The sequence below is a fragment of the Xenia sp. Carnegie-2017 genome, unplaced genomic scaffold, assembly GCF_021976095.1.
Source record: "Xenia sp. Carnegie-2017 unplaced genomic scaffold, XeniaSp_v1 HiC_scaffold_16, whole genome shotgun sequence".
Taxonomy (NCBI): Eukaryota; Metazoa; Cnidaria; class Anthozoa; order Malacalcyonacea; family Xeniidae; genus Xenia; species Xenia sp. Carnegie-2017.
The window spans coordinates 9,006,490-9,063,483 of record NW_025813469.1 but is presented as its reverse complement, the minus strand read 5'-3'; the positions used below and the strand labels follow the sequence as shown (position 1 = coordinate 9,063,483).

The following is a 56,994-nucleotide window of genomic DNA, read 5'->3' as shown; positions in this document are numbered from 1 at the left end:
AGGGATTATTTGCTCGTAGCAACCTTTCTTTAAGTGTGGAGAAGTAGCATTTCAACAAGCAGAAGGTTAACATTTGTGTGGAGCAGTTCGTTTTCCAAGGAGCAACATTATATTTGTACGAAGAACACTCGGGTTTGTACGTAGAAACTCGATTTGTATGCAACAGCTACATATTTCTACGCAGAAGCTGTGGCACATACGGGCCACCGTATGTTTCTAATACAATTGAGATGCGTGGAAAGAAGTGGCTTTTCGTATCTTTAAGAATTTTCTTGATAATCTACATTTGCAAGGTGCGTTCTGATTACATTCTGATGTGTCATTGTGTTTAAACATAGATGGTATAGGCACAGAATATAGAATATGCAAAAGAGTCACTCGTGTCGGAATATCTGATGTCCACTCGCATGTTGTGTCGCGCATATTAGCTGCCATAATCCAGCAAGATATTTAGTGCTTTTCACTTGTGTCCTGGTTGACTTTTTGACTCTGAAGATAACTACCGCTAAGGTTGTCGAAACGTCATTTAACAGCAACGAAAACAGTCCTTCTCGTGACTATACCAACCTGGACGATCTACATCTACAAACATGTAATCAAAAGTTAATGCTTGGTCTAGTGATTTACATAATTGGTTCTAAGGGTGTATGGGAGGTCGTGTGACTAACGTAGACATAGAACTTGTTTAAAGAAAGTGAAGAAGGAAAGAAGTTATTCAGATTCAGATGAAGATGATGTGCCATTGGTATTTTATTTACTTTTGTTGTTTAACCTTGAAAACCACATTATCATTTTATTCGTGCGTCGAACATTCACACGAGAATCGATTGTTTTGCATTCGGAAACAAAGTTTAAAAGTCCTACAGAAATCACAAACTTGAGAATTTGACGCGTTTGCATGTTTTTACGAGATGTGACTTCGGTGTGTGAATGAAGCATTGATTTGAATATAACTGCCATGTAAGCTCAGCAATGTCTAAATAAAGCTTGCCGTCCAATTATGTTGTCAGTTCAATGGCATGAAGTTTCGGGAGGGAGGGGCACTTTAAGTTATGACTGGTTTTTATAATAATAATAATAAGGACTTTATTTGAAGAGGGGGACACGTAACAGCTGAAAAGCTGACAAACCTGTGGCCCTCTAACTAGATTATACAGGATTACAAAAAAACTGATAATGAATAAATATGTAAATAATTACAAAATTCTACGATAAAAATAGCTGGACATATTAAAAATATTCAGAAAGATAAAATTAATTTATAAAAAATTAAAATTAAAATTAGGTAGTGTGCTATTGCTTAATATTGTTTCAAAGTTGTCCAGGTTTTTATATGAGCTTATAAAATGCTTTTTCACAGCTGTTATGCCGTCTCTCAATTTGTTTTGTTTTCTTTTTTTTATTTATGTCGAAAAAGGCTTCAAGGTTTGTATAACGAAACATTTTTCCAATGTTTTTCGTCCATACCGTTTAGTCTTGAAGATTTTTTGTTCTTCAGGACGAAGATTGGTTTGCAAAAAAAGCAATCTGTCAAAAAAAGAAAACGAAAAGGCTCAAATGGCGAAGAGGACGAAGACGATTACCAGCCAGCGGTATTAGATCAGAGATTACGTTTTTACGATTTACGATTCTCTTGTAGCGAAGTAGAAAAAAGCTCATTTCCGGTCTTGGTACTCCCACTTTACCTAATTGAGTTTGTGACTCGTGTGTCTGACGTAACATTTTGTTTTTCAACTAAAAAGTCTTATGATGGTTGTAGTTAGCTATTGTTGACAATTTATTTGAAATGAATTTGAAATATTTTCACAATATCATATAGGTACACTGTTAAAAATTAATGTTAAAACAACCAATTTTTCTCTTAGCTACCAATTTAAATAAGTTAATTTATCATATATTTTATTGATCAAACGGAATTGGTCGTTTCAACTAATTCTTCTTACGTTAGAACAACGCCATGTTTATTGGTAAACAGTTTTTAACCAATTGTTGAATGGTTATACTGATTGTCTTTATCATTGCAATGTGTAATGACCAATTTTTTACTGGTGAAGTTATAACTCAAAATGGCGTATTCGAAAGAGTTATAGCGCTACTCAGTGTTTTGAGCATTTATTCATTTCATTGTTTGTTGCAAAACTGGCTGAAACATAAAAAAGCATCTAATTATTGCATACACTGGTTTGTAGACAAAAAATTGCTTACGTTTTTACGTAAACAGTGGAAATAAAAAAAAGACAAACGTATGTATTATTCTCACGCAAAACATAAATCCAAAAACTTTTGTCAAAAATTTGTTTCAAATAACTAATAAAAGATTCTTTTGAAACACTAGATTTCTTAGTTAAGCTTGCACGCTTGCTGTTTACGACCATGATGGAATGCCCCGTTTTGACACACCTACAAATGTCACAATAGCATGACAACTGACAGGCCAAGCACAGAAGAAGCACTATTGCCTTGCTATTGCTCGCTTAATCAAATTTGTAATGTGCATGTGCGCACGCAAATATTTTTCGCTAGGATATTTTGGATTATTGATAGTATTACAAAAAAAAAATGATATCTACGCTGTCATATGGTGAAGCAAGGTACGTAGATTTTACTTTTCTTAAACATTACGTTACATATAACTATTTACTCACATGTATAATAATTGCTATAACAGTCTACATTGAGAACGCGTGTAGTAGTAGAAATCACAGCAGACATGAGACATCGTTATGTAATTATAATAAAATACAAGCCTTTGTCACTCGTCGACATGTGAAATTCATGTGGGAACACTTATTGGCCATAGCCTTTTATCATTTATTTTGATTTCTAATACAACTTCAAGCGTATTTTTCTCTTATTTCTGTGATTAGAAGCCGTACGCGATTTGGGCTCGAGTATTCAAGTATATCGTGAATTACGAAAAGTACAGCTATATTATAACCAAAAGGATCGAACGATTTAGTTACAGTGCGACTGAAAGTCTGAAAATTACGCATTAGTCCGTTGCCTGTGGCCTCAAAAGATTTACTTTCGTAGCCACCATCGCGGTTTTAAATTTTATGAACGGTATTCTGTAGTTTTCAACATGCTAAATTCGAATTTCCACTCACGAAAACCCTCGGTTTTAGAATTTTGACGATGAAGATCGTTCCCGTTTTGTTGTTTAGGCTACATTTTTACTTGAAGTACACATAATTTACCGCTGTTTTTTTATTCGGGTCGTGGGCCTACAGTTTATTTAGAGAGGTAAACAAAGCAAAATACAATTTTCTTGTAAGAAAGATTATACAAGTTGACTGAATATTGAAAATTGCTACAAGAGGTGTTATAATACAAAGACAAGGTTCAATCAAGAAAGATGTGAAATCTTGATGCTACTTGATAATTTTCAATGTTCATTTCATTGACTCATTGTCACTTGACAATTCTTCGTCTGGAATTTTTGCAACCAAAACCTCACCATACTCATCTGTTTGTAATTCTTCTGTTTTATTAAAGCACGAAAGGCATTAAGAGAGCTCAATGCAAGAAATGGATGCTTTTTTTACAAGAACATCTATTTTTTGAGCAACCAGTAGTGCATTTGCATACAATTGTAAATATTTAGCACATCGATTAGTGCACAACTGCCATCTATCTAATCAATGGAGATAGACTTATTTTTGGTCAATTTTGCATCCATGGTTGGAAGGAATTGGTGGAGCACAGTGACGATTTCCATATTGCTGCTTGTTAATTGGAACGTTTGATGTATTTCTCCAGACAATCTTCATTAGGAGGCAAGTACCTAGCCATGTTAATGCCAATGCCAGACATTGAGTGGTAAATCTTACATTTTATGAATTAGGGCAAATTTATTTTACTCCCCCTCCCCTTAGGTGTTTTAAAACCTACCTAGTAGGGATGGGTGGGGAAAATTTTTTGGTAGATACTAGACTTTCCCAAACAGTTAACGCCTTTCTCTTTTCATTTTCAAGATATTAAAGTTTGTGGAGTGTGCAAGTTTGCACAACCAGTGATGTCATATTGCATAATTCAGTTGCATAATAAAGGATGTATTTTATATGATGAATTTATCTTTTTAATAAAGGGAAATTGATTGATATGATTTTATTGGTTATTCAAAATGTTACGTCACATACAAAACTTCTATATTTTGAGAATGAAAAAAGACATTCATAAACTGTTTTACAAAGTCTACAGTCAATTTAATAGTTCTGTTCATTGTAAATACACTTTGAAAAGGAAAATTTTTGCTTCACAAGCACTTGAAATCCATATATAAAATATAAATAAAGGTTTTTGATTGATTCTATGAAATTGAGTCTGCATGGAAACAATTCAAAATTACTTGTATAATGTGTTATAAAATTCTGATAAGTCTATTTTAGTTTTAACTAGAATTATTGGATTAAGATTTTCATGTATTTTTCATTACTTTGCCGTATAAAAGCTCTCGACATTTGGTACTTGTCAGAAGAACTTAATTAGAAAAATTAGCAAATATTCAATTTGTGGATCATAAGTAACATAGCAAATTTGTTACTGTATGTTTGAGAAAGATGGCAAAAACTGTACTTGCATACGTAGACTAATATACTTATTATAAGACACAGTATTTATGCCATATTTTGTAAGGTCTTTATTAATTATCAATGCTTGGGGAGCCAGAAATAACAAAATAATTACATTGTGAATATCACATACATGATGGGAGAATGTATCTGCTTGATTTTGACCATAATCCAAACACTGCCCAATCTAATTTATTTATACCATCCTCAATCAGCAAAAGCTCCAGAGGCAAAGAAAATAAAAATGGATAGGTCGTACCTTGGTTTGTCTGTATGTTATTTAAACAATTTTTACTGATACATGTACAATGTTGTTGCGGTTGTCAAAATATTCATGTTTTTTTCTACTTTTTCATTCTCAAACAAAGTCGGCGAAGAGTGGATCTGTTAAGTGAGTTTTCTAAATTGGCTTTCTATGGATGGCTTTTCATTACTTTAGTATTTAAACTCTTCATTAATTTTCTCAATTTTTTATAGCAATGGCGTAAAGAAAGAGAAAGTCACAGAGAAGAAAGAACGAAAGGCAGAGAAGACGGAGAATAAGGTTCAGAAAAACAAAAAAAAAATAAATACAAACGAGTTTGTCTTATCTTTAGTAGCTCAAAAATCTAATGCCCGTATTCTAAAAGCACATTCTCGCGCTCGTTGTGGGCGACTTAAAAATTGCGCTTTCTTTAATCAATGTCTAAATTTTAGCAATTATATTTCAAAGTGAGCAATAAGTAGCACGAAAATTCCATCTTTGATTAATTAAAAGATGATTTTAAAGTCACATTCGGTGTTTGTGTGAGTGAAACTTTAGAATACAGGCCTAAGTTTGGTTTTTTTTCTTTGGTAGTCAAGTTTGATAAATCCTGATGCTAACATGAGCGACAGCGTCTATGATGACGTTACACTGGTAAGTTATTATTTTTATATCATTGGTATTTTTTCCAAAGTGCGTACGAAAGAGAAATTTTGTTATTTGTCATTCCCACGTTTCCTGGATAAGTTACAAGTCACTGAGCTTTATAAATTGATTGTATTCCGAGAAACTCGTGATCTGGTGAGAGAGAAAATCTTTGTGAGAACCTGAGAGTAGGCGCAACCCTCGACCTTCGGTCTTAGGCTTGCACTGATCTGCTCTCGAGTTCTTTCAAAGGCCTCCTCGGTTTTCATAAGACTGCGTAAACACAGTAAACATCTTTTATTTCGAGTGATTTCAGCGTGATTGACCTGGTCGAAACGTCAGACAAGACCTGTTATCAAATCCTAACAAAATAGCCTTCGCGGATTACATAAAGAAACATTTTCGTTTCGTAAGCACTTTAGTGTAATACCCTTTTATCATAAATTTGTTTTGGCCTTTTGTTTTATATACTCTTTTTTATCGTCTTGCTTTTTTTTTAAATAATATTTTTATTTTGTAGTTTTCTCGAGCGAAACAGACGTAAGTTTTTATACTATCAAGCTAACTCTTCATCAGGTGTACATATACTTCAGGGGAGAGGGAAGGTGAAGGATATGGATAATTTGTTTATGATGTATAAATATAACAGAAATACTGGGAGAGGGGGAAGGTTCGGGAGGTGGATAATTTCTTTATGATACGTATATAAATATTACAAGCAGTTAAGCATAATGAATTTTGATTTGTTTTCCAAGAAATGCGTTTCCACAGGACAATTCCCATTTAGTCCGTGATCTGTGACCGATTTTCTTTCATTCCCGTTGGATACCTCAAAGAAGGTCGTGGAAAATTCAAGACAGAACGACTTTTACATGCTTAGCGCAGTTTTACTTCTTGTCGTCTCCAAAACGCTGCAGTTTTATTGCTATATTACATTAAAATTGTAAAATTTGTAGCTCATTACAATTTTGGAATCCGCCTATTTCCCAAGGAAACTTCATGTTATTTATATTTTGTGTGTTAGTGCCAGACCTAATAGAGAGCTATTCCGCACGATAATACTGGCAACATAAATAAAATGTCTGAAAGAAATACATATTTCACTCGTGCATTAGGTTGGATATTAGCAATTGTTGCGAAGATAATATTTTGAAGGTTATAATCGTATTGTGCAAGACAAGGCGCGCTTTTTTTAAAGGTCTGTCTCGAATTCGTCGTCAATGTCATCATCTAAAAACTCCTCTTCCTCAACATCATTGTCGTCATCAATATCTACATTCGTGCATGCAGTACACGACCATACATTTGTGTACTTCACTCCAGCTTTGTTACATGAACAACGTTGGGAGTTACAGCCACGTTGCAGCCAGTCTTACAACCACAATGAACGTTATCAAGTAGGGAATTCGGCGCTAGGGGAATGGTCATCCATACGATTTCAGACTTGCAGTTTCCCGTCACTCGTTTGCCACCCATTTTTATCCGGAGGAGTAATATCCATTTGTGGTTGTAAACAGAAAGGCCAAAGCGCAGCTTGGTACAAAAATGTAAGTTCCATAAACTTCCATTGCTAATCACGAGTTAGTGTAAATATTGCTAAAGTCATTCTTATTGCATTCTGTATACAACTGAGAGGTATTTTTTAAAAAGAAGTTAAAAATCTCAGTTAAGAAGCATAAAATCTCAAAACACCAAGCTAGAACTCAACATTATATGATTCTTAGAACAAACTTAGCTACTATTTGTTTACAATATGTCAGAAGTGGTAAACATTTGTATTTTTCAACAATCTCTTTCATAGGTTGTGATGATTGTTAATCTTCAGTTAAGGCTTTATGCTCAAGATCATGTTTTACAATTCAAGAAAGAATATTTTTCAGTGAGCCATTTCAGAAGCCAGAAAGCTGGGGGTTTTTTGCTTGGGTTGAAACTTGTTTTATTTTAAATTTGATTAGCGAGGACTTTCATAGATAAAAGTTGTCTTTGCCATACCATGAAAAGGAGAGTGAAAGAGTTCTGGCACATTGATTGAAAAAGTGATCCTAAATATATATTTCTCAACAAGAAATGTAGTTATGATTCTGATCTATACATACTAATTTACTAATTTACTCTGTGTCCTTTGATAAAAGTTTATAATGTTGATTTAAAATAAAGAATATCTGAATTATTTTTGAAGTCATTCTTTATATAATCAATGCATGGAAACAGCAACTAAAGATGGTTTTGGGACATTGGTATGTAATGGAGACAAAATCCTCTGTTAGAAGTAAGTGAGCAAGCACTTTAATGCTTAGTGTAGGTTCTACAAAACCAAAAAAATGTTGTCCTTCTATATTTAAAAAGAGAAATTTTAGAGTTCTACTCTTCCAAAGTAAAGAATGGACTTCACTTATCCTATGTGGAGTGACCTAGTAGAAAGTGTGGTCAAAACATTGAATCAAAGTAATTCTTGTGTTTAGTGAGTCTAATAGCCTGATAGCAATACTTTTAAAACTTTATTTTTGCTCTTGCATCACTTAAAGCAGGTTAATCAGAAAAGCATGTACTTTATGGAATCTGTAACATAGCTGTAAGCTGCTAAATGTTTGTTCTACAAATTTTACATTTATCTTAGGCCTTTGCATAATGATGTGCCTCTTTAAAAGCTTATTAACAAAAAATTCTTTAGTGGTAATGATCAATTTCTTACCAAGCTTTAGTGTTTAAGGAAAAATTTATGGAAAGATGCGTGGCTATCCTTCGAAAAGTGAAGTTGCGCACGATTTAACCATGAGTTCTTAAAACTGACAAGATTTAGGTATAAAACAGGCTTCTCCTATGTTGGTACATAAGTGCAAAGGTGACAGTTTAGGTTTGCTTCCAAAATTTTTGATAGAATTCTTCATTTAAAACTTACATTTTACTTGGACTTTATTAAGAGTCTCGCCTTTTTGCCACCTTTCAAGATGGCGCCCGTTAATAAATTTGCCTCACCATGACAACGGCAGTTAGATCAAAGAGTTCCGCACCAAAAAAATGGCGACATTCAAAATTGAAGGAGCGAGGAATTTTGAAATTCAACTGCGAAATACTAAAAAACTGCAGCTTTTTAGAAGTGACAATAAAAAGAATATCAAACAGCAAGTGACTTTCTATCTATTTTGAAAATTTTGCGACCTTCCTTGAGGTGTCCAACGAAACTCATTTTTAAAGCATATTTTTGAGGCACAGATCACGGACTAATTTATGATATGCGAGGAACAAAATTTAACAATCAAAATAGCTGCAAATCTTAACCAAACTAGACCACCACCTCCAAAATCATTCTGAATCCATTCCAGTACTTCAAGTATCTCGTGTTCCTCCTCAGTAAAATTTGCCCCTCTTCTCTTACAGTTAAAATGTCTCGTACCACCCTGCTGCTCACTTGACATGCGTGCTAAAGTTTTTTTTATGAATCAGCATTGTATACTTTTCTTGTTGTGTTTATTGCTGTGACTTTTCTTTGATTCGAAACCGCAGCGATCTAGTAAACTTACCAATGAAAAAGGCAGATGGTGAATCCGTGAAAAAAGTAAAAAAAAATAAAGAGAGAAAACCCGTCAAACATCTCCCCGAAATCCGAGAAGATTTCGAAATTGAACCGAGAGGAACCGACGAAGAACGCAAACTTGGGAACCGTTAAGAAATTGAAACTTAAATCGAGTAAAACTGATTTAGGCGGGGAAAAAAACAAAAACAGAACCTGGAATTCATAATTCTGAACACAAGTCCGACAACTTAAAAAGTTCCAAAATATCTGAAGTTAAAAAATCTTCTTCAAAGTCCTCGGTTAAAATAAAGAAGGAAAAACAGAGCACACCTAGTCCTGCCAAAGCAGAGAAATTAACCTCCGCAAAGTCGAACGCAAACTTAAAAAATGAAAATAGCGGGAACGTCAAGAAGGATGGTTCCTCAAAAGCAAATGTTGCAAAGAAATCCTCCTCAAATAGCTCCTTGAAACTTAAAATTAATAAATAAGTGAAGAAGGAAGATGCCGTGGAGACTGGAAATGGAGAGGAAGATGACCGGGGTACAAACGAAGGAATGAAAAAAGTCGATAAAAACAAGGAGGAAACGTTAAAGAAAGTGAAGAAGGAAAGAAGTTATTCAGATTCAGATGAAGATGATGTGCCATTGGTAGTTTTGTTTGCTACTTTTGTTGTTTAACGTTGAAAACCACATTATTATTTTATCCGTACGTCGAACATTCACACGAGAATCGATTGTTTTGCATTCGGAAACAAAGTTTGACAGTCGTACCGAAATCACAAACTTGCAAATTTGACGCGTTTGCAGGTTTTCATGTCATGTGACTTCGGTGTATGAAAAAAACATCGATTTAAATATAACTGTCATGTAAGCTTAGCAATGTCTAAATAAAGCTTGCCGTCCAGTTATGTTGTCACTTTAATGACATGAAGTTTCCGGGGGAATGGTACTTTAAGTTTTGATTGGTTTTTATGCCGTCTCTCAATTCGTTTTGTTTTCTTTTTTTTATTTATGTCGAAAAAGGCTTCATGGTTTGTACAAAGAGAGCTTTTTCCAATGTTTTTCGTCCATACCGTTTAGTCTTAAAGATTTTTTGGTATTCAGGGCGAAGATTGGTTCGCAAAAAAAGCAATCTGTCAACCAAAGGAAACGAAAAGGCTCAAATGACGAAGAGGACGAAGATGATTACCAGCCAGCGGTATTAGATCAGCGATTATGTTTTCCTTTTACTAGTAATGTTTATCAATCGGTTGCAAATTTAAACCATTCGCTGCAGAAAAAAAAACAAAGAAGAAATCTGATGTTGGTGTTAAAGATGGTATAGACAAGAAGAAACAGAAGACGACCAAGACAAGTAAAGAAACGACGAAGAAAGGAACAGAAAATGTGAAAACGGTATAACTATGTTTAGGACTATCTTTTGTGGTAAGGAGTTGTTACTCATGCGTGTTTCCATTATAGGACAAAAAAGAAAAGAAGGCTGAGGAAGTTTGGAAATGGTAAGTCAAAGTTTCCAAAATGCGTGAGAATCCTGGGGGACGACTCTTACCCACCCAGTGAACTGTAATATTAACTGGAACGCTAACTCCTCCGCCATCTTTGAAGCCAATACTGATACTAGTTTTTCTGCGTTTTTAGAAGTTCCATGATACTACTTTCGAAAATAAACAACGATATACAAAAATTACAGTTGCACAAATGGCCATAATAAGTTTTATCTCACGAGATTAGGTAAAATGCCTATAAACGCAGATAAAAAGGTTGCTTCAAAATGGCCTTTAGCTCAAGTATTGAAGTTAGCGTTCCAGTTAATATTACAGTTCACTGCTCTCACCTCAACTCGTGTCTTTGTGCTTCAGGTGAGAGGAGGAAAAAAATCCGGAAGGTATAAAATGGTTCACACTTAAGGAAGGTATAAATGGCTCACAATAGAGCACAAGGGACCATACTTCCCACCGGAGTATGAACCTCTTCCTGATGATGTCAACTTTTACTACGACGGTAAGAGTTCACGACAATAACTTTAAAACATAGTTTTCATATTTATGATAAATATTTAACTTGAAAATGAATAAATTAATTTTATAGCATTCGTTTATTTTCGGTTGTTATTCTTTAGGTGTGAAAGTAGAACTTTCTCCCTAAAGTGAAGAGGTTAGAATATATTGTTGCTATATTACCTTAAAGAGTGTAGTTGCCATGGTAAATGGCGACTATAAGTCGAGTTACTCAGTAGTTAAAAAATGTGTCTAAGGTCATGCTTTTCGCACTTTTCGGCTGTTTTATGCAACCCTGTGTATCAGGAGTAGAAATAAAATGAACTAAACAAACTCCGCATTCTTTTCTCATATCCGAAAGCAATGCTGTTCAATTCCTGATGCATCTTAAATATGGATTCAGGGGAGAGTTGTGTACTCCTTAAGTACAGTTCGGCTACCAATTACTTATGCACAAAATACCAATTTACCAAACAATTAAGCAAAAGCAATACTGGTTAGTGTTCAATGGAGCACACTTTCAAAATTATTCCTATGATAATAAAAATGTAACATGATTGGACAAAAAACTCTTGTATGCTACGGCAACAAGTAGCCATTAAAATCCAACCAAGATCACTCTCCCCTCCCCCAAACCTACAAAACCATCGTGGATACATCTTCGATGTATCTCTTTACTATTTCGAGTTTCTTTTTTATCAGGTGGCAGGATTTTACGCAAAGATGTTGGACCATGAATACACTTTGAAGAAGATTTTTAACGATAATTTCTTTCAAGATTAGAGAAAAGAAATGACGGATGGAGAGCGAGGGACGATTAAAGACCTCAGTAAATGTAATTTCAAAGAAATTCATGCTTATTATGTTCAGGTAATGATAGTTTTTCTTTGTGTTGCATCTAAAGAACTTTTGTGACCAAATTATTTTGAGCGGTGAACTGACATATTTGATAAGTTGTAAGAAAGTTGACTGGAAAAGTGTCAACATGTGTTGGATAATTGTCTACCATCCAAAATAAGATTCTTTTTAATTTAGACGATGAAAGAAGCAGCGCTTTTTATCTTATTGTTTTTCTTTGTTTTTTTTTTTACTTCAACCATATCTTGATTGTGAAGGTTTTCGTGCTCTCTAATATATTAGATAACTGTGACTTTAAAACTCGCTGATTTAGATACATTAACTCCCCAGATAAACTTGTGTTTTGTGAAGTGTAGCGTCCTCTCCCCCAGCTAAATTAACAAACGGGCTACTGTTCATTACCTCGTGTTTTGTAAACGCAGCCCCAACCGCCCTGATGATATTTAACTCCTATTGATTCCCGGGTGTTTGTGTTTAGAAAAACGAAGAAAGAAAAAACTTGACTAAAGAGGAGAAACAAGTCATCAAAGCGAAGAATGAAGAAATTTTACAGGAGTATGGCTACTGTATGATGTATAATCATCGAGAAAGAGTGGGGAATTTTAAGATCGAACCTCCCGGGCTTTTCCGAAGCAGGGGAAACTGAAGAAAAGACTCCAAGCTAAAGATGTCATCATTAATATTGGCAAGTTTTTGATTTAGATCATATTTCGCGTTTCTTCGCGCAAAAGTATTCTATTTTTTCAACTCCTTCACGAAAAATCTAGGTTGTCTTCTTAACTGGTAAACAGAAAAATTCGTATGTCGAAAATAACTATTTAAATATTTTCTACATTGTAAAACTAACGCCGTCACGTCTCTTTTTACGTAGAGATGCGAAAGTTCCTGATCCTCCTAACGGGCAAAGATGGAAAGCAATTAAGCATGATAATAAGGTGTGATAGTTGTTGATGACTGTGTACATTTTCTTACAAATTTTGTTCGTTGAACATGAACATTGATGGATATGTGTAGACATTGATTGACATGCAGTGTTGTTGATGGATATATATGGATATACATTGAATCTTGGTAAAAAAATTTCACAATATGAGATTTTTCATCCATTTATTAGGTTACGTGGTTAGCATGTTGGATCGAGAATATCCAGGGAAGTTACAAGTACGTCATGTTAAATCCAACATCAAGGATCAACGTAATTACTATGTGATAGTTGATTTGTGATGTGCCGAATGATGTTGTTTTGAAAGTATGAATTTTGATAATTTAGGGCGAAAAAGATTGGCAGAAGTATGAAACCACGCGTAAATTAAAAGTATGTGTAACCATTTTTATTATTTTATGTGATTTGACTCTCCATATTATTGTGTGCATAAAACTGTTACATGAATCCAATTAAGATAATCTGAAATGCGACTTTGCTCAGCAATCCGCAAATCTTTGTCTGAAGTCAAACTCAGAATCCCAAATCTAAATGTTCTATTTATCCAAGACTCCGAAGTACTTATTGGGATGCAAGAGATGTTATGTTGATTGATAATGTTTTGGTAGGGATTAATTGGTCAAATCCGTCAAGGATATAGGAATGATTGGAAATCTAAGGAAATGCGTATAAGACAAAGGTATGTTCATTGTCAGCGAATGATTTTAACGCATACGAAACCAACGATGTTCCGAAATATTTGTTGTGTAAATTAAAAATTTTGATTAACTATAAAAAGTAGCTATATTTCGATTGAAATATCATTAAACATATTTAATTTGCACAATTAAAATAGTGGAATATATTTTGTTTTATTGATGTTTATAATTAGAAGTCACATTGAAATATGTGACGTTTGACGGGGGGGAGGTTATTTTTTGCTTTAATTAACTATAGGAGCTGTTGTTGTTGTTTTTGAACAAGCTAACAGCATTTTTATTTCTTTATTCCAGAGGTGTAGCGTTGTATTTCATTGATAAGGTAATGGTTTTAATTGAACATTTTGTTCTGCTTTTGAACATTCTTTTACCATCCAGGTGTTTTAGATCCCTCCATTAGCTTGCTCTTCGTGCTGGTCACGAGAAGGACGAAGATACCGCTGACACAGTGTGTTGCTGTTCACTAAGATATGAGCACATAAGTATGTTCATTTATTGTACATAATAAGTTTTTCCTTGTTCGATCAGAATAGCTACTATAGTAAACAATCAAATTTGAGGGAAACCCACTCTTTTACACACACCTTCTGTATTTCAGCTTTTCGTGATGAGGTCAACCTGTTAAAATAATCTTTTTGTCCATTCATACGTATTGGTTTCTTTGACACAGAAAAAAATATACCGGAAGTTTTTTTATGGCACTTAAAACGAAAATGCTGACGCTTATCCTTCCTGTTTGTTGTTTGTTTACAAAATATAAATGTTTACTTTATCTTATAACAAATACGAGAAAAAAAATTGTGGAACAACTATAGTAAATGGTTTGAACGTGATACTATCGTCTATAGTTTGTGAATGTTAGTGAAGTTCCGAGAAGAACTGTTGATGATGATTTTAGTAAACATCTTTTTAATCGCGTTAACTAGCAATTTTTATTTTAACGTATGACCATCTCTAACAGTCAGTATTTTATCAATCTGGCCATCAACTTTCGAAAATTTCCGCCATTTTTAGCAAAAAAACATGTTTTACTTACCATACCAACAGCATCCATCTTTTTTTTTGTTGATATTTTAATTTTCTATTTTTAAGAACTTCATAAACAACTCGAGTACAAAGAATACGTAGTTGAGTTTGATTTTCTGGGTAAAGATTCCATTCATTATCACAACTTTGCACCTGGTGAAAAAAAGGTAAAATTTAGTTGTGATGTAAGTTTAATGTTGTAAGCATTTCTTATTTTGAGAAAAATGAAGAGTGCGTTTGTATACCTTGATCATGCATATAGCTGGAAGTGTTAAGATAAAAATGTAGACATCAGAAACTGTTCTTAGCCTTTTCAGTTTACTTATTTATGTGTTCAGTGATTCTAAACTATAATTTCTCATGGGATTTCAGCATTTTAATTTACTTTCTAATGGTGTTTAGCCATTATAATTTACTTCATGTAAGTGTTTTGCCATTATAATTTATTTCTAATTAGTGTTCAGCAATTCTATTTTACTTTCTATACGTAGGTGTTCAAGAATTTAGAAGGGAAAACTGACGGAGACGACCTGTTCGATAGCCTGACTGTGAGTTGAGAAGTTTAGAACTATTGCTTCAATTATTTGCTTTCGATTTGCATTCAACATTCCCTAATTTATTATTAAAATATCTATTGAATGATTCTAACTCATAGTCTGTGTTCTTCCTCAGACAACATCATTAAACAAACATCTCTCAGATCTAATGGAAGGCCTCAGTGCCAAGGTCTTCCGTACATACAATGCATCAATGACCTTACAAGAACAGCTGGATAAACTTGAGTTAGAAGATAATCTTGCAGCAAGAGTATTGGGTTATAATCGCGCAAACAGAGCTGTCGCCATCTTATGTAACCATCAGGTGTAGTGTTGTAAACATTGACTGCATGACAAATTTTGTGTTAAGACGTAAGAAAAAAATTTTATGGTTGTGAAAAGTAAAATGCGAGGACAGTTAATTTTAGTGATGATCGTGTGTTAACTATGTTTGCAATTTACTTTAAAGCTTTACGTTCGTTCTCTCTTGTCTAGCGATCCGTTCCAAAGACGTTTGAACAATCCATGTCAAATCTTCTGCAAAAGGTAAAGTCTGCTTATGGATATTCCACCTTCACGTGATAAACACGTGATATCATACGTCAACAAGTAAAATAAGTAGTTCAAATAATGTTTGTTGAAATAGATTGACGACAAGAAAAAAGCCATAAAGGATGGGAATGTTGAACTAAAGGATCTTAAACGTGAAGCTAAAGGAAGCGATCCAGTAACACTTGCAAAGTATGTCTTTAAAATACGACGCTAGAGAAACCAGTAAACTTTAATATTTTTTAAGATTCTCAAAATTAAACTCACCTTATGAAAATTCTGCAAATGGGACGAAGATATATTTTGTAATGTACCATATGTCCTACAAGATGATAAAACTTGTATTTCTGTGCATTAGTGCATAGTTTCTAGAGGGGTTGGAACCCACCCCTACATAGACATACCCACCCCAAATTGGTAACCCACCCCTACATTTGGGTCCAAAATTTCCTTACCCACCGCTAAATACGAGCCAATAAAAAATTCGTTTTTTTCTATGGGAAAGCTGATTTTAGACTTATTTATGGTCTCTCTATGCATACTATATACAACACTGATAAAGTCTATGTATTCACTAATATTGTCAATCAAGCAAGTTCACCAAACTCGCCAATGGCTGATGCAATCAATGGCTGATGCAATAATGCAATAACATGGTGTCAAATTAGGGAGATATTTTTGGTCCCTTATAGGGTAATATGAAGATAGATGATGCAATAACATGGGGGCAAAAATTGAGTGATCTTGAACTTTGAAGTTATTAACTTTTTTTATCATAGATGCATTTCATCTATTTTTTAATAATTCTAATAGGGAAAATCTCGGAACCCACCCCTACATAGACATACCCACCCCTAGAAATTCAAAATTTTTTCGACCCACCCCTAGAAGGCATTTTTGAAAATTCCAAGACAACAATTCCTAAATTTAGGGGGGGGGGTAGAAACTATGTAGTGTTGGAGTTAAGATGTTTGTTGTCGTCATGAAGGGTTTTAAACAACTGTTTTTTTAAGGAAAATCGAAAGGAAAAAGGTCGCCATAGAACGTTTAAAGGAACAATTGTTTAAACTGGAAGTCTCACAAACAGATAGGGTATATACGTTTTCGCTGTTACATGTTACAGAATTGGTTGAATTTGTTCTTTAAGTCAATTTGTTCTCTGATTTGCTACAAGTAAATGCATGCTTGAAGTGGCCAGATTCCGTGATTTTTATTACCAGATCCGTTCTAGTGAACTTAGACAGCCACACCTGTTTAGCTTTTCATAATTTAATATGATCTTATTAGCACAATACTAACTAAACGTTACAACTGAATGATAGTGTTTTAGAAACTTTCATTTGCAAACATGTTTTAACTTAACTATAAGTCATCTTCAGTGTTAATGGATAAATTATTTATATTGTGGAATTTGTGTGTAATACCTTACTGTATCATATTTTTATTTTATGTATTCCACGCTGTAATTAAATTAATTATCCATTCGCGCAGAAGATGATATGTAGTTAAGTTAAAACATGCTTGCGAATAAACGTTTTGAAAACACTGTTGTTTTTTCGTACTAAAGTGGCGTCAAAATATTTTTTTTCAAAACATGCAGACATTATATAACGCTCATAATCATCCTTACATTATTGTAAAGTCATAAAGGAATTGTCAACGGCAAAAAAAAGTTCAATGTAGGTAACATCATGGGACAATGTGGTAAAACAATAGATATAAGTTACACAACAAAAATAAATAGTTTACTTATTAACTAGTGTATCCTTCTCTTGCTTTAGTTAGCACGCACATTTTAAATCACTTAGACATCCCGTCTTTTTAGTATATCCATCTTTATTGTGGATGTTAGTCATTACTGTTGCATTATAAAACAACGTCTGAGAAGCCCTTTGTATTGACTTTGTATTACCAAATGAAATATCATATTTCTATAAAAATCCAAAAACCACTTTGAAAATATTTTTTGGCCATTCATATTTATTGTTGTCTTCACAATGTTCTGCTGTTGTTGATTAGAATGAAAATAAGGAAATTGCACTTGGGACATCCAAGTTAAATTATCTTGATCCGAGAATATCGATTGCTTGGTAAGATCCAAATATCTTCATATCCATCATTTTTAAATTAAAAGTCGTAGTTTATTGATTGATCTGATGTTAACTTGAATTCTTGAACTGTAAATGTATGATTTAGGTGTCTAAAGAACGATGTCCCTATTGAGAAAATTTACAATAAGACGCAACGTCAAAAGTTCGCTTGGGCTATTGATATGACCGAGAAAGACTTTGTTTTTTGAAAATTTAGTCTGTAGTTAGCGAAAATTTTAACTCTTTGTGAATTTACCATTTTAACATATTCTAATTGGACGATTTTAACCTATTTATGTCGTTCCTAATTTTGTTTGAACGCAGACAATTCAGGTTTTTTTTTCGACGTAAAATCAAGACCATTTGTTCAGCTGACAATCGTGTGGTAAATACCTACATCAGAACTACAGTTCTCTTTCTATCTTTGCCATTGGCTGAGTTCAATTTTATTAAATTTTTCCCAATTTAAATATGAACATGCTTTTTGTCGTCCTAAATCACCACATAGCAATGCCTGACATTGTATATTGTTTATTTGTTTTTGTCTCTCGTTGTAGTTTGGTCATAGATACATGCATGACCTAACCTAGATTACATAAAAAAATTTTTAAAACGCTTAAATTCTATGTAAGCCTTATTTTTACTATTATGATTTTCCGACAACTTTTCAAAAAGACGACATGAACAGCATTTCCAAAAGGCGGCATGAACGACATTTTGAAAAGAAGACATGAACTACATTTCAAAAAGTTGTTGCCATACAACTGTAACATGCACAAAATCTTGTTAAGGCTCACAGCACTATATGTTGGTGACGTTAAGTTTACGTCAATACACGACTTGTTTTCCTACATAGAACATGACTTGTCTAACAATGTTATAGCTGGACATGAACCTCAATTAATCCCTTTCTTCAACTTGACAATGATGGTGTCATGGTTACAAAACATAAGTCAAAGTAAATTATAAAACACATCATCTTGTAAACTCAAGATTCGATTTAAGAAAGCAAGAGACAAGATTTAAAGCAATATTTTGACTTTATTTCAAAGACATTATCAAGCTAAATCAAAGAAACTATGTAACGTGAGCCCAAGGCAATAGACTGCAATAAATATTATTCTGTTTCAAGCTCTTGACATGTTGTAATATGCTTGGCATGTTTCTCATATCGCCGAATGGTACAGTAGTTAGTGCAGTGGCTTAGCTTTTCCACGCTCAAAACCGCGTCATTTTGTGTAACTGATCACTATTTTGAATCCCAGGTGCTTTTGTTTTTCAAATTTGTCGTTAGAACTCATGTTAAACTCCCAGTAGCATATGCGTTTTTGTGTTTGTCACAAAGATATGTAATACATGCACGTAGCTGACAGTATTTTACGCACTCGTGGGCTTCACAAAACGAGGGGTAAATCAATAATAGATACACATTTATGTCTATTTCGTTGGCCAAAGTAAAGACGCGTTCTATATAAACATTTTGGAGAGTTCCTTTTCTTCAGTGGGTGCTTTTCATCGCACTTTCTAACTACAAAAGTTTGATTAAATTTTTCTAGCGTAAGAAGGTGATGATTTTAATTACGGATGAAATAAACTCACGCTTTATGCTTTAAAACTATACTGGAAATCGTTGGAGTAATGTACATCTATCATAATGAAAAAACGGAATAATGAAATAACGACCATGAACGAAACTTAAAAAGTGTTAAATCAATGTATAGTCATGTGATTCATGTATTCATGTGATAATGCAGTCAACTTTCAATCATAATGCTTATACGTTCGACATAAAAAAAATTCATAGACATAATGACAGCGATGCATTACACCATTAAACCGACAGCAAACATGTACGTTGTCATTATCTATAATATGACAATGCCATATACTGTATATAATTTATTTGTCTTCTTTCAAGTTATGAAGTAAGTTGTCTAAGAAAGCAACAGTTCTATACAGTGAGCACCAAGTAAGTCCCCGTCTTCGTCTGTAAAATTACTGTGACGAAGCATTGCCTAAACATACAAAATCCTTAGTTATAAAAGAACACAATAAATGTTATTTTGTGCATTTACTTCTTATATGTTACTCGGTTAACATGTTTCTCGGTACAGTGATCTAAATTGTCATGCGTTAAAACAAACTTTTTTTATTTTTTCTAATGTTGAAAAATGGTCGTATTGTGAGACAAAAGGTATGTTGTTATTCTTGACTAGAATGTGCGAACTGTTAAAAACCGTACGAAAGTGCGAGCCTTGCTTCATGTCCACAGTTTTCAGATGGTCATTGATGCTTTTGTCCTGTTAGACTTCCTGATTGTATTAGTTCACCTACTGATGGACATTCAAATACTTAGAGGAGGCGAGTGTTTAGAAACATGTTTTCAACTTTATTTTGTTTGACATTCATTTATTGTATACATGACTAGCTGTGTTCACGTTTTGCTGACAGGCAGATTTGGTCAAGTGTTTTTAGGCAACACTAGTAACAATGCTTTACCTATATTGGGAGAAATGTGTCTGACAGATAAACGTAAACAAAGCAAGACATCTTTGATCTTTTTTTTGCAGTTTACTATCATCACGTGTCTATTAAAATTCTCCATTATGCAAGTATTGACCATTTGGGATTTTTCTTAATTAAGGTTAGCTTTGATTAGGAATATTTGCAATCAATGAAGTCTTCGAATATCTTAACTCACCAACCTCAACAAGAAGCTCTACGCTTATGACGTGGCAATTTTTTCATCACAAACTCGAGTTGCTGCAATAAATGTACTTAACCTAGTCTATTTAGTTCAGAGACAGCTGCATTTCAGTACTTCAATGCGGTTGATAATTTTTGTCTTTTTTTAATACATAAGACTGTAATGCTATTGTTGTCTGTGTTTCATTTGCATTAGATGGGGAATACAGGTATGGAAACCATTTGAGCTACCTCATCATCACACAGATCAATCCCTTACAAGCTATGCTAATTCAATGCCATTGAGAGAGCTTTGCCTTCATGAAAAACTAGATTATTTACAGCTCAACCAAAAAAATATAAACATGGTTATAGAGCTTCCAGCTTATATTATCTTTCACTTCTGATTAGTTAACACTTAAAAGAATCCCGATAGTGATAGGCCATAGAATATGTTTTAACTCCTCTAGCAACTAGTATGCACCCATTTTATTACTAACTGTAAAGTAGAACAAGGCCCCTAGATGTTTCTGCAGCTTCCCTAACACTTCCAGCTAGTAGTGTGCTATGACGTGTAATTGGCTTCCAATATGTACCTGCTTAATAAACTCTTTTCTTTTCAGCGGCAATACTGATGTAAAGGAAGCTGTTGGTACTTTCATCCTTTTGCAGCTTTGGAGAATAGTTAGGATTATAAACGGTCAGTATGCTTATTGAATATCTTTAAGAAGCTGCATTTGTTTATTCTGTTTTGGTTTACAGAGAATTTTTTTATTTCCTAATTTATTTGGTTGTTTATGGGATTGCTCTGTCTGTGAAAATTGAAATGGACCACAAAATATATAACTTAAAAAAAAAGAAATAGATCACTTGCAAATGCAAGTGGACAGCTACAAGGTGAAATAAGAAGAACAAGAGGTACCAAACAATACATTTCTTTATAATTACTTGGATGATTGTCTTCTAAAATATTTCCTTTTGATATATTATACTTAAAAAGTGGTTAGAAACATGACTTGAAAATCTTGTTTTTATGTATTTTATTCATTGGAAATACAACTATACACATAATATAAATTTGTTAAAGATGAATACTTTTGTAGAAGAATATTTTTGTTGTCAGCCACACTCAAGTAGAAATGTATAAAAACTACATTTTAGTACAATAATGACCTTCAAAGAGGTTTTTGCCTTAAACTTTCTACTCTCTGAATACTTTTTATATCACAAATTTGCGTTTGTATCATTAATATTGGGAATTCGTTTATAAAAGTTTCGATTCGAAAGGATTTTACTGAATAAACTCGTTTGTTCATTATTAATATTTAGATTACATAAGACAATCAAATAGTGAGAAAATCATTGAAGTTTATCATTGTTTGTTACAGTTTTTGCTGTTTACAGTAAATGTTGTAAGGTTAACAAAAGAATTAAACAATTGAACAATATTAAAAAACCCCAAATAAATTAACAATATATGTTTACAAATCTAACTATACTTTTACTCTAAACAATGAATTAATATAAAGCTAAGTAGACATACTTCAAAATTGTTTTTATATTAAGGAACGTTTATATGAAAGGAAAGTCCCATGATGTATAATTTTTCATTTACTTTTTTCACAAAACATATGAAAGTTTAAATAATAAACTTTAAATCAGGAAGTGGAATGCTTATAGATATGCATTAAGAGTCAGAGCTCGAATCCGAGTCAAAGTACTGCTCAGTAAGATACAATTCACTAATTAAGATACAATTCAGTAAGTTTACTATTTTCACTTTTCAATGCTTCACTAAGATATTTAGCACCTTCATCACCTATAATGTTACCCGTCATATACAATTTAGTAAGTTTACAATTCTCACTTTTCAATGCTTCACTAAGACATTTAGCACCTTCATCACCTATACTGTTATCACAAAGATACAATTCAGTAAGTTTACAATTCTCACTTTTCAATGCTTCACTAAGATAATTAGCACCTTCATCACTTATATTTTTACCCGTTATATACAATTTAGTCAGTTTACAACTCTCACTTTTCAATGCTTCACAAAGATATTTAGCAACTTTATCACCTATATTGTCACCCGTAATAAACAATTCAGTAAGTTTACAATTCTCACTTTTCAATGCTTCACTAAGATAATTGGCACCTTTCTCACCTAGTTTGTTACTTTTTATATACAATTCAGTAAGTTTACAATTCTCCCTTTTCAATGCTTCACTAAGATAATTAGCACCTTCATCACCTATATTTTTACCATTAAGATACAATTCAGTAAGTTTACAATTCTCGCTTTCCAATGCTTCACTAAGATAATTGGCACCTTTTTCACTTAGTTTGTTACTATTTATTTGCAATTCAGTTAGTTTACAATTCTTACTTTTTAAAGCTTCACTAAGATATTTAGCACCTTTATCACCTATATTTTCACCATTAAGATACAATTTAGTCAGTTTACAACTCTCAATTTTCAATGCTTCACAAAGGTATTTAGCACCTTCATCACCTAGTTTGTTACCCGTTATAAGCAATTCAGTAAGCTTACAATTCTCACTTTTTAATGCTTCACTAAGATAATTAGCACCTTCATCACCTATATTACTGCCTCCCATTTCCAACCTTGTAAGTATACAATTCTTACTTTTCAAAGCTTCACTAAGATGATTGGCACCTTCATCACAAATTTTACTGAATCCCATTTCCAACCTGGTAAGTACAGAATTCTTACTTTTTAATGCTTCACTAAGACATTTAGCACCTTCATCACCTATACTGTTATCATAAAGATACAATTCAGTAAGTTTACAATTCTCACTTTTCAATGCTTCACTAAGATATTTAGCACATTCATTACCTATTTTGTTATAATCAAGATTCAATTCAGTAAGTTTACAATTCTTACTTTTTAAAGCTTCACAAAGATATTTAGCGCCTTCATCACCTATATTGCTGCTCCTAATTACAAACTTAGTAAGTTCACAATTCTTACTTTTCAAAGCTTCACTTAGATGCTTCCAAAAATAATTGCCTAAAGCACTTATAAAAAAGGTTAAACTTATCAAATTTTTTGCTTTCTCATTTAACAAATAGTTTTTTATTGGTAGACAGCTATAATTATCAAGAAACTTGCAATCGTTAAAAGAAAGCCCTTTTATGTGCTCACATTCAGAAAGAAATTCAAACAATGCGTTTGAATCAACAGGCGTAAAAGAAACTCCATCAATCTGCGTTTTTTGAGAAAAATTCTCTAACTCCGTGCAAGCTGACCTCATGACATCTTTGTCCTGCAACTCCTATAGGCATTTTACTCCAAGAAAACCAAGGACTTTATCTCCAGTGAGGGAAAATATGTTTGAAATCCAATTTTTAAATCTACAAATTTATAACACAAATATTATTTTCAAGCAGGTTTTTTGTTCAAGTAAAAGTCGTAGGCTATGTAGCTAATGTTGCATGACATGAATTTGATTTTCTAATGCAACAATTCAAGGCCCGTTTAAAACATCGCAATTTACATCTGCTAAATGCATTCGAAATACAAATCATGAAAAAAATCTTCATTTTCTTTTGTTTGAAATTAACAGGCCTAAAAATCTGAAGCAATCACTTAGTAAACAAGTAAAGGATTAAGGTAGCCAGGAAAATTTAAAAAAACAAATTTGTTCAACATATGGCGTGTTACAATGCATCTTTATTTTTTAAAAATAAAGTGTTTTCTATAAAAATCATCGACACCGGTCACTTAAATTTTTTCTTAAATTCAAAGAGGCTCTTTGCATCAATGATATTAATCCTGATCTAAATGTTCAAATTTTTCACTGGCTATAAAACTCTCTTTTTATCATATTTAATGTAAATAATTTAATAAATGTAATTAAATAACGATCCCATTCTTAATACCAACAAATCTGCAATAACGATAACATTTTCATTCTTCGAAACGTGTTTGCTTTGAAAAAATAATTTTCTTATTAAATGTTATAAAACATTTAATATTTCTGCTACTTAGAAATTAATGCCTGAAGGTTATGAGCAATGAAAATGTAGTATAAAAAAATATCATAGTGTTTTTTTGTAAAAATTGCTTTGATAATGCCTTTTGTAAATATGATAGGAGGATTTCATACATAAGCTAAGTAAATTAAAAAACACCGAATATTCAAGATAGATGTTCAGTTCTCAAGGTAACGTTTATAAATTCCAAATTACTTTTTAACGTAAAAGTCAAATTACTTTTTCAACAGAGCATATGTTACATGATAGCAAGTACTATTATGTATTATCATTTATAAACTATGATTATATCATATTATAATTTCTTATTTTTATATTTTAATTTTAATATGCATTTTGCAATGTCTATTTCTAATTAGGACACAATCTAGAAAGCTTACTTGCGTAAAATATATTTTGAACCATCTTGCTTTTTGTTTATTAGTGGTTAACTATATCTTGCTGTAACATACTGTATTGCACATTATGGAAATGTCGGTCTTGAGAATACATTGTTTCAATTAGAACATTCATGGGACATAAACATTGAGGTACACTGACATCCTAGGAGACACTGAGACATGGAACTTCCTGGTGGTGCGAGCTAATCTGTCGTTTATCACGGCTCATAAACTTTATAAGGCTATGCTGGCGTTGGACTATTGGTAGTTTTGGAGGAACCGAACTCCCTCAGAATAAAGATTCGCGGATTTGTACTCAGTCAGAAGAGATAAGTTTTACTCAAACTTGTCAATATTATTGTTAAGACCTTATCTAATTTAATAATTACGCGTTGGTAAAATAAGTTGTTTGAGGAATATAACTTCATTCACACTATCTTTGTGTGTAAGGAAATGAACCAAAATTAATTATTCTTTCAGGACCACACACGTAACAGCATACAAACGATATGTTATGATCTTTACATTCAGAATCATTATTTATTTTACAAATATTGAGGAAAATATTTAGCAGACGTTGACACCTGACGAGTAGTCTGCCGAAATGCATCGTATCATATGAACATGACTTCTTTTAGAAATATTGCGTTAGTGCTCTTTACTTAAAACCAGTTCTTTTAAAATATTAACTTATTAATTTTACCATTCACAATAGTATTTTGCTTTCTTTAAAACGATTTTCAAATTTTCACCCCGATAAAGTCTCTATTTTACTATTAAGCTAATATGTACAATTATTTAACCTATTTTCTATAATCATTCACTAAATTTTGTACAATTTAAAATTGGTGTGTACCGCATGATAAGTTGGTAACCAGAGTACACACAGCGGGAAAGTAGAATGGAGCGGCAATGAACAGTCTAGATAGCCTTTAAAAGAAATTGAATGGGCTCTAGGTAAAATCTCATATGAGCAAGGCCAAATGTAGAAACCTAGTAATTTAATAATACTCTTCTCAATTTAGTTAAAAGTAAGTCAAACCTTTTAAATTTTATCATCCGAATCATTAGGCCTCTAACAAATTTCAATAAGGTTGAAAACCATATTTTTTTTTATGATTTCCCTTAACTTAGAAAACCAGAAAACCAGAAGGCTAAGAAAACCAGACTTCATTCACTTCACCTGAAATTATTCATGCTGATGTATCATATTTTCGGGTATCTTTTGAGAGATTTTCAGAAAGAGTTCTATCGACTATCTTGTCCTGCTGGAGAACAAGCAATTTTGGGCAGCTGCAGAGAATAAGTAATTTTTTGGCTTTACTCTTCAACAAGGACACTAATATATAGTGCTGGATAAACAACTCTTAGTGCATTATTATCTCGCTTTACACTGCTAAACAATCAAACATTTTGTAGTAAGTTCAGAACTTTGCTTCTCAGTCCAGGAAACATTGTCCGGTGGCTCTCATCAAAGAGTACTTCAAACAAACAGTACACTTACGAGGCTCTCAAAATAGAATTTTTGTTAGTTACTAGAAACCCAGGATAACGTTTGTACATATACTGTCTCCCGATAATAACTCATAGATGCATCTATATATGCTGCTCACAACATAACAGCCACAAAATTTAGTCCAGTCATTTTAAGGTTTAATCCTGCTTAAATATAACAGAAGGTGTTTCAATGTTATTTACCTCCGAAGATAATCTGAAGCAGCATATTAAAAGTCCTAATAAATCCCATTTTTGGAAAAGCTCCAAAGTTGTCTTTTTTGTACGTAGAAAATTTAAGCAACATTGGTATCAGAAATGTCTTTTTATTGCAAATATTGCCCCATTTCACAATTCAATTCTGGGCATTTTTATTGATAAAAAGGCTTTCCGTTAAAAAAAACTGAGGAGGATGCGCGTATTATATCTCTATACATTAATTGAACTTTTGATATTTGAAATCTTTATATATTTTTATCTTAAATTGTTATTAATGAATTAAAATTCTATTGTAAAAATATAAAATACAAACGTAATAAGCAACATTTTAAAGTTCAAAGCTCATCGTCGCTGTCGCTTGTTTGGTGAGATGCATCATCAGACAAATTGGCCCAGCTTGAGCATTTACAGTGTCCACAAACAACTGAACATTGTATTCCATGCTTTCGGACCGGGCATTTGAGTGCATCACATCCACTTTTACAGCTACAGCGTATGATCTTAAAAGCTGTTTGCTGCTGCTGGAAGATTAGTCATTAGAGGAGTCAGTGTAGTTTTCTCGTAACTTCCAACCCCATTCTTCAGCATCAATTTTGTTTTCTCACCTAAGCTGAACTTGACAAAACACGCGGTAGCTGTGATATTTTATAGCTGCAGACGTCAGAGAAAGGTTTTTTCGGCTTGATTTTTCTTCTCTTATGAGCTGCATTTTCTTGGTAACGTATGTATTGCAGGTTGTCTATACTACGTTTCCATTGTACAGTATGACAAATGCATGAAAATGTCAAAGCAATCAAATTCAACGTAGAAGATAAAAAAATATAGGTCAGTGTCATCTCCAACAAGTATGGTAGATTTTGACTTAGCAGACTCAATTGTTGTTTTATCAATTAGTAAATCAGGGTCGCCATTTGCATGATGTGTCTTGCAACCTTGTTCTCTTAGATAGCAACTTCAAGAAATATCTGCTTGTTCTTTTGGTTTGATAGGAAGAGATCTATTTTGAGCCTAATTCTTCAGTTAAAGATATCATTGGAGCTGTTTAAAACCTATTGATACTTTAAAGATACCCCCGGCTTAAAACATATTGCCAGTCTTTTTTACTACCTGGTCTTTCGACTTGGGTTTCATGAGAAAGTCTTGACCAAATAACATCAGCCAAAACAGGCTTGTTACATTGCAATAACATCAAAGAAGAGTAAAAAAAGGGAAGAAAGATACGTACATAGTTCGTAGCGGAAGAGTGATAGGAGATCAACTTCTACCTGAGTATCACATATATTTACAGCAGATTTTGTTGCCAAAGTTCGTCATGTTTTTTTCTCTTGAACTGGTACTCGAAAAGCGACCCATCCTTCATTAAAGAAAGAATCTTTTCTCACACAGTCTTTGCCTTTGTCCATTGACTCCAATTATGATATTTAATTCTTAATTGTGGGTCTTTAGAAAATGGTTTGTGCTGTTGAAGGCAGCAAAGATTTTCAGAGTATGCTTTTTCTCTCTCTCTTTTCTTGCATGACAAACATCTTTATCCTGTTCAGCAGAACTATAGTTTACAACTGTGTACTCTTGTCTTAACCGACTGACTTCAGCATTGGCAGGCCTTGCCAGAAGCCATGTAAGCCGTTAATGCTCGGTCATACTTCTCCTCCTAGTTAAAACACTGTTGGTCGTTAAGTTACGCATCAACACTTGTTCGATGATAAGGTATGTCGGGAAACATGCCCAGTATCTATTACTTAGTCTGACAACATGGAGCTCTGTATTAAAGCTTCCGTACACTTCTGGTTTATCTTGCTCTATATAACTTTATTGATTAAAGATCTAAACTTGCACATTTAACGTACAGATTGTGCCAGGCTGCAGCAAGAAAGGGTAGCTTTTTTTGTAATAACGTGTAATTGCAAATGCCACTTGCCTAATCACTCTGCAGTGATAGTTTGTGTATAGTTTAGTTCTGATTACGTGTTGTGCAATCTCTATCCACAGTGACTCGATTCCACTTCTTCCCATGAAATCATTTTGTCTAGTATTAGCTCAAAAAGAGAATATGCTTCTGATAAAATTTTGTAGCCAGTTCTTAAATTATAATTTAATGAAGATAAAACATGGCATCTGACTTTTAATGTTTATTACCAGCCGAAAATTTCTGTTTCACATTGATTTTCATGCTCTGAGCAGGAATTTTCTGAATCAAATCTTGCATTAATCAATTTACTTTTAATGCTCATTGCGTTGTTACTAAGAAGGCAACAAACCTATTCAAAAAAATTTTGCATGCAAACCAGTATTGCTTGATTTAAAACTGAATTTGCATCTATACCTGTTGTCTCTTCATATGGTATGTTGCTCAATATTTGAATATTTGAAACATTTTGTTTCACGTACATAGGGGAAACTAGCGATGTTTATGTCTGGAAAATCAACATTTGACAGGCACTCCCAAAATTATACGTTTCAACAAAAAATTTTGTCAAAGCAGGAAAAACGTAGAATGAAGAAAGCATTTAAATATTTTTAATGATGTATTGTACATGTAATGTTTTGATGTCTTGTGCGTCATAGTGCATTTTGCAACAGAATTAACTCAGACACTTGTGTGACAAAACACATCGTTTCTTATCCAATATTTTAACCTCAAAAACAACTTAATTTATATATTTCACATATATCATAAATTCAAACAAACTACATCAAAATACATTATCGTTTCTTTCAATTTGATTTGTTTCAATAAATGTCGTAAGTCTTTTCGCCGTTTCTTTGAGCATGCTTGTATTTAATTTTTTCACATCAGCACAGAAAGTCCCAAGTTTTAGCATGTTCCGAAAATTTGATTTCTTGGGACTTTTTATAGATGGGCAGATATAGGATTTTAAATACAGTTGGCAAATTTTATGACGTCAGACATATGACGTAATAAAACAGCCGTCATATCATATGAAAATGATAAAGTAAGGCACATTGTTTATGCAGGTCTACACTGTCCTGCTGACCTTAGTGGCTTATCTGAATATATGTAAAGACATACTAGATTAATAAACACTAGAGCTAACGTGATATCCAACACTCCCATTAACAAATAAATTATACAGTAAGCCGATAACGATAGCCCATAACGTAAATGCTTTTTCAAAACGAAAAGGCGTTTTGTAAAAATGAAATGTGGTTTTTTACACTATTCCATGAAATTATAACACTTACCAGTACCACATAAACATTGCTCTCCAATTATCATTATGTAATGTTAAATTATGTAGTATTGAATAAAATAGAAAACTATGTAGAGCTATATATAATTTTTGATTAGATTTAGTGCAATGCATCAAATTATGAAAATTTATTTTCATTGGTGTTCATGTTTTTAAATTATTTTTTAAGATGCTCTTCTCTTTTCTATTTGATAACTGAGGTTGGTACATACTTTAGGTTTCAATGAAAGTTACACATTTTACTAATAAAACAGCAAGAGGAGTATTTCTCGACCACTTTTTTGATATCAGCTGTCCAGCATTCAATGTCATTATATATAAGATTGAATGCTCGAATAAAATAGGTTAATGAAATGTCATCTGTCAAACAATCTTTGATTGTCGCTTGGAACACCAATTTATGAAAATTGCAGTAGAAAAATAATAAATAATATTTTTTTAAATGAGTTCTCTTTGATTTAATAAAAAATTTCACGTAACCACATAAAGCGTGCATAGATTTTTTATTAATACATATAAATATTTTACCTTTCTTCAACAACGTTAATATCCTCTACTTCTCCTCTTTTCTTCATATCTCCAACTAAACCAGCAATGAATTCAATCACCAAATGCCATTTAGGATCTGCAACGTGATCATCCAAAAATTGTCCAAGGTTTTGCCAATCATCAACAATACACCACGCAGCTAAAATTTCCCGAAGAGTTAAATGAAGAAAACAATAAAAAGCGTCGCTTATGTGGTATCTGATGAAAAACACCACAATTTGCCAAATCTTGAAATTCTGTATTATTCTCTTCTTCAAAATCAAATTTACTTCCTCAAGTCCTCTCTTTGCTTTTTCTTTTATTCTTTTTATATCCGTATCAAGTGAGGATGGTAAAGAGATAGTCAAATGATTTTTTGGCGTTTCTTTTTTCTTGGGAGAAGGATGGTGTCTCCATAGTAAGATTTTAATTGCTCTGTTGTACAATTCAGTTATTGTCTTTGGAATATCGTCAGAATTATTTATAAAGCTTTCCTTTAGGGTCAAGCAGACAATATAAGTGTTGACAGGAATGTAGCAGAGGCTACGAAGTTCATTAGAATTATTAATGTGATTCAAAACCAGCTTATAGGTATTCTTGTCATTACCACAAAACTTTTCGATGTAATATTTGATCTGCTCTTCAAAAAAACCTAAGATCTCCACTGTTCGGTCAAATTTTAGTTTATCAAATGCATGTTCAGCTGTGGGTCGTGATGTTATAAAAACAGTGACACCAGGCAACAGTTTACGTCTTACCAACAAACTTAATAGTCTAAATGCTGGCATTTTCGCATCATGGAGGATTGAACCATCAATTTTCTGGCATTCTTTATTAAACGATAGTTCATCAAGACCATCAAAGACAAGAACAATTTTTCAGGATTATTGATTATAAATTCATAAATTTTAGAAAATTAAGATTTAAAACTCCATCACAATCACTTAACATATCTTTGAGATCAATGTTGCCATTTTTAATAGCACGACATCGAATTAAAAGAACTAGTTTATCAAAAAAATTCATTTGAATTTTTCATCCATTCAAGTAAAATTTATTTTGTTAACATAGTTTTACCAATTCCTGGCCTTCCAATAACTAAAATGGTGCGGGGATACGATTGGTCTTGTTCCTCCTGGATTGGTTGAAAATTTCTGTTGCTCTTGTTAATTTTTTGTATCTTTTCTTATTGTAAATAGCAATCAAAGATTTCGTGCCTTTTAAATTTTTTTGGATAAGCATTCTCGAATTGTCTTTCTGCTTGTATTATGACGTTGATGTAAATATTGTCAAGATTTCGCCACTCTTTGGTCTTATCGCCAAAGTCGTCATGTATTCCACATACTTCATTCGTGTTGAAATTGTTTTTAACTTCTTCCAAAAATTCTCTAAATTCTTCTTCTTTCTCTTTCAACGGTTTTGTACAGTCATCTTTTTGGAGCGGTACAAAATTCAAGTAAACTGTAGAAAATTTATCCTCTTTTTTAAAAGAGTTATTGGTCAAGCCATATACGTCAAGTAACACAGCTCCAAAATTTTTAGTACTATTACAATAAAATCGACGGATAAAACAGCTTTAATTAAGACTTCACTTTTATCACTGTTGGGATTTTCACAATCAATGGTTGAAATGGTGTGATTTAACATGGAAATTTCTTTCATAGTTGGACGTCTTTTACAGGTGTAGTTAATGGGAAATTTGGCAGAGAAAATAATCCGACAAAGACAGACAATATGATGAAGCGAACCACCAACTGAACGATGTACATGTAAAATGAAAAAAATTAAATGCAACGTTATTAGATTGATGAATTTCTTTGCTATATTCAGCATGTAGAGGTTCACTTTGTTCATCACTGTTTTCTATTGGTCTGTTATTATCATTATGTTCAATTCGACGCTTTACATAATATCCACAGGCAATACTCCAAATTAAGATAATGCCAAAATTCAAACACACCACAAGAAAAATAGCATACTTGAAAGTTAGTCCATCTTTGTATTGTATGAAACATCTTGATTCAATATTTTTTAAGAGAGATTTCTTTGGTCTTTGATATAATCTCATTATAACAATCAAATGAAGTATCGCCATATAAATTTAATGAAATACCAGAAACGATAAAGCCAAATAAACCAAGAACAATAAGTATTATTCTTCCAAACCAGTTAAAACTGCTCCATGGTATGTGTTCAAGACACTTTTCCATTTGTATGCCTAAAATTGTATTAAATCGTCACATTATTTTGAATTAAAACAATACGCTGGCATTGGCGTTCAGTTTCGTAGCCAGCTTGCAAATTTACTTCCGCTATAAAATTCTGAAAGATTACCATTATTCGTTAATCGATTACCATCTACTGTTCTCACGGTCAGTGAACACAAAATCTTTGCATAGTGGAAGAAAAAGTTGGACTGGCTACGCTACTGCTGGCGTTACCTACAGCTCTATGTACAAAGTGGCATTCAAAATTCCAGTATTGTATATACCTCATGCAATAATCTTCTTTGTCTAAATGACTAACTTGCATTAACATATACAGGAATTTTAAGTAGACACATCTGATAGTCATAGCAATAAGTGGTGTTTTGTAATTAAATAAACAATTATGTTCTTTCGCTGGCGCGTATAACCACCTAGAGCACTGGAGGAGGATATTCATGTACGTGTGCCCTACAATAATAAATTCTTTTACAAAGGTAGCTAACACTCTGCGTTGGCATCATAATCAATCTTACGTAACTCTGCCTCAGGCTATTGGTATTGGGTTAAATATGAAAGAATTTGTTATTTTTTTATGTAATAACATGGTTTCAAGTGTAATTAGGCATAAAAATGCGCAAGTGAGTTTTTCAAAGACTGCCATGCTCTTAACCAATCAGAATTGAGAATTTTTTTCATGTATATTATTGCTGGAGGAAAAGGCATTAGCATTTTGCTCTTACTTTATACATCCTATATGATTCTATTTACATTTGAAACAAATGAATGAAGAAGAATCCGTCACAAAAGCTCTATATGATGTACTTTCATGTAAATTAATATTATGCATTTGACTTCAGTTTAGCTCAGCTTAGCTCCAATTAACATCTCTCAAAATAATGAAGCTCATTCAATAAATGGTTTTTTGTAATATTTTAGACCAGACTTAAATCACATCAAATATGTTAATTATATCAAAAGGGTAGGAAAAATGGACGGTATTTTGTTCAACTCGGTTATTTAATCAACAGGTCATGTATTAAATTTTCTCAACAGCTCACATAACGCAACACAGCAACAAATGATGAACTAATTGTACAAACGGAACCTTGAATGTTCTCTAACCTTAGTTGTAGACCATTTGCTCTATACTTATACGCTTTTTTTAAGCCGGTTTTCCATTTGCAAATTTTTGCGTCTAAAGCGATAATTTTCGAGTTAAAAAAATTTTCGTGCGACTAGGTTTATTTGTTTTCTACGAGTAAAAATTAACTCACAAAATGCAAAAAATCAATGCAAAATGGCTGAATCAAACAGTACAAAACAGTAACTAGATTACTACTTCCGAATAACGTATTATAATTCTCATTGCTGCAAAGACGACCAGAACGACAAAGCAAACAAAACAATGGCTGTTTTAACGACCACCATTTTAAAAACTGAGTACGGCAGACAAACGTGCATGCAAAAATCAAAAACCACTAAAAAATCTGATTGGCCAGCATATTATTTTGGCTGCGAAAAATTGAAAATCATAAGAACTCAAATTTTGTCTAGGCGTGATGACGGCTTAGCCGTTTACGTTAGAGAAACCAGATCTAAATGGTTTTACATAACTTATTAATAGTTGAGTGTGCAGATTTATTCAAATGTGTCACTACGCACAATTTTCTGTCATGGGTATACTCTTCAAGTTCTATAGTGTATAATGATGTCAGGTCAGGTTTGCTTTACCTTGTTGCCAATGGTTATTCGGACTTTTCTTTCCATTTGTTATATATTATTCATATTAATCCAACGTTGTGCTGATAATAATCAAAGTAACACTACTAATGTAAGTGTGTGGTCTTTTAATTTACTGAAGCTTTCTGATATGTTTATAATTCATTTATTACGGTTCTTACGTCCTAAATTTCTCGATAACGAGGTAGTGCTGGTCTTAGTTCAATTACTCCCTTCAGAAACCGTGAGACCAGCGGGTGTTCTCCAAACTTAAGCCATGTACTTGTTGAAGTATTGACGATATAGCCGACCTTGCTTTGCTCAGTGCTCTATATATTCAAGTCCTTGATGAAACAATACAGTCTGGAATTCAATTGCCTTGTTCACACCTGGATTGAGCATAGAGATTTTATGCCTTTTAAAGTAGTTTCTCCTTCTAATAAGATATGTATTATATTGATTAGATGTTCTTTTCTTCCATAATGACATTAGTAAAAATCAGTGTTTTTTCGGAAACGTTATATTACACTAATTTTTGCCTGATAAGTGACATACCATCAAATCTAGACTTTCGTGGAATGGTGTAATTCTTCAAGTTTTTTTGGGAGTTGTAGTCGAGACTTGCTTGATCTTAGTACTACAGGTTTTGATATCGACATTCAAAATATAGAGATGCTCAAAATGATACGAAAACACACAACTTCAGAATAGACTCCAGCAAAGAGACTTCTGTTAATAAATTGGTTTCCTCCTTTTTTTCAGCATTGGTCAAGAGATAAACGCCCATGTACTCTTATCGCTCAGTTAGCATATAAAATACAAAGCTCTCTTTAAAAAATTAGAGGTTTCATTTCTCAGTCACAATTCAAGAAAATTTATTCCCCAGAACATAACGAACTTTAGTAGGTGTTAGGCGTTTGACTATGCCATTCCAGAAACAGTTGGAAAACACTGGAAATCAGCTTAGCTTAAACGATATTCGGAGACTAAAATTCAAGATCCACTAGTTGCATCACTTGTGATTTGTGCTAAAAACAATATATAAGAGAATGCTATGTACTCATGAGCAAGCAACAACAAGCGAATGTTGAAGGAGCAAGCCATCTAAAAAGGGAAAGAGAAAGGTTCATGCTTCTTCAAGTCGCCCAGTTTTTGCTAGTTACTGTAAACAAACTTTTTCGCTTCCCTTAAATTAAATTTTCAGGAAAACAGACATGATTAGAATATTAAACTAAATTGGAGCAATTCTTTATTTGACGATAGCTATTGATAACATATGTTTGCACACCTGATGCCCATAGACTCTTAAATGGCATTGTATAATTTACAGAGTGCAGATGATGATGTAGTTTGAATAACATTTTAATGCACTTGTATTCTTAATCTATTTTATGTTTTCATAAAATTTCGTACAGAAACAAAAATAGTTTCTGCAAATAATTTGAGAAAGAATTTGAGACAATTTTCTGCACTCTGTATTACAGGAGTAGTTTGCAACACACTTAAGTCACTGTGCATTTGCCTTTTCCTTTTCTTAATCTAGATTTTTTACGACAAGAAAAAGTTGGCTGTTTTATTATATTTTTGCCTTATTTTTCCACATTCAATTTTCACAACATTTTGGTCATAGCGAATATCTGCCGAGAGAATCACTACACAATTACCTGCTACTTCACCTCACAAAACACTTTGTTCGGCAGGTGTTGCGGATTCCAATAAAGAATCAACTTAGAAGCTGTTTACATGCATATGATCCCGGCTTACCTTGATTTAGTGAGGCGTCAAATGATTTGGAGGCTTTGAAAGGAGCCAAAACTTTAAGTGTAAAAATGACAAATGCTTGTTAAGCGCCACAAGTTATTCCTATTGAAATTTATAAATTTTGCCAAATTGGTTATTGTAATTTTAAAGTGCCTCTAACACAAATTTGTTTTTTAGAAATACCAAATATTTGCACAATTTCTAAAGCACTTGCAAAAACAATTTTTAATGTTTTGGAATAATTCAATTTTTATTGCAGTTTGAAAATTGCTAAATTAAGCTGCCTCATTTTTGCCAATTTAGCTGGCTTACGTCCAAGGCATGTAGGGAAATGAAAGTGGACTTTTTGTGACGTCACAAAAAGAACTCGTGCACTTGTACAATACAATTCATTTGACATGTGTATACAAATTATTTTAAAATGTTTTGTTGAAAAAGATGGTTATAGTTTTTTTTGCAGCTAATTGTACTAACGAGACCACTCTCAAAGATGGAGTAAGTTTTTACGCGATTCCGTTTTTAATGATGACTGGTCTGAAGCCCAAATTGAAGACCTATTTGAGTGGATAATACAAACGGGTGTTTGAATCGCCAGAGCCTATTGTCTACGCTCAGGTCTAATAATATCTGCATAAACAGGAGTGGAAGTAGGAATATCAGGAAGAGTATTAGTTTTATTTGTCGGTCTTCTTATTGTTACACCAAAATTATCACCATTAAATGACGTTTCATAATATTCATTATCATCGTTATAATCTTCATTATCATCGTTATTATTATCATCGTTATTATCTTTTTGATTTTTATCTTCTAATTCAATATAATCAAAACGTCCTTCTGCCATTATATAGATTACTCTATATTTTGTATTTCACTTTCAGGAATCCAACTGTTATGTTTATTATCATAACCTAACCATTTAACTAAAACCATCTTTTTACCTTTAACCTTCTTACGTTTTAATATCTTTTCAACTCTATAAACATCATCTTTCTTATTCACCACTGATAGTTCCTTTTCATAAAATTTACCAATTATAGGCTCTTCTTCTACATCTTCTATCTCATATAAATTTGGATCTCCTCTAATAACTTTAGTTACTTTAAAAAGCTCTTCTGTAAAATTTGCTTTATAGCCTTTCGTAAATATAGATTTATACTTTGATATTCTAACCATATCACCAATTTTAATCTTAGGTAATGTAAATCAGAAAAATCATGACTGTATAATGTATTCCATACTTCATCTTCATTATTTTTAGTAACATCTTTTGGTTTCATTAAAATTGTACTGTGTTTTGTATTGTTATAATTATATACTAATTCACCAATATATCAATCCATTTATATGTTCCTTTACTGTAAAATATTTCCACATAGATGTTTTAAGCGTTCTGTTGAATCGTTCGACAATCGCAGCCTTTTATCATTTTTAGTAGAGAAGTATTTAATTCCACGGACTAGTTTTGGGTTATTAATCTACCTTTAAATTTACTTGATAGCTCTGCAACAGCTATATATTTGTGTCTTACCTATAAACAGGGATAGTAAATGCATATCTACTTAATATTTCAATAGCTGTTAATATCCAATAATAACCATTGTTTTTATACTTATAAGAACCCATATCAACTAAATCCATTTGTACTTGTTCACCAAGATAGTTTACCCTTATATGTTTGTAAATGATGATCGTCCAGGTTAATAAAGTCCTGAGAAGGACTGTTTTTGATGTTGTTGACTGACGTTTTGACAACCTTAGCGGTAGTCATCTTCAGAGTCAAAATCATTTTGACTCTGAAGATGACTACCTAAGGTTGTCGAAACGTCAGTCAACAAAACAGTCCTTCTCAGACTTTATTAACTGGACGATCATCATTACAACATATAACGATACTCCGGTTCAAACCATTTACTTTATAGTTTACCCTTGTTTGTCTGAATTTATGTCTCCTAATAATAGGTTTATATCTAGTGTATGTATCTTGAGATATTAACCATTCTTTAACCTGTTTTCTACTAACATCTATACCTTCTTCTAATGCTTTCTGATACAGCCGTTCTGCTGATTGATATCCTGTTTTTGGATTATAATAAATATCTCTTAAACTTTGCTCAATTTTAATGTCTTCATCCATTTAACTTACTCAAGATAACATTCCAGTAGAATACTACCTAAATTAATAGGGTTGCCATCTTGATCTAATATATTAAATATTAGCTCGTTAAAGGCTCCTTTTATAATTGTAACTTTAGATTCAATATCGTTGTATTCGTATACAATACCAAATAATGACTGAATTGTTTTTACTGGTAAAGTTAAAGCTATATTACTTTTTCCTTCAAGGTTATAATTATAACTTGAATTTACAATATTAGAAGAAATTTGCAAACACTTTAATCCTCTATTTATATCCACTTTAGAAACACCATTTTGTATGATACCTTTTTTGATAGTTTTTATGGTATTATTAAAACCTAACATTTTAATAAGAGTATCAGACAATACTAATACCTCGTCATTATTATTAGTTATTTTACAACTTCCGTTGTTTTCTACCATCTCAAGCTTTACGTTAACAGACTCAAGAAACGTTTTAAACATTTTAAAAGTCCAGTATCCAGCATCTTTATTATATTTTATAGCGCCTATTGTAAAAGCTAAAGTATTATTTAATTTAACATTTTTTTTATTCCCAATACACATATGCTTTTTTGATATATAAATATGAATAGTTAGATGTTACTATACTTTCTTGTACGTCAATTTTTGTACCATCTCCATTTATAAAAACAGTGAACTTTTTCATATATAACATAGCTTATATTATATGCCAAACAAGCAAATAGAAGAAAATGCTATAAAATTAGGTGATGATGATTTAAAACATGTATCATATACATCATGGCCAAAAATGTATTTAGAAACAACTAAAACGCCTTTGTTTTCAAATCTCATAGCAGCTGTTAATGGGGATGAAGGTCCTACTGAGGATTCTTTTGATCCTATGTTACATCGCTGGACTGGTAAATTTATTGTTAAACCTGCATTTTAAAGGCCGGTAAATATCGATATCTGTAAATTCAGATTGTATGCCACAGAGAATGATTATTTTATGAGTAGTTTACCACCTATAACAGCCACGTGGACAAGTGAAATTAAAAGTAAAAAAGAACAGCCGACTGGTATAAGATAAAATATTAAAAGTCATTTAAATTATAAAAAAGAAGCGTACTACGCTATGATTTGTTGGGCTTATGTTGCCAGTTTTTTATGTGGTATTAGACTTAATCATTTAAATTTTGATAAAAGTAGAATTATAAAAAGCCTTGTTAAATACCATTTATATTATCAGATCCGAAAATTTATGAAGCATCCAGCGTTATTAGACAAATATGACTTTACGGAATTGAAAAAGCATATACCATATAAAGGTATTTTAAAATTCTCGACCACTAAAGACGGTGATGGAGAAACTGGGTGGGGATATTATGTCAATTTTCATTATTCAACTACTGATTATAGGAGCTTCATTGCATATAATTCTGAAGGAATTATAAAAATCGGAAAAGTTCTTTTGCAAGAGAGTATTGAAAGTTATGTTTATACAATTCTTGGAGCTCAAGCAAATACAAGATGGTCAACAGTTAATCAGGGGGCTAAGAGCATGCAAACCCAAAAAGGTTTTAGGAAATTAGTAGAGGATACTATAGTACAGATTGATACGACTGTACTGATATCTAACATGAGAAAGAGTATAAAAGACACGAATGTTATTTTAAATATGGCAATCAGCCCTAGTATGATTTTAATACCCAGCCGTATGATTATATTGGATAGAAAGATTGATGGGTATAATAATATTTTAACATTAGCTAATAAAACTATGAAATTCGGTATTAATTCTAAAATAAATTATTATAGGGTTAAAAAGGAAGAACCAAAAAAAGTACATCAAGATAATACAACCTCACAACACCTAGATACTCTAGATAATACTCTAGATAAAAACCCAGTAACTATAGTAGTGCATAAACATATAGTTGTAAATAATTCCCATCAAACAGATATGATTGCTTTACTCGGTACATCAACACTATCATCATTCGTATTAGTTAAATATATCTTATAATATGAAGAAAGTTCTAGATTTTAATCATATTTCAAGTGAGTGGAGTCAAGATGAATTTGAAAAGCTAAAAAATTTGTATTTATACTATCACAAGATGTATACCTGTTATAAATGGAAGTATAATAAATTAAAGAAAATTAGACTATCATTAAACATGGGAAGTATTTTTCTAGTCTCGACTGGTGGTATTGTTGGTAGTATAAACGTAAACCCGATAGTTATAGCCACACTGAGTGGTCTAGGTGCTTTAGTTTAAGGTTATATGGTTAAGAGTAAGATTAATAATAACTTAGAAATGTGTAAATTTGCATATACATCATATGAAAAAACACTTATAACTATAAGATCTTATTTAAGAGGATTAGGTTATGATCCAGTGATATTTCTATCAGACATAAAAGTTATCCATGATATTATAATTGACTTTTGCACTACTATAGATAGTATGGTGAGTAAATATAAAAAAAAATATAAAGATCTGTGAGTTATCTGTTAGTTATCTATAAGATTATCTGTGAGTTATCTATAAGATTATCTGTGAGTTATCTGTGAGTTATCTATAAGTTATCTGTGAGTTATCTGTGAACAAAATCTACAGTATTATATAATATGTCTGAAGAAAACCTAAAGATAGCTACATTTAAGAAAGAGAAAGACCCTCTTAGAGTTCAAGCTGGTAAAAGCTTAGCTCTAATATCGAAAGCTTCTAAAGAAAAAAAGATGCGAGATAGGATTGAATTAGAAAATAAAAAGAAATTTGAGGATGATAGCTGGAATATTAATTATGGATTCTTATTTGGAGCAGTTGGAGTGATAACCGCTATTGCTAGCATCTATTATGCACGTAAAGATGATAAAAGGCAGGAAAAATTAACAAACAATAAAGCGAGAGAAGAAACAACTGGTGGAAAACATGTTTTAATAAAAAAAAATAAACAATATAATTTAGACTCATTAGAATAAAATATTTCCTATTACATATGAGTAATACTATGACTAAGAAGCAATTTATGATTGAAGCTTTTGATTCAGTTTTAATAACTGCAACTGCTGTAGGTCTTTCTATGGCTTCTAATAAACTTCTAGGCCAAAAATTAACAGATACTGATAATATTAAAGATTTTACAAAACTAGCTATTGCTGTTACAGCATCAACAATGCTAGTTAAATATGCTCAAGACAAAAATTGGATTCCTGAAAATCCAGTTAAATCTGTATAAATATATATGACAAGTGTTATTACTAGTGGATTAGATTGTGTGTAACTTTTGAATATGTTGAGAAATTGACAAGTAATTTTCGAAAGGTTGTTAATACTATGATTAAACATAATTTAATTAAAATATTTACTATTATATATATAGTCAGTGTACGTTAGTGTATTCTGCTACTTTTGTTATTAATTTAACCAAAAATATCGTTTGTTTCTGGTTATTTATTTATATATTTGATTATATATTATGGAACCTATAGTATATTATATATGAATCTTAAAGATCTATTAAAAAAGATTAGAGATTTTATTCTATGCTGTAGAAAAACTAGTTATAATATAGAAGTTGTTTTGAAGGATTTTGAAAAAACATTGTATAAACCAAAAGATAATTTAAACGCACCTTAAAGACACTTAAAAAAATAATATATATAGTACTTATATATAATGGTTGAAGTTATAAAAAACAAAGATGTATAAAAATATAAAGAAAATGAAATTAGTTTAGATTTATTAAATAAATTAATGGAAGAAAAAAACATGTATATTAAATCATTAACTTACGAGCTCCATTATAAAGAAGATGAGGTTAAATATAAACAATATGAGTTGCATACAGAAAACTGGTTATCTTTTTCAAAAAATAGATATAATGCTGAAAATATAAAAAAATTTTACATATGATGTGTAGTATGAATGTTGATAAAGAACCTATTATATTAAAGACATTTAAACCAGATTTAATCAACAAAAGTAATACTTATACTTATGTCCCATATTTTAATCAAATAACATATGCTCTGTTTAATAGATTTCATGAGTGGCGAGATTGTAAATTTGAATATAAAAATAAAAATACAGATACAGATATTCATGTTATAAAATTTGATGTATATGAATATGGTTCTCATATGACTGCTTATGGTATTAAAATCTATCTTAAACGCATTAAATAACTATTTAAAAATAATATATATAGTAATAATATATATGTGTGCAGATAAACCAATAAGAGGAAGACCAATAATTTATACTTCAGATGAGATGCAAAAACATAGAAGTTTATATATGTTGTCAAAACCATGGCATTGTGATTCATGTAATAAAACATATAGTTTAGCAAATAAAACTTTACATCTTAGGACTAAAAAACATTTAAGAAATTCAAAAAAATTAAAAATAATATAGTTTTTATAAAACGTTTTAAATATAGATTTATTCCTATCGTTAAAATTAGTGTGTTTAAAATTATACTTAAAAAAATATGTAGTATATATATATGAATAGAGATTATTTAAATCGAAAGGTACTTAAAGACATACCAATATTATATAATATGCAGAAAATGAATAGAGATGCACTCCAAAAGTTGACTAGAAATGATTTAATTAATATAATTTTAAATCAAAAGCCTAGGGTTGAAGTTAATAATACTTCAATTTCCAAACCAGTACAAAAAGTCCACCACAATGCAATATCAAACAAATGACTATACCTCAGTTAAGAGGCATTGCGAAAAAGTTTTGAGACGTTATTCAAGACTTGGAAAAAACGAATTAATAACATTACTTAAACCAGTCCCCAAACCAAGAAAGAGTGTAAAAGAGATGGTTAAAGAGTATGAGAATAAAACAAACATGCTATCAGATAAAAATAAAAAACCAATACCAACTTCTAGAGTTAAGATAGAACAAATAAATAAAGCTCTTAAAGGTTATACAAAGTCATATGAAATAAGCATTATGAACAATAAAGATCCATTAAAACAATTAAAAAACACTAGAAAGTATCTTACATATTATATTAAAGAAATATTAACAACAATGAAATCAATTAAATTTGTTGAAACTATTAAAATAACATTTGAAAGATTTGATACTAAAGATGGTGGTACTAGTGGTTTTATAACAAATACTGCTTATTTTAACTACCAAGCTTTAACAATTATAAATAATGAAAATGTTACTGAAACCCTACAAATTTCAGAACAGAATATATTAAATAAAATTGATAAATTTACACAACAATCTTCAGCATGGCTTACTAGATCTGTAGATAACCATTATCTTAATATTGTACAATATACACCATTAAAAGGTAGTTCATACATTTAACTACCAATAGAGCTTAAAAATAGTAAAAAAGGATTAATTATTATCAAAAATAGAGATAATGAATGTTTTAGATTGTGTCATATTCGACATATTAACCCACAACGAATAAAAAAATCTGATAAAAAATATATTAACAAATTAGACTACTCTGTGATTGAATTTCCAGTGACTGTTAAACAATATAATAAAATCGAAAAAAAAACAGAATTAACATAAACGTTTTTGGTTATGAAGATAAACAACCATATCCATTATTCACTTCAAAACAAAAAATTTGAAGACCATATGGAACTATTATTAATAACTGATAATGAAAACAAACATTTTGTATTAATAAAAGATTTTAATAAATTTATGTACAATCAAACTAAATATAAAGAAAGAAAACCCTGTTGTATGCGCTGCCTTCAATGTTTTAGTTCTGAAAAAATATTAAATAACCACATAGAGGACTGTATATTAATAAATGGTATGCAATCAGTAAAAATGCCAAATAAAAATAACAACATACTGAAATTCAACAATTATCATAAGCAACAACCAACACCATTTGTTATTTATGCTGATTTTGAGAGTATTACAAAAAAGATTTCTAGCTGCAATCAAAATAATGAACTATCCTATATAGAAGCCTATCAGAAACATACTGACTGTGGTTATGGGTATAAAGTTGTTTGTTGTTACGATGATAAATTTACTAAACCAATTCAAATATATAGAGGTGAAGAAGCTGTTTACAAATTTATGGAAGCTATGTTAAAAGAAGTTAAATATTGTAAAAATATTATGAAAACCCACTTTGATAAACCATTAAAAATGACCTCTGATGATGAAGAAGAATTTAAAAAAGCTGATGAATGTCATATCTGTCACAAAAAATATACTAACAAAGATATTAGAGTTCGAGATCATTGTCATATAATAGGTGAGTATAGAGGTTCTTCACATCAATATTGTAATTTAAAACTTAGAATAGACTCTGATAAATTAAAGATCCCAGTAATATTTCACAATCTGCGTGGATACGACAGTCACTTCATAATGCAAGAGAATGGAGCTATTGTTAAGAAGCATACATACAAACACAAAAAAAGGAGAAAATACGCAGATGAATATAAATGCTATACCAAATAATATGGAAAAGTATATGGCTTTCATGCTAGGTAACCATCTCACCTTCATTGATAGTTTTCAATTTATGAGCTCTAGTCTGGAAAAGCTTGTTAGTAACCTACCTAAAGAATCATTTAAATACACCTCTAAAGCATTGAAAAATAAAAAAAAATTAATTTAATAACACAAAAAGGTATTTACCCATATGATTATATGGATTCGTTTAACAAATTTAATGAGAAGTTACCTTCAAAAGAAGACTTCTATAGTATTCTCAATGTTGAGTATATCTCAGATGATTCTTATAAGCATGCACAAAAAGTGTGGAATACATTCAATCTCAAAAACATGGGTGAGTATCACGACCTGTATCTGAAATCTGATATCTTTCTATTAAGTGATGTATTTGAAAAATTTCGAAAAACATGCTTAGAATACTATAAACTCGATCCATGCCACTATTTCACAACTCCTGGGTTGTCTTGGGATGCTACGTTGAAGATGACAGATATTAAATTAGAACTAATGACTGATATTGACATGTTTCAATTCATTGAAAAGGGTATGAGAGGAGGTGTTTCTTATATTTCTAATCGATATGGTAAGGATAATAACAAGTATATGGAAACATTTGATAAGAATAAACCCTCAAAATATATAATGTATCGTGACGCAAACAATTTATATGGATGGGCTATGTCACAAAACTTACCTACTGGTGGTTTCAAATGGTTAACTGAGAAACAGATTAACAACTTAAACCTTGCTGAATATCAAGCAGATAGTAAAAAAGGTTTAATTTTAGAAGTTGATTTAGAATATCCTGAAAAACTACATAATTTACATAATGATTATCCTGTTGCACCAGAAAAAGTTAAGGTAACTAGCGACATGCTGTCAAAATATTGTAAGACAATTGCTTCTAATTATAATATATCAACAGGTTTAGTTAATAAGTTAATTCCAACTTTAAAAAATAAAGAGAAGTATGTGTTACATTATAGAAATCTTCAATTATACTTAGATCTTGGGTTAAAGTTAACTAAAGTCCACCAAGAATTGAAATTTAACCAATCTCCATGGTTGAAAAAATACATAGACTTTAATACTCAAAAAAGAACTAATGCAAAAAATTCTTTTGAAAAAGACTTCTTCAAATTAATGCATAATTCAGTTTTTGGGAAAACTATGGAAAACTTGAGAAAGAGAGTAGATGTTAGACTAGTTACTAATAAAATTAAATTATTAAAATTTGCTTCAAAACCTACTTATGTAAGTAGTAAAATCTTCAATGAGAACCTTGTGGCTGTGCATAAGATCAAAGAAACACTAGCCCTTAATAGGCCTGCATATGTTGGCATGTGTATCTTAGATTTAAGTAAAACGTTGATGTATAATTTTCATTACAATTATATCAAGAAGAAATATGGTGATAAAGCTAAACTTCTTTTCACAGATACAGACAGTTGACATATGAAATTGAAGCACAAGACGTCTATAAAGATTTTTGGAATGATAAAGATAAATTGGACAACAGTGACTATCAACAAGATTCTCAATATTATGATAAGAATAATAAAAAAGTTATCGGTAAATTTAAAGATGAAGCAGCTGGAATCCTAATTACTCAATTTGTAGGTTTGAGAAGCAAAATGTATAGTTATATTAAAGATAATAATAAAGGAGAGAAAAAGCTAAAGGAATTGAGAAAAATATTATTAATAGTAAAATAAAACATGAAGACTATAAAAAAACACTATTTGAAAAGAAACAAATGCATCATACAATGAAAACCTTTAGAAGTATAAACATCAACTTGGTAGTTATGAAATTAATAAAGTATCACTCAACTGTTTTGATGATAAACGTTACATATTAGATGATGGATGTATGAGTTATGCTTATGGTCATTATCTTATCAATTCAAATAACTAAATATTAACAAACAGTTATAATGTGTAGTAAGCATGTAGCATAGGCCTCTGTTAGAGTAAAATCATATATACCTGCTCCTCAGGTTTGACTACATATCACATAACTATTTGTAATAAGTAATTAATATAAAACGGTTTACCGCATATATATTTTACCATATTTAGAAACAAAAGCGATATACAAAAAAAATGCCAAATCCTGAAACAATTAGTAACAAACACTTTTAACAAAAATTATATAAAACATTAAATTACTTACATTAAATTATTAAAATGCGCCGACTTACATGTGCTGGTTACATTAAACAACCATTGTTAAAAACATGCACTAAGGAACACGCGCTTGACAGATAAATTAAAAAAAAACATATAGATTCAAAATTTTGTAAAAGTATATGTTAAATGTCTGTTATTCTTCGAATTCTCAACTGACCACAGTCTACGTACAGGCGCTTAATCCTCTTTCATTGTACGATCAGTTATAACCAGAGAAACGAAATCTTTAGTCATGTTGGTACCCAGTAGAAGTCCGCATCAAAAGGAAGTAAAAAGTGAAACATTAACAAACGAGAAACCGGAAAAGAACTGAATAAAAGAACACGAACCATCTACGAAAGAACTAAAGAATCCAGAACATTATAACCGTCAACGTAAGACTCACTGAAAGCAGTTGTCCTAGATAAGTTTGAACACTTAACATTTATGTTATAACGTTTTTATCAGAATTATTAGTGTATTGAATAAATATCTTAAAAAATGATAACAACTTCTCCACAAAGTTTTACTCCTTTTGTTACGAGCAATTGAATCAAAAGCGGCCATTTTATTATTAGTCGGGACGTTCGTAACAGTGATCTGTAGTAATATGAGTTATTTTAATAGTTTGTCTCCTTTTATCTCGGATAAATGACCAAATCAAACCAAATATATTATTTGAACATAAAGAACACTCTCAAGAAAGGTTTGAGGTTTTTTGTAATCGAATGAACGCGATAGTGGAGGAAATTTTCGGTATTGGTGATACTTCAATGGGACATTTTTAATAATCATTGTTTTAGTTTATTTCTCTAAACTACATCTTCGATTGCTAGATGTTATAAAAGTTTAGTTTTTTGTTATCAGTTGAAAGAATAACCAGATCTTTACTAAATACCATGCAGACATTTTGATCATGCATTAACGGAATGGCAAATTTTTCTTTGAATTTAGATGAAATAATCAAAAAACTTAGTAGATCTGTTGAGATGTTGGTTATTTGAAAGATTGTTATTTGCAGTGCAGTGCGGTCATTCAATGTTGGTTATTGTCAGCAGTATTGTTAATTTCACAAATGTGACAAGTTCACAAGCTTTGAAATAAAAGAATTTGAAGTTCGGTTGTACAGCTCTATGTTATTTTCAGAAAAACAATTACAATCTGCTAACATACTCTTTGCTACTAAATATAAATACCCTAATAAAACTATTGTTCATACTAACTGGCATATCGGTCGATATCAACACTGAGTTTTTATAAAGAACAGTAAATTAAAGGTATAATTTGTTTCAAAATTCTTTGAAGTTTAAGCCCGTTATTTTTTCAAAGTTTACAAACAATGGTTCACAGAGCAAATAACATGAAGCTTTATTTAATGGATTGTTAAATACGCCGATAGATCGAGAATACAACGATTTATTTTGCTTAACAAAGAAACACGAGTTTTACAAGATAGCTCTACACATTAGCTCTACTAGAGATATATTTATAATACGTACAACGAACGATTTTAGTTCATATTACCATATTTGGTATATGGTCAGTGGTAACTAATATATTTAACAAGAATGTTATTTCAAATAAACACCAAAACTCCTTCTCATTCGCAGTTAAAATCTAATTGTTCTTCTGATACGACTCCAATCTTTTGTCGTTGTTTTTCAAAATGCTCTTTACTTACTCCTTTTGTCAAAAAATCTGCTAACATTTCGTTTGTAGCACAATATTGAATGTTTCACGGATTTCTTTTCTATATGATCTCGAAGAAAACAATACTTTACGTCAATATGTTTTAATTTTCCATGAAATTGAGGATTCTTTCCCATGGAGATGGCTAATTGATTATCTTCGTAGATTTTCATAGGATCTTTCTTATCAGCTTCAAGATCTTTAAGTTATTGACGAATCCAAATTGCTTCTTGAACAGCTGATCTCAAGGCTATATATTCAGCTTCTGCAGTCGACAATGCTACACAGCTTTGTTTCTTGCTTTTCCAACTGACTTCAGCACCGTTCATTACAATAATATATCCGGACGTTGATTTTCTATCGTTAATATCTCCACCCCAATCTGCATCTGAAAATCCAACGCAGTCCAAACTTATTTCGGGTGTGTAATGTAAGCCATAATCGAATGTTCCTTTCAGATATCGGAAAATTCTCTTTACTGCTGTACAAGTGTAAACTACATAGAGTAAACTACCAAATGTGGATTGATAGTTGTGTTTATCAAACATTTCACTGTCCCCTGTGCATTTCATATGCTTCGAGCACGATTCAACAGGTGTTCCCACTTGTTTGAAATTCTCCATTCCAAACTTGTTTAAAATGGTTTTAGTATAGGTAGTTTGTCCCATCCAAACGCTTCCATTATTCTGGATAACTTGCAATCCAAGGATATAGCTTAGTGGACCCTTGTCTTTTGCTTTAAACTTAGATGCCTTAGTAATTTAGACCTCTGCAATCTTCTCCTTGGTCGAGCCAGCCATAATTAAATCATCAACATGAACTGCAATAATAAAAGTTTCCCCATTGCCATCTCTGATGTAGATACAAGGATCACCAGCCGTTTGACAAAATTCCATATAATTCAAGTGTTCATGCAGAACAGAATTCCAGCATCTAGACGATTGTTTGACCCCATACAAGCTCTTCTTTAGCTTGTACAAGTAGTACTCGTATACACGTCTTCATTTAACTCTCTGTTCAGGAATGCTGCTGTGATATCCATTTGAAGCAACTGCAATTTTTTCTGGACTTATAAGGCAATTACACTTCTAATTGATTCGAATCGCACTACTGGAGAAAACGTTTCGTCGTAGTCTTCTCCATATTTTTGTGCATAGCCTTGCGCCACTAATCGAGCTTTGAATCTTTCTCTATCGCCATTTGAATTGCGTTTGATCTTGTAGACACATATGCATCTAACTCTCTTACGTCCTTCAGGTAGTTTGTCAGTTCCAACACATCATATTCATTGAGTGAGTCAATCTTTTCCTGCATAGCCATTTTCTATTTATCGACATTTCTGTAAGCGAGTGCAACACCAAAGCTTTTTGGTTCTTTATTATTTTCGTCGACAATGGTAACCCATTCTCCGTAACGATAAGGTGGGTGTCATTGTCTTACCGTAAAAACCAGTGGTGCGTCATTAACTACGTTGTTTTCACCATCGTCATTTTTCTCGTCATCACATGAAAGCTGTAAGATCACACGTCTAGGTGGACTCTCGTTTGTTCCAGGCTGTTTCTCAAATCCATACTGCTTTTCATTAAATTTGACGTCACGACTAAAAATGACTCGAGAAAAATCTGGGTCAAACAACCAATAACCTTTAGTTTCTGCACCATATCCAGCGGAACACACTTCTTAGCTTTTGAATCCAGCTTTTTTAATCGTACTTCGGAAAATGAGCATAGGCAATACAACCAAATGTTCTTAAATGACTGATGTCTGGTTTCACACCTGACCAAGCTTCAAGTGGTATCATCTTCAACAGACTTTTAGTGGGGCTTCTATTGTGTAAATACACGGCTGCCGTAAGTTCTTCATCCCATAATCTTTGCGGCAGCTCTGCTTGAATCAACATGGTGCGAACAGACTCCATCAGCATTCGGTTAAGACGTTTAGCTAGACCATTTTGCTCGGGAGTTTTGGTATGGTGAGCTCTTGCTTGATTCCTTCTGATTTTAGGGTAGCTCTTTAATTCATTCGACGTAAATTCGCAGCCGTTGTTGCTTCTTAAGGTTTTAAGTTTAAACACTCTTGCTTCTTCGACAAAAGATTTCAATTCCTGAAACTTGCCGAATACTTCGCTTTTCTGTTTCAAAGGATAAATCCGAACATATTGAGTTTTATCATCAGTAAACGTCAAGAAATATTCTGCACCACCACAAAATTTTACATTTGATTTCCCACAGTAGTCACTGTGCACTAGACCAAGAGGATCAGATGCTCTGTTCGCTTCACCATGAGGAAACGAATTATGCTGAAGCTTTCTTTTTGCACATTCATCACAGAATTATAGATTCTTCTTCATGTCAAAATTGAATCCTTCCACTAAATTTTCATTCACCATTTGTCTCAATCTGTGACCTCCAAGAGGACCCAGAAGTCGATCGCACAGCATCTCATCAGATAATTCAATTTCTAATAAATTATATTAAATTATTCTTTATTAAACAAACTTCGCTAACGCTGCCTGGGCCATAACCTGTTAAATATGCAATAGAACGAGAATAATTTAGAACGATTTATTTTTGCTTAACAAAGAAACACGAGTTTTACAAAATAGTTCTTCACATTAGCTCTACTAGATTTATATACGTACAAAGAACATTTTTTACTCAAAATTACTATATTTGGTATATGGTCAGCGGTGACTAATACATTTAACAAGAATGTTATTTTAAATAAGCACCAACATGGATTACGAGAAAATTTCTGTGAAAGCGAGATATGGATTAGACTACTAATATTTGTGACTTTGAAGCAATATTTTCCAAATTTTTGTCATTGGTATATACACAGTAAGCAATATAACTTTTCAGTTAAAACTGTGTGACTAATGAGTCCAGATGTATTGTTTATTTTGATTTTTCAGTATGCAATTGTTGCAATTGTTGCACATTACAATAAAATTTGTAAGATTAGGGAATTTGTTTTGCTAAGTTTGATAAGAGCTGTGAAGAAAGGGTTGGTTGTTATTGTGGAAAACATTACATCCCGGGAAGGGCGCTTGTGCAATAAATTTCGGTCAGTGTAGTGAATAAAACTGTATTATTAAACCATTCCCATCTATTCCAATGTTTTATATATTAAAATATTTAAAGATAAAAACATTATCTTAGATTGCCAATATGTGATTATAAGTGGCATTATATAGAAACTAGAGTCAACAAAAGACGATGTACGTGTGTCCATGCTACACATTTTTGTGCTGAATACGAAAACTGTTTTTGCACTCGTCAAATGCAGGTATGTAATCTCCTTCTTTCTTATTTGTTTTTATTATTTTAACTGTTTCTGTATTTTAAATGTAATCACTTTCTAAGTTTTGAGTTAAGCATCTAAATAAATAAACTACAACCATGTTTTGAGAGTGTATAATGCAAAAGGTTCGCAAGCTAAATGGGTAGGACATTATGACAAAATTGTATCCAGCTATAGTTGCTACCGATTCAAGTTTACATTTTCTAAATCCAACACTATCATGGAAGGAATTATGACAGTTTGTCTGTTTCCTTGGAAATTTCTTTAATGTTGAGACGGGGATTGTAGTTATTTGTGTAAGTTCATGCCAAAGTTTTAGCATGGAAAAACAAAACAGTTTGAAAGGGCAGAAGAAAAGTCTAAATTTAAACAGCTGGAAACGGAAAAATGTAAGCATTTGTCGCATCTAAGTGAATGATCTCATCTGGTCAAACATTAGTATCTCGTCTACAGCAAAATAAAAGAAATGAATATAAATTGAGTTCAATTTTCTTATGCACTGTATAATGCTTTAAAGACTGGTTAAACATACTCATGAATTTCATCATAGCAATAGCCAATTATGAGTGATGTTAAATCCTCTCATTCTAATTCCACTTTAAAATATTTGTTTAAGCTTGAATTTTGACAATTACACCTTGCAAACTGTGAAAAGGAAATTGTTAAAATTAATGTACATAAAAATAACCAGCAATATATATTTATATACATTGTGGATTGTGAGAATGATTTGCATCGTGTAAAAATTTAGTGCTATAACTACATGAAATGAGCAATTTATAACTTAACAGAATGATTGTAGAATGTCTGTGGGAGTGCTCCCTTAGAAGGAAATGATTACACCACAATTGAAGCTGTGGTGGTTTGTGAAATATAACGGCTCGATATATGGCCTAAATTGTGAATGCCAACGAGTTGCCATTTGATTAATTTCAATGAAAAATTCCGTAGCTCCTAGGTCAAGTGATTTATAGTTAAGGTTTGCAACGAAGCAACTAATTTTCCTCCTACACTCTCTGAAATATTGCTGTTATGCCTTCTAAATATCTTTATAATATTATTTTAAATCTTTGTGTAAGCAGAGGCGCAACTCCCAATTAACATTTTAGTTACGCCTCTTTGTGTAAGTATTGTCCATACTAATTAAGGGAGCAAGACAATCTTTGTTTCCCATGAAGGCCATGGATGGTTTGCTTGTAAAACATGAGAAACAGTAAATGAGAGAGTTGAATAAGTAAGATAACAAAAATTTTACAAAACTTGTTTAAGGTTGTCTTAAATTATAAGTGTCAAAAGAAGTTAATTCGAGCATTGCTTGGTTTATTTTATCAGAAAAACTTAAGTAAGAAAAAACATAAATTTGAAAGCAAAAATCCTGTTTCGTTTCATGTTTCCCGTTACCTTCTTAGGCGTAAGACACTAGATCGCGGCATGTTAACGTTTCGGTAGGATTTTTCGGCCTTCACGCTATCCTACTTGGGAATGGAAATAGCAAGATTCCATGCGATATGCTTTGCTAGGGTAATGTAGGGAGAGTGCGGTTGTAACCAAAGTCTGGGTTCCTAAGCGAATGCATACCTAATCGCACTGAACTTCAACTGCTAGCTGACATCTACAATATGAAATTTTTAATTTGTAGATATATACATAAATTCAAAGGCTTGCTAAAGTTAAAATGTGATTGACATTATTACCACGCATACCCATATTATTCAAGTGAGCTAACTGCCACAATCACAGTGCAAGTACATATAGTTGGCCGTTGCCATGACTTTGAACAATTAATCGACTGGACTGCACATGCTCGAGGACATAAAAAGATGATTTCTCTATTAAATTGCTATCAAGCATGTTATTTACTTCAAAATCGGTGCTAGTAGATGCAGTTGGTAATTGTCCATGGACTTGGGCAGCTGATCGAGATGACTGTGCATGTTTAAGCACACTGCGCGTGTGCAAATGATTTATCTGAAAATTTGTGATAGACCAAGTTACTCCATGATCGGTACTAGTACATACAGATGGTGGCTGCTACTGCCATGAAATTTGAGAGTTTGTAGAGTTGATTACGAATGCTCAGATCAATTCTTAATTAAATTGTGACGCAGTGAGGTCTGAAATTGGTGCTAGTGAATGTGGTTAGTAAATTTTCAGCAATATGTTATCTGGAAAAACCAATACAGATTCTCTATCGACTGAAATTGCATTGTGATATAGGAAAACAAGTCAAGTTAAACCCAGAAGCAAGAGAGTACAGACCTAAACGGGCAACAGCAGTGAAAGGAACGAAAAGCATTCAAGGAATACTTTCATATGAAGATAACGGTGAATAACGGTGAAATATGACATAAACCTTATGATTGATTACATATGTTTACGTGAACAAGAATAGACTGAGAGGATTGAAGAAAAGAATATTTTAAATAATATACAATTAAAATAGAAGAATAGTTGGTAATTTGGAATAGTTCTCCTTTTGCTGCTCTATAGATACGGTGCCAGTGAAATAGCCAGCCTGCAAGTTTGGGTCCTGCTATTTAAATGTTGGATCATTAGCATAATTCCTTTTTTTAGAAATCTGTTGTTCTTACAGTGAGTGAGCATAGAAAAATTAATGTAGCAAGACCATATTTGCAGGCTTGCTTCGCCATTGTATGATGCACAGCAGTATGTCACACAAAATGCTTTGGTAGATTTGCATTCATTTTTCTTCTTTTGCAATGAAAAAAAGTTGTGAAACTCAAGTGATATGCTAGGCAATTCATATCCTAAGCATTTTTGACATATTATCTTATACATGCAAGTTAAAGATAATGTTTAAATTTGATAGTTCTACTCGATATATTGTTCCTTTATGTAAACTGTGACTTGTTTCACTCTCCAAACAATTATTTGGATTTTCGAGTAAAGTACAGACTTTTCTCACCGATACAGAAACCTGAGATTTTTCGAACTCAGTTGCGTTAAATGCCGAAGCTTACATGATTTATACCTAATTTGTTTACCATGCACCATGGAAATAAGAATAATAAAAGAAAGTGACCAGAAACCAATAGGAAATAATACTTGCCAGTGAATATCGTTATAATGTAGCATTGCCATATCTTTATAATTGTGCTAAAATTGAAAGTGCAAAATAACATTACAGTTTTCAGTATTGATTTTACTAGCTGCTATAGTACAAATTTTAAATGAAATATCCTATGTTGGTCTTCTAAATAATAGAATTTCACTATTTGATTTTCATTTGGATTTAATTGTAATGATTCCGTGTTGCAGGAATATGCGTAGTAAGTAGATTCCTATTCCAATACAAACTCAGAAATTTGTCCCATTACTGATTGAGGTAAAATTACGTGAGAACGCTAAACGATGACGGTAATACCACGCAACAAAAAATACGACTTATAGCTGAACATATGAGCCTTCTAGTAAGGAGTTAGCAAGGCATTGAATGAATTTGTCAAATGGAAGCAATTCATTACTTACCACTGGATAAATTTTCTTACAATATGAAACCACAATATGAAACAACGACCGAAACAAAGAATGACCGAATCTGTTTTGTATTACCAAGTCGCGCGCTAGGTAATAGCTCGAGTCTTGGTACTACAAGTGACAGTTCATAGATATAGAAAAGCTCAGACTTCAAACCATGCAAGTTTATTGTAACCCTTACCCATCTCCACATCAGTGCCAGCAAATTCACCTTTTGAGAAAAAACTCAAAATTTTTTTCTGCCAAAGATTAAGCAATAATTATCAGAGTGAAAATTTGCATTTAAGGACAGCTTAATACCATGAATGTTTATTAGGCATTTCACTTGACTGTTATCTTCTGCAAGGTGTGCTATAAAGCAATCACTAGTAGCATTGTACTATCAAATACAAACAGAATGTAACCAACATGTCTTTAATTATATAATTACATGAATGTTAAAATTGGTTCATGTGTCATGCTTACTGGTTATGATAAATATCTTTTCATATGATCAAAGCTCGTTTAAATGTAAATCTGAAATAATTTATTGTAGATTTTATAATGATCATCAGAAAAATTATATGGTGATCATGAAAATACTTTGCTGTTTTGCCAAATTTCAAGGTTTATCTGCATACATTGGAAGACATTTTAACTTTATAGAAAATGCTTTTCATACATCAATAGCCCTTTGGAATTTATGGCAAACAATCTGGTATGCGTCTAGATTAACACCTTTACATGAAGTGTTCAGTTAGAAAAGGGACAATATGTGACATGGGACAACATTTCACGCATGTAAAATACTAAGGTTTAATACCATTCCGGTCAAATTGTCAAAATAAAAAGCTTCATGGATCAGAAGACTCAAAATCACAGGTTTTAGTGAGTAGCTTCTCATGTAATCAATGTTAGTTTTTTCAAATCTTAAACAAAATAAAGTATAACAGTCTAATGATTGAATGATCAATGATCATAAACTGAAAAGCCCCAAGCATTTGTTTATGATAAAGTAAATAATAGTATGGCACCTTATGGCAACAGATTTTTTGTCCATTGAAATATATTAGCAGGAATGTAGGATTTCGCTGCCAACTGAGGCAAATGTTAATATTCATGCTCCGCTATGAAAATTCGCATACAAAATGATGTTCATTGCACAAAACTTTGCAAGCGAAATCTATGTAGACACAACAAATATATATATTAATCCTATAGCATCAACACATCGTCTAAACCTGCCTAGATGGTTATATTGCTCAAAAAATCTGTATTATCTAAAAGCTTGAACAAAATATTTTGAGCTGCTCTTGAGCTTTTAAGCATAAACGTCAGTCATAATTCATTGAAGGATGTCCGTTACAAGGAAAACATTCCAATAATTGATACTTTAAAGATATTTTTATGTGCTACACGCCAAATGTTATAATTTTTGAATAAAATTGTTAGAAATTTTGACTTTACGTCATGATTTTTATTAAATTTTATTTAAAAATACAAGAGAGCACTGGAGGAGGAAGGATATTGATGTACGTGTGTTCCACAATAATAAATTCTTTTACAAATATAGCTACGACTCTGTGTTGGCATCATAATCAATCTTACGTAACTGTGCCTCAGGCTACTGGTATTGGGTTAAATATGAAAGAACTTGCTATTTGTTTATGTAATAACATGGTTTCGAGTGCAATTAGGCATAAACATGCGCAAGTGAGTTTTTCAAAGACTGCCATTCTTATAACCAATCAGAATTGAGAAATTTTTCATGTATATTATTGCTGGAGGAGAATATTAGCATTTGTTCTTACTAGATACATCCTAAATGATTCTATTTATATTTGAAAAAATGAATGAACAAGAATC

The 56,994-nt window shown here is 32.1% G+C and overlaps 2 protein-coding genes, 2 long non-coding RNA genes and 1 pseudogene across 4 annotated transcripts; 3 read left to right on the top strand and 2 right to left on the bottom strand.

Moving 5' to 3' along the window:
- Nucleotides 1-685: 685 nt before the first annotated feature.
- On the top strand, nt 686-1,534 carry LOC124436903. The gene is made up of 3 exons (XR_006945535.1): nt 686-745; nt 1,418-1,425; nt 1,499-1,534. It is a non-coding gene; the product is annotated as an uncharacterized LOC124436903 (long non-coding RNA).
- A 3,250-nt stretch (nt 1,535-4,784) lies between these two features.
- Nucleotides 4,785-5,471, top strand: LOC124436854. Its single transcript, XR_006945512.1, has 4 exons — nt 4,785-4,842; nt 4,940-4,962; nt 5,049-5,115; nt 5,410-5,471. It is a non-coding gene; the product is annotated as an uncharacterized LOC124436854 (long non-coding RNA).
- A 3,819-nt stretch (nt 5,472-9,290) lies between these two features.
- LOC124436853 lies at nt 9,291-17,986 on the top strand (annotated as a pseudogene).
- Nucleotides 17,987-22,671: 4,685 nt separating this feature from the next.
- Nucleotides 22,672-23,636, bottom strand: LOC124435997 (NACHT, LRR and PYD domains-containing protein 3-like). The gene is made up of 3 exons (XM_046985924.1): nt 22,949-23,636; nt 22,720-22,870; nt 22,672-22,687 (listed from the first exon to the last, which is right to left on the bottom strand). Exons 1-3 carry the CDS (start codon nt 23,634-23,636, stop codon nt 22,672-22,674), a joined length of 855 nt encoding a protein of 284 aa, XP_046841880.1.
- Nucleotides 23,637-30,207: 6,571 nt separating this feature from the next.
- Nucleotides 30,208-30,999, bottom strand: LOC124435996 (NACHT, LRR and PYD domains-containing protein 12-like). The gene has a single exon (XM_046985923.1). The coding sequence runs from the start codon at nt 30,997-30,999 to the stop codon at nt 30,208-30,210; it is 792 nt and encodes a 263-aa protein (XP_046841879.1).
- Between the last annotated feature and the right edge of the window lie 25,995 nt (nt 31,000-56,994).

What these genes read in the sequence shown, in the direction of transcription:
- LOC124435997 (XM_046985924.1), bottom strand. Translation starts at nt 23,636, where the DNA reads ATGAGGTCAGCTTGCACGGAGTTAGAGAATTTTTCTCAAAAAACGCAG. An exon ending in CAGTAATATAGGTGATGAAG is followed by an intron (nt 22,871 to 22,948) that starts GTGCTAATTATC and finishes GTAACAAACTAG; the next exon opens with GTGATGAAGGTGCTAAATAC.
- LOC124435996 (XM_046985923.1), bottom strand. Translation starts at nt 30,999, where the DNA reads ATGCCAGCATTTAGACTATTAAGTTTGTTGGTAAGACGTAAACTGTTG.